The 72089-nt window shown below is 45.1% G+C and overlaps 2 protein-coding genes across 7 annotated transcripts; both read left to right on the top strand.

Annotated features, from left to right (window-relative positions):
• The first annotated feature begins 19366 nt into the window (after positions 1-19366).
• Positions 19367-23262, top strand: LOC542718 (cytosolic glyceroldehyde-3-phosphate dehydrogenase GAPC2). The gene is given in 11 exon segments (NM_001112230.2): positions 19367-19436; positions 19601-19624; positions 19727-19827; positions 20169-20284; positions 20376-20475; positions 20980-21126; positions 21216-21276; positions 21367-21464; positions 22288-22430; positions 22666-22749; positions 22905-23262. Coding segments are annotated over 11 exon segments (1014 nt in total). The 5' UTR covers positions 19367-19432; the 3' UTR covers positions 23041-23262.
• Positions 23263-27389: 4127 nt separating this feature from the next.
• Positions 27390-32055, top strand: LOC100273455 (uncharacterized). 6 transcript variants are annotated; one of them, XM_008649327.2, is made up of 9 exons: positions 27390-27542; positions 27611-27856; positions 27964-28316; positions 30001-30155; positions 30271-31069; positions 31164-31269; positions 31369-31460; positions 31573-31641; positions 31726-32055. In XM_008649327.2, the coding sequence occupies exons 3-9, from the start codon at positions 28272-28274 to the stop codon at positions 31822-31824; spliced, it is 1365 nt and encodes a 454-aa protein (XP_008647549.1). In that variant the 5' UTR covers positions 27390-27542; positions 27611-27856; positions 27964-28271; the 3' UTR covers positions 31825-32055. The 6 variants fall into 6 exon arrangements, with proteins under 6 accessions (XP_008647549.1, XP_035815334.1, XP_020394431.1 ...); XM_035959441.1 differs by having other exon boundaries at positions 27964-28310; XM_020538842.2 differs by having other exon boundaries at positions 28074-28316.
• Positions 32056-72089: the final 40034 nt, after the last annotated feature.

Genomic DNA, 72089 nt, shown 5'->3' on the forward strand with positions numbered 1-72089 from the left:
GTGCCACAAATAGAGGCATTGGGTCCTATGTACTTGCATGAAATGTGGACGTATGAGCGTTTCATGTCAATACTGAATGGCTATGTATCAACCCGTGCTCGTCCTGAGGCATCCATGATAGAGGGGTACTGTACCGAAGAGGCCATTGAGTCCGGAGGTCCATTCTGCAATAGTATCCTAAAAGACCAGGTTGCAATAGGTCTGCCTCCGTCACGACACGAGGGTAGACTGTATGGAAGCGGGAGGATGGGACGGAAATCTTTCATCCCACCGGATTACGATATAGTACTTGAGGCACATCAGAGCATCCTACATCAGCTAACGATAATGGAGCCATTTATCCAACAACACATCAATGAGCTTCGCGAGCAAAATCCTGGGCATACGGATGATTGGGTAATGAAGCAACATAAGCAGCGATTCAACACATGGCTAATGGTGAAGGACATTCCACGTGGAGAAACAATAGAAGAACAAACCATCAAGGGCTTGGCATCTGGACCATCACGCCAGGTCACAACATGGCAAACCTATGACATTAGTGGATTCACATTTTGTACCAAGTCCAAGGACAAAAAGAGCATGTCACAAAACAGTGGTGTTCGATGCGAGGCCATAGATGATGAAACTGGTGAGATTATAACATATTTTGGCTTTATTGAGGACATATGGGAACTAGACTATGGTACATTTCAGATCTCGGTTTTCCGATGTCAATGGGTTGAAGACAAACATGTCACGGTAGACAACTATGGGGTCAGAGTTCTTGATCTAAGTAAGGTAGGTTACAAAGATGACCCATGGATCCTTGCTAATCGTGCTGCACAGGTCTTCTATGCTGAACAGATCATTTCTAACAATGAGAAGAAAAGCACCGACAAACCGAAGCATGTAGTTTTTCCTGGAAAACAACAAGCTATAGGAGTTGATGGTGTATCTGATTTAGAGAATTTTAACCAGTTCAACGACATGTCTCTTTTCATAGACCATCCAACCAAGATAAGGAACGTTGAGCGAAGCATCCCACGCAATTCGTTGCTCTGGGTACGCCACGATGGACAAGGCAGAACAATAGCTTCCTAGATTATATACTTGTCATGTAGTTGATTATTGTTAGGAACTTGTCATGTAATTGATTATTGTTAGCGACAAACCGAAGCATGTAATTGTCTTCATTCAATTTTCGTGGCTACCATTTACAATTTTACATGACTTTCTATTGACTTTATAGAGAGAGAGGAGAGGGAGAGAGAGAGGAGAGAGAGGAGAGGGAGAGGAGAGAGAGGATGGAGAGAGAGGAGAGAGATAGGATGGAGAGAGAGGAGAGAGAGAGGGGATGGAGAGAGAGGATGGAGAGGGAGAGGGGAGAGAGAGGATGGAAAGAGAGGAGAGGATGGAAAAAGTAAAACAATATATAAAAGTATACTTAATATAATATATAAAAAGTGAAGTAAAACAATATATAAAAAACTATGTTAAATAATAACAAAAAACAATTTCTACTGACGGTTGTCATAGAGAACCGCTAGTAGAAATGGTTTCCACAGACTGTAGAATCCATTTCTACTGGCGGTTCTCTATGACAACCGCCAGTAGAAATGGTTTCTACTGGCGGTTCTCGTTGTCAACCGCCAGTAGAAATGGCTTCTACAGTCTGTGGAAACCATTTCTACTGGCGGTTCTCGTTATCAACCGCCAGTAGAAATGGCGCCTATATAAAGGTGGCGCGCGGGAGCCGAAAATTTTACAAGTCCCTGGCGCCCTTTCACTTGAAGACGACGCCGTCAGGCTGCTGGATTTCGACCCCGAGGGTTTTCGCCGGCGATCGTCCCCGCGCCCGTCCCCACGCCGCCATTCCCGCCCCCGCACCGCCGTCTCCAGGTTTTTTCTCTTTCCCCTAATCTGTACCGTCGCCGTCTACTACCGCACCGGGCCGCCGCCGCCGCCGCCGCGTTTTAGTAAAACCTAGGGCACGCGCCGCCGCCGAGAGGGAGGAAGAGAGATGAAGGAGAGGGAGAGGGAAGAGAGAGGAGGGAGAGGGAGAGGGAGGAGAGAGGAGGGCGCACGCGCCGCCCGCCGCCGAGAGGGAGGAAGAGAGAGGAAGAGAGAGGGAGAGAGATAGAGGGAGGGAGAGGAGGGTGAGAGAGAGAGGAATTTTATACATTGTAATTTTATGTGTTCAAATGTATGTTGAATTCATATGTGTTCAAATGTATGTTGAAATGTATGTTGAAATGTATGGTGAGAGAGATAGAGGGAGGGAGAGGAGGGTGAGAGAGGGAGAGGAGGGTGAGAGAGAGAGAGGAATTTTATACATTGTAATTTTATGTGTTCAAATGTATGTTGAATTCATATGTGTTCAAATGTATGTTGAAATGTATGTTGAAATGTATGGTGAGAGAGATAGAGGGAGGGAGAGGAGGGTGAGAGAGGGAGAGGAGGGTGAGAGAGAGAGGAATTTTATACATTGTAATTTTATGTGTTCAAATGTATGTTGAATTCATATGTGTTCAAATGTATGTTGAATATATACATTGTAATTTTATCCATCACAACTCGATAATATACGTATCCGATCCGATCCGAATTCGATCTGAACTCGATAATTTCCGTACGACTCTCCCTCTCTCCCTCTCTATACGTCCTATGCGACTCTCCCTCTCTCCCTCTCCTCGTCCTATACGACTCTCCCTCTCTCTATACGTCCTATGCGACTCTCTCCCCGTCCTACACGATACTATACGACTATACGATACTATATGGTTAGGGTTTAGGGTTATGGTTAGGGTTAAGGTTAGGGTTAAGGGTTATAGTTAGGGTTAGGGTTAAGGGTTAGGGTTAGGGTTAGGGTTAGGGTTAAGGGTTCGGGTTTTGGGTTAAGGGTTCGGGTTTTGGGTTAGGGTTAGGGTTAAGGGTTTAGGGTTAGGGTTAGGGTTAGGGTTAGGGTTTTGGGTCAGGGTGTTAGGGTTAGGGTTAGGGTTAGGGTTAAGGGTTCGGGTTTTGGGTTAAGGGTTCGGGTTTTGGGTTAGGGTTAGGGTTAAGGGTTTAGGGTTAGGGTTAGGGTTAGGGTTAGGGTTTTGGGTCAGGGTTAGAGTTAGGGTTAGGGTTAGGGTTAAGGGTTCGGGTTTTGGGTTAAGGGTTCGGGTTTTGGGTTAGGGTTAGGGTTAGGGTTAGGGTTAGGGTTAGGGTTGTGGGTCTATTTGTTAATATGAATTTAATTATTGCTTACGTTAATATGTGTTAATATGTATTTAATTATTGCTTTTGTATTTGTATATATATAGCTCAATGAGTTCTCCGATCAAGGACCAAGGATTAGTGCTCGAGCACATGGACAAGAGTGTTGCTCAAGAACAATCTAGCAGTGAAGGATATGAAACGCCTAGCGACCCTTTTCCTACCACTAGCATAGATAGGGCCGCTCTCCGTGAGTTGCAACGTGACCCTACTTATGATCCACGAGAAGCTGAGGTAAAAGTACGCATCTTTAGCTTCGTATGTGTACCCTACTGATTTCACATGCATGATCTCTTGTGCATTTTATTACATGAATAGGAGGTCGTGTCTGAATTTCGTGCGATACTCGAAGAAGCCGTGGCACGATACGAAGACGTACCAGAGCCGACCCAAGACGCACCGGAACAGACCAAGACAACAACCGAGACATCAAGGAAAAGGAAGCAGAGCGATCGAAAAAGAGGTGACAGGGGGCTGAACAAATTTCCCGACAAAACATACAAAATCTCAGACGTGAGCCCGAAAGGTCAGCCCCTAGCTCCAGAAGAGGCACTACCTAAGTTTCGGAATGCACTTGGGTTTTTAGTTAGAGATAATCTTGACATAACAATACGACAGTGGAGAGATGTGTCAGATGATGTCAAGAATCAAATATGGAATAAGCTATTAATGAGGTTCGTTCTGCCTCGGGGTTCAGAAGAACTCGTGAAGGAATACACGATGAAGCAGCTTGCAATAAATTTCCGAAACTGGAGGTCTGAGATGAACACAAAGTTTGCAAAGAAAGGTCTGGACCCGACCAAAAAATATAAAATCTCAGCAGGTCAGTGGGCAGTATTTCTAGAGCAGAGGAGCAGCCCTGATTTCATATCTCTAAGTGAGGCAAATTCAGAACTATCAAAGAAGAACAAGTACCGCCACCACCTAGGCACAGGTGGTTACAAGCGTCAGGTTCCTAAATGGACACAAGAAGACGCCGAGAAGAAGGCTGCAGGGTTGCCGACGCTGTCCGAGCAACTTGGTGAAAGGGCGGCAAATTGGCTCTGTGCTAGAAAACCAAGGGAAACCGAGACCGGTGTATCTTTTGATGATCCCATTGTCGAAGAAGCGGCAAAAAACATATATACAATGGCAGCTAAGCAGAGCGAAGGAACTTTTAAGCCATAAAGGGAAAGAGACATCCTAACGGCTGGTCTCGGTAACCCTGAGCATCCTGGTCGTGTACGAGGAATCTCGTCTAAGGAAGGATGGAAGGAAGGATTCGGACCACAGTGGGAAGGTCTGTACAAGAAACGTGATCGATACAAGGAAGAGATCGCAGATTATTTTAAGGAGGAGGCCAAGAAAGAGTTCAAAGCCATGATGTCTCAAATGCTATCGAATCCTCCTCCAGAATTGATGCAACAGTTGGCGAGTGCGATGTCTGTTCAACAGATGACCACTCCACAGATACAAATAATTCCAGCAGCTCAACCGCCGGCTTCCACAGATTGTACGACATTACCAAGCTCTGTTGCTTCAACGGGAAATAAGGACCGTTATCCAGTTGATGACATCACAAGGCCTGTGGCGTGCACACTGGTTATAAGATATGGTATTAACAATAAACGTACAAAGATAGTAGCCACAGGCCTTGCGATCCCAGGACGCAAGTACCATGGAAACGATATTCCAGATGATTATTGCAAAGTAGAAGTGACGACGGTCGTCCAAGGATACGAGGACGACATGCTAGACATCCCTGGGCCCGAAGATATCGAGAAACTTGGACAAGCTATTAAGAATTTTATCCTTTGGCCTCGAAGGGATGTCGAATTGCTTGATTTGTCGAATTCGTCGCAGGCGTCGCAGGCCCAACCGTCTCCGCCTTCTCAAATTGTTGTTCCTATTGTACATCCATCCTCACCTCCTCAAACTTCACATGCTGCTCCTCATCCTTTTTCTGACCCACCGTCTCCGCCACAAGCATCACCATTCAGGGCTCCACCACCTTCTCCTCCCCATCCTCTTGGTGACCCACTGTCTACGCCACCATCAAGGGATCCACCTTCTCCACAGCCATCAAACGATCCACGGCCATCAAAGAAATCTAAACTTCCTATACCAAAATTGGTGTCCCCGTATCAGAAAAAGAAGAGTAAAGCTACTACTGCTGGCACAGTTAGGTTTTTGAAAGGGATTGGACGGAGCCTCACGTCACAAACTGTTGATTTGGCCGAGCACGAGGAGTCTGCAAAAAAGGCTGAGGCAACGGCCGCAAAGATAAAGAAGCCAACTAAGGCAGATTACAAAAACGTGCCTAAAAAATATGTGCCGGGCAGACCTCTGCTACCTCTTGACAAACTAAGAAAGGTCCCGGCTGGTGTTAAAAGGTTGCATGACTGGTACATGCGGGCATCATCGGTTGGCATCGACACCATCAGTGTGCATATACCAGACCATGCTTTTATTGGTTCGAACCAAAAGGCCGTTGTTACATTCGAGGACATGTGGTTAATGATGAACCTTCAGAGACTCGACGTGCAACTTGTAACGATGTTTGCATTGTAAGTGTCGCTCATACTTCCACATATGTGTGTTATTATTAGTGAGCTGTATAAAATTTCAATATCTGACATGCACGTGTGACTTGCAGAATGCAACATGATCAGCAGGAGATTCTTTACGGTACCAAGCCCAATGCTAGTGCCAGTAAAAGGGTTGGGTATCTCAACCCAATACTTATATCCGAGGAAAGCCACACTTTTAGAATCGGGAAAGACAACGATGAAATAAGGGGAAAGACGGACGAAGAAGTTGAGAAGCGTATAAAGGAAATGAAGAAGGATTTTGAAGCTCGATACGCCACATACATAGGACATGCAATGCTTCAATTTCAAGACAGGGAAGCCATAATGGCCCCGTACAACTTTAAGTAAGTGTGATTTTGCATAAATAAAATTAATAATTTCAATACACATGCATCACAAATTTGATTCGTACAGGGACCACTGGATATGCTTCCTCATTTATCCTAAGGTTGGAAAGGTGCTGGTGCTCGACTCCTTGAACTTCGACCCTTCGACATATGCAACATTCCTCAGCATCTTAGAGCTGTAAGCCTTTTCTATGCATGCATACTTTTATCGATTAAAATTTGAGAATAACATGGTGATTCTATTTGAGATCACAGTGCTTATAGATTCTATAAGATGAGAGGTGGAAAGTACGACCTGTCGAAAAACTCGTGCCACTAGACATCCATCATCACTGGCCGGTAAGTATGTGATTTTATGAATACATATCATACACAATGTTGCAACTAAATAACCAATCTCCCGTTATGTAGTGCCACAAGCAACCACAAGGATCGGTCCTATGTGGATTCTATGCGTGCGAGTTCATGAGAGTGAACGGACGATACATCACGAACCCTGACAAGGTATTATTAGTAATAGTTAAGTATGTATTTATGTCATTAAAGATGCAAATGTGTTATTATTGAGTATAAATAGATGATGTTTATAAAATTCCTTTACAGCAATTTCAACGAGGAAACCCGGAGAACTTGACCGAAGCTGCATTGTATGGCATAGTCGAGGACCTCTGCACATTCATATTGAAAGAGGTCATTCCCGCAGAAGGAAAATATCACGATGCTTCCGGGACATTAGCTTTGCCAGAGTTCAGAATACTAACAGAAATTAGTAGATTATCTCTTAGCCGAGATAGTTATTAGAGCTTAGGTGAAAACTTATGATGTATAGAATGCATGAAGCATATATGGTTGTAAACAGAATACTTTGATGTATATAAATGTATGATAGAATTTAATTTCATGTTGCTTTCAATATCAATATAGATATATATATATATATATATGTTTGTGTGTGTGTAAATAAATATATATATAATTCAGTATTGTTTGAAATTTTGAAAAAAGGCGGGAAAACTTCCACTGGCGGTTTTATAAAGAAAACCGCCAGTGAAAAGTGCATTTCCACTGGCGGTTTGCTTTATAAAACCGCCAGTGTAAATGCATTTCCACTGGCGGTTTTCTTTATTCAGCCGCCAGTGGAAATGCACTTTTCACTGGCGGTTCGTTAAGAAAACCGCCAGTGAAAATGCACTTTTCACTGGCGGTTCCAAAATAACCGCCAGTGGAAATGCTGATTTCCACTAACCCCTAGCACTGGCGGTACTGAAAAACGCCAGTGTAAATATGTTTAGAACCGCCACTATAGAGCTTCTGTGTACTAGTCACTCTGTATGTAGTCGACCGCATGTCCCACTATGGTGCCCTTGTCACTCTGTCGTCGTCGTCCGAAACGATAACAAATCAGATCGCAGCGTCACCATGCACAAGTGAGTGACTGGATGTCGATCCCAAGCCCTAGCTTACTGTGAGAGTCCTCTATTACCTTCGCAGGGATCTGGGGCATTAGCGCCAGCAGCTCGCCGAAGTAATCCCTCATCCGATCCCGGCGCTTTCGCTCCGCGACGATGTGCGGCTTGAGTTTTTTGCTGGCAGCAGCCACGTTCTTGTTGCCCTTGCAGAGGCCGTCGTCGTCGCTGGTAGCGACGGTGGCAGACACCTCCTCCGCTGCTGAGCTGAGGTTTGGCGCGGCGACGTCCTTGTTCTCCGGGCAGCAGCCAGAACCAGAACCGCCCTTGGCGTTCGGTGGTGCAGCGGGGCTGTGGCGGTATTCCATGGCAGGAAGGGTGGAGGATTTTGGAAGAGAGTTCTCTTTGGAAGAAGGGAGGCGTAATGGGATTCTGGATAAATCCTCTTTAGCCTTTAAATGTCATTTATATATTTTTTGAAACTATGTAATCTCTTTCATTGGTTACAGTCATAGTCATAGCCATAGACAGGAGTGGTAATAAATCATGATCTAAATGATTCTTCACAAAATATTAGTGTCTTAAATAAATTTTAGTTTAAAAATAAATAGAAATAGAAATAATTATATTCTAATCCGATCATTAAATTTTATAGCGTAAAATTTAGAGCTCATTATCATCTGGCACGGTTCTAGCTCCTCAAAAAAAATAACTCCTCCAAAAAATAAGATCGGCTCTGACTCCTGTGCAGGAACTGTTCCTTCATAAGAGCTACTGTTTTTTACTTTTTGCAAATTGTTTGGCAAAACACATATCCGTTATTTCTCCACTCTTGCTTATTGGCCTTGTCGCCGCTTCTCTCGGTCCCCATCCCCAAATCTCCCATGGCTTGTTCCCCTTCCCCGTCGCTCACTTGCACCATCCTCGCTGCCACCCTGCTCCTCCACGTGCATCTCCTCCAGCACAATGTCGCCTCTAGAGCCGATGACGTGTCGCCGACGGTGAACCCGTTCATGGTGAAGGCGACATTCATTCGATTTGAACTCCAAGGTGCCCAACAATCGCCCGCACCCAACCTTCATCGTCGCCAATCTCCACATTTAGTATAAATAAGATGTTACGCTAATAGTCTTGTAGATTATGGTTTCTTCGTGATTAGGCTTATTATGATCTATCTAATAAAGTTTTGAGATGATCTGTTCGATCACAAAATCGATAGTCCAACGCTCGTTCACTTGGATTCTTTAACATATGTGACTCGCGAGATGCCGCTGGAAACTAGCAGGTTGTTCGCTTTGGATTAAAGTCAGTTATTCGGACTGCTGCAACTGCAATCCATAGAGACAAAACACAGTACAAACAGTAGAAGTCAGTTCGTATTAAAGCCAAACGAACAAGCTTGCTAGGTGTAGGCTCGCGAAAACGACGAAACACCCAAACAACTTTATAGTGGGTTTTAAGCTTTCGACATGCAATCGAGACGTAGGGAAGGATCGAGGTTAATCAACAACTCGGTATATATTATGTAACTGTTTATAAAATCACATGTGATAGCTAAAGATTTAATCTATGTAAGTATAATTCATTTAATGATTTTGTATTATATTTTTTAAGTGGATAGAGATAACATAGATATTGATTATGTCTCTTAAAAGATCTTAGCTAAAAAGTCATATAAACTATCAGTATGACTTTTCATCTATTTATATTATAACTTATGGATATTTTTAACTTACATTCCAAATTTAAGACTTATTAATTATGTTTTAACTAAACCTTCAAATTTAAAATTTACTGCGTAATTTAACATCAAATTTGTTTTTGAATTGTTAAATAATTTTGATCGAATTTATATAGAAATTTTAGATGGCATATCCTATAATAAAATTCTAGATCAGCCACAGTTGAAACTTGAAAGCCCTACCAAACGGGGACTTAGATATGCATGCGAAAAAGAGAAATTGGATTGGAGTGGGAACGATGTGTAACGTCTCCCCAGCCGGTGTCCCGCAGATTACCAGTTCCACGTTAATTTGACTGTCTCATCACAACGACGACTACGATTATGACGAAAGATAACAATAATAAAATAGTATATTTAATTGCTACTTCCTGTCTCCTTTCAAATTAAACAAGAGTACATTTACACCTCTACTCAATAACTATTTGGCAGCGTTTGTTTTATGTGGTTTCAAATGTTCATTTCTCCTTGGCCAAGAGCATTTTCATTAGTTATTTTTTTTTGAAAGAGAAAGGCAAAAGATTTGCCATTCCAATATATTAGAAGAGGTAAAAATAAACTTTACAAACAGACACAGCCCGATAAAACTTAACAATAAAGACCTAGATAGAACACTGACGCATAAAGAAAAAGACCCAAAAAAACCCCCCTGACCGGGACTCCAGCCGCTACAGACAGGCTACACCTCCACCAATGAGCTCTTTCACCACCTGCACCATTTGCTCTGTCGTTCTCTGCTGACCCTTAAAGAGTCTGTTGTTTCTTTCCAGCCATAAACTCCACCAGAAATATATTATGAGGCCATCAAAATGTTTTCTTGATTGCTTACTACAGAGCATCCTCAGTCTGAACCACCACTCGTGAAGAGATCCGGTTTTGGAAATACCGTCCAGGAACCGCAAATCAGCCCAAGTCAGGATCATGCTCCATGCTTCCTCGGCGAAGGGGCAATCCTTACAAAGGTGAGCCGCTGTCTCCGGAGACCCATTACAAAGCGAACAATTTTGGTTGCAAGGCCAACCCCGTTTTTGCAGATTGTCAGAAGTTAATATTTTGTTATGCAACAAAGTCCAAGCAAAGAAACGACATTTTGGTTCAGTTTTGGCTTTCCAAATGGGATTGATGTTGGTTTTACAGAAGTTCGTTGTGAACTGTATTTTGTAGGCGCTACTTGAACTATATTCCCCATCTCCCGACCATCTCCAAGAAATGGTGTCATCGAGTTCATTGAGACCTTGCACGCTGTTGATCGCTTGCCAAAGTAATACGAATTCTCTCACTTCCTCCTCCCGAGAGAAAGGCGCACAGAACTGCATCCAGAAATTGTTCCTAAGAGCCTTGAAAACCGAGATATTCTTTCTTCTTGCTTTCTTATATAGCTTAGGTGCAATATTCTTTGGAGCCTGCCCTTCAATCCAACTAGATCCCCAGAAGTCCGCCATTTTCCCATTACCAATAGTCACAACTGTTGATGCGTTAAAAAGATCTATATCCGCCTTGTCACACGGTAGCTGCATGCCAACCCATGCTTTATCTTTAACTTTCCACCTTAACCACAGCCATCTTAGCCTAAGCGCTCTTGCAAAACGCTCCAGATCTAGAACTCCCAGACCCCCCTATTCTTTGGAAGGCAAGTTGTGGACCAGCTAATCAAACAGTGACCCCCATTACAAAATTCTGGACTATTACCTTTCCAAAGGAAGCTTCTTCTTAGCTTGTCAATTCTTTTAAGAAGCCATTTCTGCGCAGGAAAAACCATCAGATGGTATAAAGGCTGAGCAGAAATCACCGCTTTAACCAAGGTTTCCCTACCTGCCTTTGAGAGTAGTCTGCCTTTCCATCCTGCTGGCCTTTTATTAATTTTGTCAATTAGCGGTTGGACATCCATTCTCCTAACGTTTCTGACATGCAGAGGTAGACCAAGATACCTCCCCGGAAATTTTGAGTATTTGCCCGGGAACACATCCATCAGATCTGGCCAAAGAGTTTGGGAATATCGAATCGGGAAAATTTCAGTTTTATCAAAATTAATCTTCATCCCTGAACACCCTTCAAAAACTTCCAGAATCTTTTTCAAAACCTTCAGATCCTCTTTATCTGCTCTAACAAACACCCCTGCATCATCTGCATAAAGAGAACATCGCTGTTTAGCCTTATTTGGCAGAACCCGCCCCAGGAGCCCAGCATCTGCCGCCATCTCAATCATCCTCTGCAGAGGGTCCATTGCGAGAATAAACAAGAACGGCGATAGCGGATCACCCTGACGGACGCCACGCATGTGCTTAATTGCATTTGTTTGTTGACCGTTGATGATGATTTTTGAGGAGGAAGATCCTAATATTGTTGCGATCCAATTTCTCCATTTCTGGGAAAAACCTAGAGCTCTCAGAACCTCTAACAGATAAGCCCAATTGATGGAATCAAAAGCTTTTGATATGTCAAGCTTGACGAAAAGAGCTGGCTGATTATTCTTATGAAGTTTCTGAATAACTTTTTGAACATAGAGAAAGTTATCGTGAATTGAACGTTTTTGAATGAACGCATTTTGAGCAGTGGAGACGATCTCATTCATTCTTGGCGCAAGCCTGTTTGCTAAAATCTTGGTTAATATTTTCATGAAACTATTGATGAGACTGATCGGTCTAAACATGTCAATCCTGTCAGCACCCTCCCTTTTTTGTAAAAGCGTGATATCTGCCTCATTAACGAGATTCAGGTTTTTGCATCTATGGTGATAGAAATCATGAATTGCACTGGATAAATCATCTTTAATCAGATCAAAACAACTCTTATAAAAAATCCCTATGAAACCATCTGGACCTGGTGCCTTTTCGGAGTGCATCCCCATAACCACATTTTTAATCTCATCTTCATTGAACATAAGATCAAGATCTGATAATTCAAATGGACTATAGCCTATGTTATCCCACCGAACAACTCTTTGTCTAGTACCCCTTCTGCCAATAACTTGAGAGAAATGATGATGGGCCTCCTGCAGTTTCTCATCCTGACTGGTGAGCAGCCTATCACCGCGAACCAGTGATCTGATGAAATTTTTCCTTCTTCTATGATTTGCCATGAGGTGAAAAAATTTTGTGTTTGCATCTCCCAGACGCAGCCAGGTAAGTCTTGAATGCTGTCTAGCTCTTGCCTTTTGGATTGCCACTAGCCCTAGGATTTTCATTTTTAGACTTCTCCTGAACTCTAGCTCGTCCCCGGAGAGTTGCCTGGATTCCTACGCTTTCTCAAGGAGGGTAAGAACAGTCTGAATGATTTCTAGTTGCACATTAAAATTGCCTACTGTCTTTCGTCTCTAGATCAATAGCGCTTTAGCCGTGCGGGTCATCTTCACGTGCAGCCGAAGAATGGCATCGGAAGAGCGAACACTGGATGTCCATGCTTGCTGAATTACCTCATTGAATCCATCAATTTTTGTCCAAAAAGCTTCAAATCTAAATCCCTTATAGAAACTAAAGGCAGCATTACCTTGCATAACTAAGGGGCAATGATCCGAGGTCATGGACCCAATGGCCTGCAGATCAGCCTGAGGGAAGAAATCATGCCATTCCGTAGACGCTAAAAACCTGTCAATCCTAGACATCGTAGGGGCGTCCTGTTCATTTGACCATGTGTATAATTTACCGTTGAGGTCAAGCTCTAAAAGCTGAAGGTAATCAATTGTGTGGTTGAACTGCCTCATCAGTCTTCTATTAATTATTCCTTTGTTTTTCTCCCTTGCTCTCCTTATCATGTTAAAATCACCTAAAATCAGCCATTCCGGCTTCATCAGATTACGAATATGGCGCAGCTCTGCCAGAAAATTCATTTTTTCATTTTCAGGTTGAGGACCATAAACCCCTGTGAGGTCCCACACCACGTCACTCATACGGGAGTAGATTCTGACAGATAACGAGTATACTGATGGATAAGGAATAACAGTTATGTCAAATAGATCCTCATCACATGCAATTAGGATCCCACCTGACGCTCCAAGAGATGGTAAATGAACCATCTGAGCAGCTAGCTTGTAACCCAGTGTTTCCTTTAGAAGATTATTATTCCAGCTCATTATCTTTGTTTCTTGAAGACAGACAATAGTTGCCCCAGAAGAGAGAATCAAATGCTTCACACTTGCCCTTTTAGCTGGGTCATTTAGCCCCCTCACATTCCATGACAAAATACAACAGTTGGCATTCATTAATCAAAAGTAGTTCCCCTACATGCCCAAGTAGAGCCACACAAGACAGGACCTGACCAGACAACCAGCGACAACAGCACATTGCTAGTTGGGAAAAGCATGCATCCCACGCCTGAAATAATGACAGACCGAAACACCGACAGAGCAAGCCAAAAGAAAAAACACTGCTGACAATCCCACAACCTGCTACCCAAAGCAGTCATCAAAAGCAGTTGGGCGACCCACAGACCATTACACATGCGAGATAACATTCTGCACCAGACCGACCCACACAAGATCTAAAAACACCACTCAGATCCTCTCAGCAGCCTCTATGAAAGGAGCCTTGAGAGGTGCCACCTTTCTGCCCTTCTTCTTGGTCCCTTCCTTCTCCTTTCCCTGAATTGCCAACTCCATAATTGCCTCCATTTGATCCTTAGTAAGGGGCCTTATGAAATGCCTTGCAAGCTGTTCCATCAAATCCACCTGACCATTAACAGATAGAGCATTAGAGCTTTGAAATTGAGTTGCAGCAGCGTTATTTAACTTAGCAGCTAGAATTTCTTGAGCTTTAACTATGGCATTTCGATTTCTTCCAAATTTGAGTTTTTTCTTTGCAGCCAATCTAGCACTAGATCTCTTGCCAATAGGAGATGGACTTACACCCGCAGCAACAGCAGGCTGAATTGAACACCCCACAACCAAACTGTTTGAAGCTAAGCTAGAGCTGGGAGGCGATCGAATTAGCGGAGCATCAGGAGCTTTAGAGATAGATGCAACAAATTCATCTATAATAATGCTTGAGGGATCTTGGATGCTACATGACAGCGAAGAGGTGGATAAATCTGGATTGCACGGCATGACAGATGCACTATTAATATTTGAATGAGGAGGCACATGAGAATCTGCAACGAGTGGCTGACTTAATGAATTTGGGGCTGCTGGCACCCTAACTGAATCTATGATTTGCAAAGCACTCAGAGATGTATCAGGACTAGAATATGCAATCTGCTGATTTGATAAAATTGGGGTTGCTGTCTCTCTAGCTGAATCTAAGATTTGCAAAGGATTCAGGATTGTATCAGGATTAGGAAATGCAATCTCAATAGATTTTGGGCTTAACACAACATCTGAGAAACCTAAATGCTCTGCACTGCAAACCTTGGAAGGGACAGCAAGCCGAGGCTGCTGTGCTGTCAGGACGCCTGAAATCGAATCGCCAGCAGGAATAGCACCATTTTCATCTGCCAGCTCTTCCACACCAATTGGGGGCCAAACAGCAGAGATTAGTGGATCAGCAAAAGAGACCGACCTGACCTTCACCTTTGGAATCCAGCGCCCAACCAGCCCACGACGACGAAAAGGGGTAGACGGCCTGCGCCTTCCACTTGAACTGAAGCAGTCCTCCGGACCGCCACGGCACCGCGAAGAACGCGCCCAGCCCGAAAGACTGCTGTGCCTACGAGTGCCATGACGTCTATCCTGCTGAAAGTCCTCATCATCATCATGATCCCAGCCTCGATGACCAAAATCCCTGCCTCTGCGATCCTCTGATCTCTCTCTTTTTTCTCCGATAGAGTCCGGCACGCCGTAGCTCCACACAAAATCTCTGCGTGGCCTACGACAAGTGGGACCTTCTCTAGCATCCCTTCCACGAATGAATGAGAGGTCTTCCACGACTTCAATGTGGTTTCGAATGGTGTAAACATGGCCTTCCTTTAGATCAGTTGGCAACTCATGAAAAACCCCAACCAGAGGTAGCGGGGCACCAGGAGGAGGGAGCTCCCTATCAGGTTCTGCAACAGACAGCGAAACCTCTTTGGGGATATCACAAGGATCCGAACACCAAGCCCAAAGATCAAAGGATCTCGTGCGCTCCTTACGCCTCGAGCGCTCCTGGACATAGTGAATAGCACAGCTCTTTCCTAAAGCCCTAGCAGCCACCTCTTCTCCCCAGCAGTGAACCGGAATTCCCTCCACCCTGACCTTGACTCTGAACTCAAAGTTGGTTTTCCTGGCATAGCTCTCCTCTGACCAGTCCCCAAAGTGGAACACTCGACCACGATAGGAGACCGACCTCCTATCCAGCGCCCATTGCTTGATTCTTGACTCAGAGAAGATGATAAAAAACTGCTCTGGAAAGTGCTTGACAAGTTGATACTAACCGTGGTGAAGATCAAAAGCCTCTCTCAGCATATCCCTTGCTGACAGCACATCCACCTCATGACTGTTTCCATCAAAAGAGCAAACCACTGCCTTACTGATTAACTCATCTCTACGACGACGGATCGACCCGGTCGCCGAGATAGCACAGACTGCTCTTGCAGGCCGCGCCCGAGGGTCACCGGGGTAGCGCGCTTCCATGACTTGGCCTCCCTGGACAGCTTGGAGATACAATTTGTTTGGCTGGACAGAAGAAGTGTGAAGTGTATTACCTACTACTTAATTGATGTGTAAGTTATACCTACAATATTTAAACAGATTGTGTCCAACCTTAAGAACTGATCACTGCCAAAAAAAATAGTTAGGGGCTGTTTGGCAACAATATTTCTCAAAACCATAGTTTTACAATATTTGTCGTGGTTTTGGAAACCAAGGAGCAGTAAAATTTATGTTCAATGGAGGATTAATGTGGACTCACTCTAAATGGTGAATCACAGTACGGTCGATGGAGCGTGCATAGGGCGGCGGCGCCTTCGCCAGGGTGAACCCTCACGACGATCCCAAACACTAAACCCAGCGAGGATAAGTGATACATGTTACGAAGAACACGACGAATCAAGAGGAGGTATTCTTACCGGAGTTGGTGGCGCAGAGGGTCCTGGCCACGACGAGAAAGCAACACCGAGGCGTATCCCACTACTCCGGTGAGAAATCGTCGGTGCCCCCGGTCACCCGTTGTGCTTGCAAATACTGCTACTTCTAGCGATCGTTTCCCAGCTTCGATCAAGGTCTCGGCGACGAGGGTGGTGCGATTTAATCCCGGTGGGTCTCTATCTTTTTTATCCTTAGTAGAAAATACATTTTCTGAAATTTTGGAAGAATTTTACCAACATCCCAAAATTAGGATTTTTGGATGCTACATTTTGAAAAAAAAAAGTTTTCAAGAGCGCAATCAAACACCTCGTGGTATAAAATACTAGGATATTATCGAAAACCATGGTATTACATATAAACTGTAAAAAAATACGTCACTGTCAACATGTCCTTAGTGCATAAACAACCGAAGCGAGAAACCAAGTCATCACAGTACTCTTATTCAGCACGGAAGTAACCCCCATGTCACTTTCCCTGCTGCAACGGCAAAGATACAAATTCAGTTCTCAGTTCACAGTGAGTGAGTGAGGGAGGGAGGGAGGGAGCAAGCAAGCACGCGTAGCGCCGGGCAGTTTCTCGTCGTCAGTCGTCACCTCTGCTGCCGGTCCCACCAAAAAAACAAACACCTGGCAGGCAACGACAGTTATAGGAAGCTTCGTTCTCTGCGTGCCGGAGATTGCGAGCTTTTCTTTGGCCCTGATCCTGCAAGCAGGTCCTGTTCCTTTTTTTTCTATCAGACTTCCGGCTGCATATACCAAGCCGGAGACGGGCGTGATGACTTCATCTGCCTGTCGGATCAATTGGCCACCGCGTCAGAACACAGCACCGGCAGTCTGGGTCTTCGTAGAAAAGGAACGGACTTGACTTTGTGCCGCGTCTTCGGTCTTTTGTACAAGTGATTCAGCATACTTCTTTCTTATCGTGTTAAAACGTCTACAATATAGTCAAACATGCCTTACGATCATCTGACATCTTAAATATTTCAAACTGCAGTATTTCAAAAACTGTGGTTTTGTCAAAAACTTTGTTCCCAAACTGAGACTAAAATGTAGTGCTAGATAATAAGGCCTTACCCGTTGGAATGACAAAAAAGAAACAGAAAACACCTGAAAAATAGTATTGCCTTGGCTCTAAATTATAAATCGTTTTGGTTTTATTTAATATCTATTTTTTAAGCATACTAAAATCTATGTACCTATGAAAAATAAAATATGAACTACAATTTAAGACTGAGTACAGTGTACAGCGATAAGTTATATGAACCACAATTGTTTTTGAAAGGAAAAAAACTAAATTGACAAGAGAAACAATCAACTCTTTTAGAAACTTTGTATACCAAAAAACGAAATAAAGAAGAAGAAAAAAATACACACGATGAGTTTATTAGCCCACAAAACATGAAAAAAAATGAGAGTTAAAGCCTAACTCAGGCCCACAAAGAATCACAAGCGCCCATATTCACAGCCGCCGAAAGGTTTCGGCCCCCAGTTGGATCTCAGAGCCCAGTGTGAAATAGGACTGACTTGTCTCTGATGGTTACGTTACGTAGGGATTGAAACAAACAGGCAGTGAGCCGATGTGGCAGACCGGACCGCAGAAGCGACGACGACCATGAACTGAAGGCGCTGGCAGTGGGCCATGCGCCCAGAACGCTGACGAACCACGACGACGCGGACGTTCTACGAGGTCGGTGGGGCCGTCGGCAGCCCGCCGGAGCATATTCGCCGTCGACAGAGGCAGAGAAGGGGAATGTGTGGGAGCATATTCCACCCGTGGGAAGCCTCGGAGTCGGAGATGTGCAGATCTGCCGGACGCACATGCGCACAGCTGCCGCAATAGAAACCAGTGTCTTTTTATTTTATTTTATAAGAAAAAACTAGAAAAGAAAATCCAGTCTTCTATACAGGCCTGCACAGAGAGAGAGGAGGGAAGGTCAAATCGTAGAAAAAAAATGCTTCCTTTTATTGTTACGACATTGGCCTGAATATATACTCATTGTTTCTTTCCTTAACTTCAACAATTATTGATTTTGACAATCCATTTTTTATTTTAGTTCGCCATGGTTTTGGTTGGAGAAGAATTTAAAACCTAGCCAAGCAGTCGAGCACGAGAGCCGCCGCCGCCGCCGCCGCCGTTGGCAGGACCTGCTGAGCTCTGACGACCGGACACGGACGTTTTCCAAAGTCCAAACTCGGGGTAGGTAGGTCGTGAGGCTGCTGCGTTCGCCAAGGGAAGAAGCATCTAGTTGAAGCTAGAAACGGGCAGGGGGGAGGGGCCGACGCTATCGGAAATCTGAAGCCCAGCACGGACGGACGGACGGGCAGGGGCGGCGGCACATCCTCGTCTGACCGCCGCGCCGCGTCCGACATGCGCAAGCTGCTGCTCTTCCCGGGCCCCCACGGCGGCCGGGCCGGCAGAGCACGGGACGCCCGGGGCGGGCCTGACGTCGTTTTCACGTGGTCCGTCACCGTTGCTTGCATAGCGTACAGGAGTATAGTCCCATTTCCGAAACCAAAAAAAGTAAACAAAAAAATGCCGTCGCATTAGTTGGCTGGCAAGGGAAGACCAAGATGGTTTTCAAATCAAACATGTAAAAAAATGTTTCTTTCTTTTTTGAACGAACTTACCAGTTCGAATTCTTTACCGGCATTATTGGTTTAAATTGTTCCCCAAGAAAGAAAGAAAAGAAAAGCGGGGGGAAATATGCCTTCCTTCCTTCTTGCGTCACAGACCACGCGCGGATACACCGCACAACAGCCAGGCAGCAAGCAGAGCACCCACCGCCGGAAGCGGCCGTCGGACAGAACGACACGTGGGGCACGGCACAGTCCGGGCCCGCACGTCATCGAAGACACCTGACCTGCCCATGCGTCTTCTAGAGAAAGGCGGACGGACAGGTCACCCCCGCACCTCATTCCAGGAGTTGCATTTCGCTTTCTCCTTTATTTATTTATACCAATAAAAAATAAATCCGCCTTTTCTCCTCCCTATCGTGTGTCTCCTCTCGCCGGCTTTAAAAACGCACACAAGCGCTAAAACCCTCTCCACCGTCCACCTCAGCTCCCATATCCGCTCCCCTACCTCTCCAGCATCCTCCCGTCTCCGTCGTCTCGTCTCCGCTCCTCACCTCGCCAGCCATGGGTAACTCCTCGCTCCCGGCCGGCCCCCGCGTCGGGGTTTTCCATTTACTACTACTCGCTGCTCCCTCCTGCTCCGTGCTCAGACTCAGATCCGACCAAAGCGGTTTCGCTGACTAAATTCTCCTTCGTTTTTTTTTCTTTTTCTGGACGGATTCCTGGACGCAGGCAAGATCAAGATCGGAATCAACGGTGAGTCTGTACCCCCAACACAAACTCGTTCTTCCTGCTCGGTTCGTTGGGTCTGGACTCTGGAGTGATCTGAGTGGGGTCTCTGCGCGCCTGCGTGCTCAGGTTTCGGAAGGATCGGCAGGCTCGTGGCCAGGGTCGCCCTGCAGAGCGAGGATGTCGAGCTCGTCGCCGTCAACGACCCCTTCATCACCACGGATTACATGGTACGCGCCTCGATCTGATGCCTCCGTTCCGTGCCACGAGTAGATCTGGTGGTTTCCGGTGGGGGTTTAGCTTTAGCACCGATCCGTATGCCAGCATGCTCGATTTATGGTTAACCGTGGCGTTCGGTGCGGTTTGACTTCGTTTCTTCACTGGGTTTCCGTAGATCTGGGGGTTCTGCTGCTCTATCACAATATCTGTACTGCCAGTGTCAGTATCACTTGTTTTGTGCAGCTTGAGATGTCGTAGATTTACCGCTTCCTTCGCTTCTGAACGGATTTTGGAACCTGTGCGCTATACTCACGGCTCGTGTGCTCTCTCTCTCTCTCCTCGTCTTGCGTAGACGTACATGTTCAAGTACGACACCGTGCACGGCCAATGGAAGCACAGCGACATCGCCCTCAAGGACTCCAAGACGCTTCTCTTCGGCGAGAAGCCGGTCACCGTCTTTGGCATCAGGTGCTCCCCCTCTCCCGCTCCTTCCAGAGACACGGATTGCGTTTACGTGTTCTAGCTGTGAGCTAGTGTTTGAACCGCTGCGAGTCTACAGGAACCCCGAGGAGATCCCGTGGGGTGAGGCTGGTGCTGAGTATGTCGTGGAGTCCACCGGTGTCTTCACTGACAAGGACAAGGCTGCTGCACATCTGAAGGTATAATTTCGGCTTCACGGTCATTTGTTTGTTTCAGAATGTACATGTTGTTTCACTTGGGATGGATTGTACATGTGTGGTGGTTACATTTAGTGATGCTACCAAGTAGTTGGCCTGCTAAGTCTATCAGAGCGTGGGTTGGAAGTAGCCTCAGCTTGCCTTGGTTTATCCCTTACCTAGACCCCACGTGGTCACTGGGTCTGCCTTACTGCTGCATGGAAGCTCAAGAGCTGCATTAAGGCAGTTCTATTTTTAGTATACCTTCTTGCTTTCAGTCGAGTTGGTAGCTTGCTTCTGGCATGCTGTGATAACTGATAACCTAAGGCTTTAGAATGTACATCAGTTCCACTGCTATATAAGTGCCTTAACTGGACTTCGCGTAGAGATTGAAATTATTAGATTCGTAGTGCAGTGTCATGGCTCATGACTTGTCACTTCACTTTTACTGTATTTTCGTCTGCTAATGGATGTTTCTGATAGCTTTATTTTCCTATTGAATGACAGGGTGGTGCCAAGAAGGTTGTTATCTCTGCCCCAAGCAAAGATGCGCCCATGTTTGTTGTTGGTGTCAATGAGGACAAGTACACCTCCGATGTTAACATTGTTTCCAATGCTAGCTGCACCACAAACTGCCTTGCTCCCCTTGCTAAGGTGTGCTGTCCTTCTTAAATCATTTTTTATCTGTTCCTGCCCTTCCGTCGTAGAATCATTTATTAATGATATCTAATGTCATAAACCAGGTCATTCATGACAACTTTGGCATTATTGAGGGCTTGATGACAACTGTTCATGCCATCACTGGTGAGTTCTCTTTGGCTGTTTAGCAATGTTGAGAAGGTAGTCAGGTACTTTAGTTGGCTGTAAAATTACAGCACGATGCTTGCCTTTCAGCCACCCAGAAGACTGTTGATGGACCCTCAGCCAAGGACTGGAGAGGTGGCAGGGCTGCCAGCTTTAACATCATTCCCAGCAGCACCGGTGCTGCCAAGGTATATGATAAAATACACAATGTTGCATGCAATCAACTCTGTAATGGTTGTTTGCACAAACTAGTTAAATCAACCATTGATTCTCTGTTTTGTGTTCACTTAGCTTTGTGAATAACAGTATAACACATTGCAGTTCCATCTAAGGGCTTGTTCGGTTAGCTCTCAATCCATGTGGATTGAGTGGGATTGGATGGGTTTGAATCCCAAACAAGTCAAACTTCTTAAGAAAATTTTTCAATCCCATCCAATCCATATGTATTGGGTATAACCGAACAAGGCCTAAGGGCTTGTTCGGTTAGCTCTCAATCCATGTGGATTGAGTGGGATTGGATGGGTTTTAATCCCAAATAAGTCAAACTTCTTCTCAATTTTTTCCAATCCTATCCAATCCATGTTTATTGGGAATAACTGAACAAGCCCTAAATGAGCATGCACACATCTCTTGGGATGAAGCATTAGGAGATCCTTTTTTTATTGATACACAAGTTTTTACTGATACAGCATCTATATCTTCTGATTGGTGGTTGAATATTATTTTTTTATCCCCTGATGTTTTGATGTCCTGAGGTGCAGGCTCTTTAGCTGAAATATCATGCTTGAATGTTTCAAAAGGCCATCATAAAAATCATGCATGTGGTACACCTAAAGTTGTGTAGCGGCAATCATTCAGTTTAAAATCATCTTTGACCCCTGGGGATGCTAAATCTACAACGTTACACCTCATTGTGCTGCTGCTTACTGTAGTTGTAACAAATTGGTACCTCGTCCATTCTGATGACGAATATAGTTAAGAGTGCTTACTTCCAATATTGATGTATTGCAGGCTGTCGGTAAGGTTCTTCCTGAATTGAATGGCAAGCTCACTGGCATGTCCTTCCGGGTTCCCACCGTGGATGTGTCAGTTGTTGACCTCACTGTCAGAATCGAGAAGGGGGCCTCTTACGAGGAAATCAAGAAAGCTATTAAGTAAGCTTATACATTTTTAATACTCAGTTTGAGTGTCATTTCTTTTTTTTTTTCTTTTTATAAACCAATGTCTATGAATGCAATAACATTCCTTGTTAGATTTATTGCTACTATCACATTTAATGCTCAATGTTGTCTGTTTTCTGCATTGTCTTGCTTGTACATAGTAGTTTCTCCGTCTGCTTCGGTTAGGATTCACAGTAATAGCATTGACATAATTGCTATTGCTTTACAGGGCTGCTTCTGAGGGCCCACTCAAGGGTATTATGGGCTACGTGGAGGAGGATCTGGTTTCCACCGACTTCACCGGTGACAGCAGGTATGGGCTCTCTGCTCTGGCACCATTTATTAGGAACCCAACATAACTGACCATTATAGCACACGCTTATGTTTGAGTTCTGATTGTGTCGTTTGTGGAATTTGTTTGGACATATTCTGATCCATTTTGTCACTCGGCTGTTTCTACTCACCCAGGTCGAGCATCTTCGACGCCAAGGCCGGGATTGCCCTGAACGACCACTTCATCAAGCTCGTCTCTTGGTACGACAACGAGTGGGGCTACAGCAACCGCGTCGTCGACCTGATCCGCCACATGTTCAAGACCCAGTAGAGAGAGATATTTCTGCCTCCCTATCGTGGGTCGTCCCCAATGGCCTTTGGTCGCAGACCATCTTTGCTGCTTGTCTATGCTGAGAATAAATGTGAACGGTGCCCCTGGACGCTGGATCCATGCTGGTTTTGGACACGTTGTCTTTTTGTGTTTAACTTATCTGCTACCGTCCTGTAACGAATTCACTAAGTTCTAGTTCTTTTGTGCTTTGTTAAGAATATAAACAATGAGGTTTCAATTTTGGTGGCGCCATCCGGTCTGATTGCGTACTAGTATCATGCATATCTGAGCTGGTCTTTCCGGAGTAACAGTTTTTTTTTGTTTCGTGTCAATGATTCTCAGCCTGTTCATTTGGTCTTAATCCATATCGGTTACTACTATAATGTTGTCTTGTCTCTATAGATTGCAGCAGTCTAACACATGTTCTTGGTATCCTTTTGGGTGTGTTTAATGCTATTTGCTCTGTGTTGTCTTTTTCGTTAATCGGGACAGAGTTTTCTCTCTGTTTTGACAGTTTCGGTGGTTCTTTTTTGTGTGTGGTCAGCGAGTCACGAACTGCTGGTTGGCCAGCGAAATAGCGCAGACTATTATGGGTCTTCTGCTGGTGAATATGGAAGGACGAGGTTAAATTTTCTGCTTTGATGTGTCTGCCCTCTGCCGCTGTGCTGCATGCATGTGTTTGGGAGCGAAGCAGCGTGCTGTTTGGGCGTATGGTTGGCATGGTGTTAAATTATTTCGCTGATTCAGCTTTGGGTTATCACTGGTTTTGATGGTCACGCTGTGTCGTAAGAGAGATCGTGGCAGCAAAATGGAGAAAAAGGCAGTGAAACAAACTTTCAGGGTGTGGAATGTATGGGATTCGTATGGTTGAGGCCAGGATTTGTCAATTGGTCAAGTTGAAAAGTAAAGGCGAGACAGATTGGCGAGGACCGAGGAGAGATTGGGGTTCAGAAACTTCGGTTACACTTTAATCCCCTCCATCTCCCTCCACTCCTCCCTTCTACGTCCACTCTAGTCCAGTCCAGATACAGAGGAATTGGGCCATACACCACTGGAGCTGGGCCTGGGCAGGACGACCGTGCCTGTCGCGTTAAATCAATTTCGGACTGCTTCACGTACATCTCACAGATGGAGCAGGGAGTGAAGAGGTCTGTTTGGTGTCATTTCGAGCTATAACTTATCTAATCTTTCTGTCTAAAGTTAGTTTTTAGTAAACGATTAAGGTCCTATATAAATAAACTATAGCTAATAATTTAGTAGTCGGCTAATTGTACATCAACTTTTTTAGCTAGTTAACCATTAGCTATATAGTGCATTCAAATCGTGACCTAAGTTTAGACAAGTCACGGTGTCTTATAGGCTATCTCCAGCTGCGGACAGCGCAGTTTAGTCTATAGCGAACAGCGTTTTCGTGAACTGCTGGACACCAAACACACCCCTAACGTATCCTCTCCTCGTCGACGATGTGGAGCGGAATCACGCTCTCCGTCATGGACTCATGGTCGTTGTCAACCCAACCAAAGGATGGATGCAGCAAGAGTTTCCAGGAAGGAGATGGTCGAGAGTCGACACCGGGACTGGCCGGCTCACATGCATGCATGGCAAATAATTTAATAATACGCCGAGATCGTCCCGCCGTGCATTCCGGGAGTCAACGAGTCAACGCGACGACCAGCAGTGAGCAGTGAGCAGACCGGGAGGGCCGATGACGACGACGACGACGACAGCTGCCTGCAGCAGCTCCTGTACTGTACTGTACGCACACAGGTTCGACGAAACGAGCGGCGAGAGGGAGGGAGCGCGTGGCGTGGCAGGCAGGGCGTCTTGTTGGATCAGGGACATGACCACGCACTGACCAGATGGACAACAACAAGGACAGGTACAGACACAGTGGCAAAGATGCCGGCAGGCGGGCAGGAGGAGGACTGGAGCTGGAGGAGTACACTACACTAGTGCGCCCCGTAGAATCTCCTTGCCCTGTCCGCTGTCCTCCCCAGTCCAGTCCTGCCCGTGATCGTCGGGTACCACCGTAGACTTGACAATTGAAGTCTTCTGAAGGGATCACGCGTTGGATCGTGTCACCGAGAAAAATTCCCCTGTCACCGAATGCTGACAGGTGTCGGTGTCGATCTGCTGGACTTTTAACAGCAACAGCCACCCGAATCTCCTTGCATTATTATTCTCAGCAGCATCCGCCTCTCTCCAAAATTCCAAAAGAGATAAAAGAAAGATTATTACTTGTCTCTGTATAATCAATCTACTGGAGTACTCTCTAGCTAGTATAGTGTATATATATATATACTACTGACCTTATCTGCGTGCCACACTCTGGTCAACGGCACGCCATGCGCCCGCGCGGGCCCTGTCATGATCGATCATGATCTCCGGTTGGCCCAGATCGTCAACTCATCGACGACGAAACACCATAGTACACACCTAACCTAATTTAATGAGAGGTCTGGCTGATGCGACGATGCCTAGCTTGCTTGCGATCTCTCAGAGTTGACCAGACGATCGAATGAACTCCTCCTCAGCTCTTCCTGCTGCTGCTGCTGCTGCCGCCGCCGCCGGTGATGGTAAAGAACACTACGTGTGTACAGCCACAGCATGGCAAATCAAGAGTAAATTAAAACGAGCAGCGGGCGGACGCCTGTGTTCCGGTGTGTGCACACGGCCTCGCGTTGCGGCTTAAAAAACGCTAGCTAGAATAGACGCGTACGCACACGTACACTTGTGCATTTGTTTTTTTAGATATAATATAAGCAGCAAAAAACGACGACGACGATCGACGACCGCGGCAGTGTGAAGCAAATTAGGTCAAAGGACGGACGGACGGCGGCGAGGGAGCCCGCGTTCTGAGGGCTGAATTGGTCAGGGTCAGGGCCAGCGAGGTGCCGAGGTTGCATGCAGATGCATCCTAGCTGGCGTTCGGGTTACCCGAAAATTTCGGGTCGGGTAATTCGGGTATTTAAAATTTCGGGTTTTGAGAATCGATACCCGAAATTACAACGGGTTTTACAATACCCGAAACTTCGGGTACCCGAAATTTCGGGTTCGGGTTCGGGTATTCCCGAACTACCCGAACTATTGTCTCTACTTCATAAAACACATGCACCCTATTAAATTAGTATAAAAATATAGTTTGAATAATGATATACATGAACATAAAAAACACAAGCAATCTACAATCACAAGTTATGCACAGTTATACATAATTATAGATGCATAAATTAATAATTAAGAATGACATGAGTACATGACACATGAAAGTTCGGGTAATTCAGGTATTTCGGGTACCCGATTATGATACCCGAATTACACGAAATAATTTCGGGTTTTGCAAGTTTCTACCCGAAATTCTTAAACCAAATTCGGGTTTCGGGTTCAGGTTCGGGTATTTCGGGTTCGGATTTCGGGTTACGGGTTTTTTGCCCACCCCTGCTAGCTATGCATATGCAAGTGCAATGCATCATCCCGGCCGGTTTTGTGTGTCTGTGTGTGTATGTGAGAGAGAGAGGGGTCAGGGTCAGCAATTGTGTGCCAGCGCGATTTTTTGGAATTCGGAGCAAAAGTCAAGCGAGTAAAGTTGCTGCCGGTTTCGAAGAAAATTCGTGTGTAAACAGTGTGAAGAAGTGACTGCTGCGCGTCACTCACTGCTAGACGTATATACGTAGCAACAACAGCTTTCGCGCGCCTATCAAAACCTCAAGGGTTTTAACTAAAGGCAGGCCTGTTCCAATCTCGCGAGATAAACTTTAGCAGCTTATTTTTAGCTACTTTTAGTCATTTATAATCTAAACATGAGAGCTAATGGTGATAATTTAAGCTAAACTTTAGCACTTCAATTCATATAGCTAAAGTTTAGCAGGAAGCTAAAGTTTATCCCGTGAGATTGAAACGGGGCCTCGCACGCTAGCTAGCTGTTGCAGAATCTCCTAGCTCATGTCAGCAGATAGAACACTCTACGCGCGCCCAGCTAGTTATTTCCGTCGCCAATGGTAGCAGATATATATGGTGGTTAAGCTTAAGCCGATGATGTTGCAGCGACGTCACCATTAGCGAATTAAAGGGCCGGGGGGTTCTCAATCGATCAGAAGCCAAAGGAATAATAATAATAATAATAATAATAATAATAATAATAATAATAATAATAATAATAATAATAATAATAATAATAATAATAATAATAATAATAATAATAATAATAATAATAATAATAATAATAATAATAATAATAATAATAATAATAATAATAATAATAATAATAATAATAATAATAATAATAATAATAATAATAAACCAACCGGATGGATTGTTCCAAATACTCCTTTTCACACGTAACAACGGCCAAACGCCATCCCATCATCAACCACGCAAAGAGAGAGAGAGAGAGATTAGATAGCTGGCCGGCCGCCGCCGGCAAGCGTGATGCATTATTCCCATGGCGCGGCGGCGTTGGAGCTTCTGTTTGCCACTATATGTACTAGTGATCACGTCATCAGGTGACCATATCTCCGTCCAAGTAAGAGTAATTCCTAATTAATTAATTAATCCGGTCGACGACATGCAGGCCCCCATCGGTGGATCAGCCGATCGATGGGCCGGGAGGCCATGACGAACTGATCACCCTCGTTGCTAGCTGGGGTAGGGTGGGAGCTGGTTACGAAGAAATCACACAGCCCATCTAAAAGCGACGACGCGACGGCATCCTCCCAGCTTCCAGCTTCCAGCCTCCAGCCTCCAGCACCAGGGTGTCAGAGCGTGCTCCGAATCCCCCGCCAAGAAACGCGAGAGCCTCCATCACAGCTCTGCTGAGGTGTTTGTTTTGTTGAATGAAACAGACGCACTGCTTGCTGTTGTTGCTGTTGCTGTCGTTGAAATCGACTAATTCTGTCCTTGGTTGCACTGTCTCTGAGCCTGCAGGCCTCTCAATTCTGCCCGTCGAAGCGCCCGCGGCTTTTATTACTGTGTATATATATATAATACTACGGCATCTATCGGTCCCTCAAATCCTCCTCCTCCTCCTGCCGCAGCCCGCAGGGAGGTGGAGTTGTCAACGTGCCGAGGACTGGAGCGCCCGCGTCCGGCGTCTCTATAAACGAGACCGCCCGGCCATTTGGTCTGCTCCTCTCTGTTCTCCCCTGCCTGCCTGCTTCCAGCTGCATCTCTCTCCGCCGAGACCGAGAGGAGGAGGAGGCAAGGGAGGCATCCCTGACGTACGGACGGCGGCCATGGGGACGCAGGCGCCGGAGAACTACCCCGCCGAGAAGGTACAGGTACCACCGTCTCCCTCCATCTGTCCACCTTGGTCTTGTTAGTTGCTTCGCCGGCCAGCCATGGCGCCCGGCTAGGTTTTCAACGTAACGACACCGACCTGTCGTTGTCGGAGTCGGAGGCCTGTCTGTGGTTCACACGCCCGCCCCCTTGTTCCATTCCTTCTGAAGCAAGAGAGGCAGCAAAAAGAAAATAAAAGCAAAAGATATAATGATCAGATAGATGCAGATGCAGATACCTTCGCATCGCAGCACCCCGATCCCCCCCAACATCACGGGAGGAGACAGGGCTTGGGACGCCTTTTTTAAAAAAAAAAACGATCTTTTTTTTGGACGCCTTTAAAAAGCGATCGAAGCCCCCCCATCCCCTGGATTTTCTAGGAGGAGTAGTAGAAAGGAAAGAGGTGTGCCTGCAGAGGTTCTCAGCTGGCTCACAGGACCCGCGTGAATTCCGATGCTGCGCGCCTTCATTGCAGAATTTCATTCGTGTATAATCCTTTTTTTACAAACATTATCCTTTTTAGAAGGGTTTTTCCATCCTGCTGTTTGCAAACAATACTGTCATATATCAGCACCTGTCTAGCGAGAGAGCATCTTTCATGCACTGCTATTTATCAGTTTGTTTGTGTGGCATAGATGAAACTCCCACTAGAAATTCTCTGCCAATCCTTTTCCGCGGCGCTATTTATTTGTTTGTTTTTCTGTTTATTCATTTGGTTCCCTACTATAGTTTGTAGTACTGCCTTCACTTTTATTTACCAAAAAGAAAAATTTACTCACGGCGTATATCCTTTTGTCTTACTACTACTACTGTACTGGAACACAAACTGAGCACTAGAGTTTGAGTGCAAACGTCGCTGTCGCTTTCAAATCCACGGCCGCTTGGGGACGCAGGATTTCTCGGGGAAACCGCGTCCCGCGATTAAAAAATCTGTCGTAAATTAAACCATTTATTAAATGAAATTAAAAATGTGTCCACCTCGTGATGCTCGGTCAAGCACCAAGACCGTGTCAGCTCAGCTAGCTGTTACCTGTACCTGATAGATATATGGCCTGTATTTATTGTTCCCTCTGTCAATCCTCTCCGCGGTGCTATTTATTTATTCATTTATTTATTCATTTATGTTTATTTATTACATGCTTCCCGGCTATTTGTAGTACTATACTCTTATTTACAGAAAAAAACACTATCTTTGTAGTTTATTACTCTCTCGTTCTTTTTTTAATATGTCCTGTTTAGTTTAAGGCATGTACAACTCTAGCGGACGATAAATATTCGAAAATAAAGATAATAGTTATCAAGTCATGTGCAACTCTAGCGAAAGATAAATATTCGAGAACGAAGATATTAGTTATCAAGGCATGTATGTACAACTCTAAACCCTGATAATTGTTTTCTAAATATAAGAGGTACTACGATCCCGAGCCTTTCAATAATAAATACAATCAAAATACAATAAGTATAAGAGAGTCCTCTTCAGGAAGACTTCGTCTATTGATTTCAATAGTAGCGTTTGAGTGCGTGCGAACATCGCTGTCACTGGGGAAACTCAGTCACGGGCATCTGGGGCGCAGGAATCTCTCGCGGAGACCGCGACGTCCTGCAATTAAAATATATATGCTTATTCATGTGCCAAGACTGTGTCAGCTAACAGCGACAATGGTTGGGGGCAAACAAAACTTGCAGGACGCGAGGAGCGCGCGGGAGAAGGCCATCGACGACTGGCTCCCGATCACCTCGTCGCGGAACGCCAAGTGGTGGTACTCCGCCTTCCACAATGTCACCGCCATGGTCGGCGCCGGCGTGCTCAGCCTGCCCTACGCCATGTCCGAGCTTGGCTGGTACGTACGTGTCCGAGCCATGGATGGATGCTGGAGAGAGCTCGGCTGGTACATATATATAGTCGTCTGACGACCCTACCCCATCCCCGTCATGTCATGTCGATCTGCACTGCAGGGGCCCTGGCATCGCGGTGCTGGTGGTGTCGTGGGTGATCACGCTGTACACGCTGTGGCAGATGGTGGAGATGCACGAGATGGTCCCCGGGAAGCGGTTCGACCGTTACCACGAGCTGGGGCAGCACGCGTTCGGGGACCGGCTGGGCCTGTGGATCGTGGTGCCGCAGCAGCTGGTCGTCGAGGTGGGCGTGAACATCGTGTACATGGTGACCGGCGGCAAGTCCCTGAAGAAGTTCCACGACGTGCTGGTGTGCGGCGACACGGGGGTGTGCGAGGGGAAGGACAACATCAAGACCACCTACTTCATCATGATCTTCGCGTCCGTCCACTTCGTCCTCTCGCAGCTCCCCAACTTCAACTCCATCTCCGGCGTCTCCCTCGCCGCCGCCGTCATGTCGCTCAGCTACTCCACCATCGCGTGGGGCGCGTCGGTGCACAAGGGGAGGATGTCGGGCGTCGACTACCACCTGCGCGCGACCACCACGCCGGGGAAGGTGTTCGGCTTCTTCGGCGCGCTGGGGGACGTGGCGTTCGCCTACGCCGGCCACAACGTGGTGCTGGAGATCCAGGCCACCATCCCGTCCACCCCCGACAAGCCGTCCAAGAAGCCCATGTGGAAGGGCGTGGTGGTCGCCTACGTCGTGGTGGCGCTCTGCTACTTCCCCGTCGCGCTCATCGGCTACTGGGCGTTCGGAAACACGGTCGAGGACAACATCCTCATCACGCTCAGCAAGCCCAAGTGGCTCATCGCGCTCGCCAACATGATGGTCGTCGTCCATGTCATCGGCAGCTACCAGGTACGCCGGACGGACGCTTGGTCCCTCCCTCCCATGCTCGCTGCACATGCTGCTTTTCGTAGAGACTTGAGACACGGTTGTGTTTTTGGTGCAGATCTATGCCATGCCGGTGTTTGACATGATAGAGACCGTGCTGGTGAAGAAGCTGCGCTTCCCTCCCGGCCTCACGCTGCGTCTGATCGCTCGGACCCTCTATGTTGGTAATGCCCGTCAGTACGTCTCAACTCAACTGAGCTGAACTGAACTGAACTTTGAACTGATGTGATGCAATGCGACCTGTCTGTATTATGTTTGTGCAGCGTTCACGATGTTCATAGCCATCACCTTCCCCTTCTTCGGTGGGCTGCTCGGTTTCTTCGGCGGGTTCGCCTTCGCGCCGACCACCTATTTCGTATGCTTTTCTTCCTCCCATTGATTGATCCATCTATCCTGTTTTTTTCTTGCAATCACATCTCTGTTTCTAACAACCTGATCAAATCTTCTTCTTCTTCTTCTTCTGCCAGCTTCCCTGCGTCATGTGGCTCGCAATCTACAAGCCCAAGAGGTTCAGCCTCTCCTGGTTGACCAACTGGGTAAGAACTGAATACCCTATTATCTTCTCTGTGTTCATTTCTCTGCTTATATATCAACAAAAGATGACCCTCTGTGTTCATCAGATGTGCATCATTCTTGGGGTGCTCCTGATGATTCTGTCGCCCATCGGAGGGCTCCGGCAAATAATAATGGACGCGAAAACCTACCAGTTCTACTCGTGAGCTACCACCAGCCATGACTTGTAAGCACGATTGGAGAAATCTGTCAAAGCCTCAACCACGAGTTTTTGTTTTTGTTTTTTGTCATGCCAAACACATACATATACGTACTGTTTTTTTAATATTCAAAGGTGTTCTTCGTGGCTTGCGTGTGTACAGTATTATGTGTATGAGGGAGACATAAGTTTAATGATGCTGGCTGTCAAAGATAATGGCGGTTCAATTACACTTTCATCTCACTTGCTTCGTAGCTAGGACTTTGGAAGGGGCTACAGTATGTATTTGGGATTATTTGAGCAGTGTGTTTTTTGTCGTTTCTAAAGCGCAGGCTTCTTTCCTTGGCGCTTTTCCTTGCGATTACAAGGATGGATGGCACACTGAAGCCACACACAATCAAGTTTGCCTGTAAATCTCTAATAGCACGCTTGCAAGACGCAAATTGATCACCGGAAGGAACCTATGCGTGTGATTGGTAGGAATCCAGGTTCTTTTAGCGCCTGTGCTTGACAATTTAAGACTGAAATAGAGAAATTAAAAATTAGTCACTAAAATTTAAAACCAAACGTCCCTTTAAGGCTTTGTTTGGATAAGGAGAGATTGAATTGGGTTGAGGTGTATTGAAGGGATTGAAACGGAAATTAGTTTATATTACACTTCAATACACCCCATACTCCCATACCGTTGGTGTCGATCCGGACGCTAATTACTGCGATAAGAACCAGCGGCAGTGCTATCTGCGAATGCGCGAAGTGTCCGCGGCCAGGGGTCGGACGGTCCACGACCTGGCGCAGGGCTCGGGTTTCTGCCGGACGGTCCGCGCTTGCGTATGTGCGGCGGAGTTCGCCGCCGACGCCTAGATCTCACTCCCGGGATGGACCCCGTCAGGGAGCAGAGGTCCTAGGCCTTGTCTAGAGCCACCCTAGACACCTATAATCGACGTAGAGGAAGGCTAATCTAAAGATAAACTAGAGATACTCCTAATGCCTAAGGTAAGAACGAGATGTAAACTGATTATTGATTTGATTTTCGATGATTAATCGGCCGTAATTCTCTCTCTATATATAGAGGGGAGGTCTGGATCTGTTACAATCCGTATCCTAAGCTAAATTCGTGGTTTTAGGTGACAAATCTCGCAAGAAACTCGAAACCCTTACTGAAGCCACACACATTGCGTGTAAATCTCTAATAGTACGCTTGCAAGACGCAAATTGATCACCGGAAGGAAACTATGCATGTGATTGGTGGGAATCCGGTTCTTTTAGTGCCTGTGCTTGACAATTTAGAACTAAAATAGAGAAATTAAAAATTAGTCACTAAAAACTAAACATCACCTTAAGGCTTTGTTTGGGTAAAGAAAGATTGAAGTAGGTTGAGGTGTATTGAAGGGATTGAAAGTGAAATTAGTGTATATTACACTTCAGTACTGTCGACGTTTCGACCCCGGGGGGGTCCCTGAACCGACGAGTAAATTGTCGCTGCGTGTCCCAGCCTAGATGTGTCGGCGCGAGATGGAACACAAGGTGAAAAGAGAACCGCGGCTCGTGTTATCATGTGCCCAGGGGGTTACAAGCATTCGCGAGTGTTGGGGACCTTCGGCATCTGAAGGTCCTCAAAAACAGGATTTAATAGTATTTCTGTAGTATAATGTGTGAACAGGTATCTTCGGACTCAAGTCGGCATCACAGTAGACCAGAATAATACGAAGGATGGTGCAGCGCCGAAGGTGTAAGCAGGAAAGCTTCGGCGTGACAGCAGAAGGTGGAACCGACTTAAAGACGAAAAGGCTATTTAGACCTCGACAGATTACTATAGAATTATTATCAAGTGTAAAGGGCATGAATGTAATTTTGTGTGGGTTGTGTCCCGCGCATATAAATAGGTGAACAGTACTCCCGTACTGGACACGCTGACTTGGCATTCGCTTTTTGCGTCATGCTTGTATTGTCATCTCCTTCCGATTGAAGGTACACTTGTAATTCAACGATATTTCTGTTTATGCCTGATAATAATATATAATTGTTCATGTTGTCTTTTATATTCTTTACATTTCATCCTTCGTCATTGTTTAATGAATTTGTGAAGGTATGTCCTTCATAACCTTCGTCCGTAAACCATTATATCCTAAGGGAAATAATGTTTCGGAGGACGAAGGACTTTAACGATTAACATTTTTCTATGTTGCCTTGTTCTTAACTCATAGCACTTGAGAACAAGTCCCCAACATTGGCCTCAAAAACAGGATTTAATAGTATTTCTGGAGTATAATGTGTGATCAGGTATCTTCGGACTCAAGTCGGCATCACAGTAGACCAGAATAATACGAAGGATGGTGCAGCGCCGAAGGTGTAAGCACGAAAGCTTCGGCGTGACAGCAGAAGGTGGAACCGACTTAAAGACAAAAAGGCTATTTAGACCTCGACAGATTACTATAGAATTATTATCAAGTGTAAAGGGCATGAATGTAATTTTGTGTGGGTTGTGTCCCGCGCCTATAAATAGGTGAACAGTACTCCCGTACTGGACACGCTGACTTGGCATTCGCTTTTTGCGTCATGCTTGTATTGTCATCTCCTTCCGATTGAAGGTACACTTGTAATTCAACGATATTTCTGTTTATGCCTGATAATAATATATAATTGTTCATGTTGTCTTTTATATTCTTTACATTTCATCCTTCGTCATTGTTTAATGAATTTGTGAAGGTATGTCCTTCATAACCTTCGTCCGTAAACCATTATATCCTAAGGGAAATAATGTTTCGGAGGACGAAGGACTTTAACGATTAACATTTTTCTATGTTGCCTTGTTCTTAACTCATAGCACTTGAGAACAAGTCCCCAACATTGGCGCCCACCTCCGGTGAACTCACTTCCACTCTTTGAAGTTTTTTGAACACCTTCGGCGATCATAAATCTTTCGTTATGGCGTCGAAGAAAGCTTCAGCGACTGGGGCTGCAGCTCTACAACCATTGGACCACAATCAGGAGACAGTTTCCCTGCGGGAGGCCCGAAGCCAGAAAAGGAAGGCTGTCAGTCCGACACCACCAGAGGACGAGATAGATCAAGAAATCAGAGATATGGAGATGCTTCATCAACAAGTACAGAGGAAGAAAGAAAAGATGGCCAGGCTAGCTGAACTGCAGAGGCAGATAGACGAAGCCTCTGAAGAAGTTCGTCATCTTGCTCAGGATGAGCAACACCGAAGGCCTCAGCACCAAGACCTTCATCAGGAGGGTTTTCCCAACGAAGATGACTAGTATGACAATTTCCATCATGGGAATTTTGTTTTTGATGATGCTTCTCCTTTGTCCGCTGAGCTGCAGGCTACACCTTGGCCTCCGTCCTACAAGCCGCCTCAGCTTCCCGTATTCGATGGCCACTCAGACCCGAAGCAGTTTTTGATGAGCTACGAAGCAACAGTATCTTCGTATGGTGGCAATGCTTCAGTCATGGCCAAATCTTTCGTTATGGCTGTCAGAAGTGTTGCTCAAACCTGGTATTCTTCCCTTCGACCAGGAACGATCACTTCATGGCAGAAGCTGAAGGACTTGTTGTTGACTAGCTTTCAAGGATTTCAGACGAAGCCGGTTACTGCTCAGGCTCTGTTCCAGTGCACCCAGGATCACGAAGAATACCTTCAGGCGTATGTCCGAAGGTTCTTGCGTTTGAGGGCACAGGCACCAACGGTGCCCAATGAGATTGTCATCGAGGCCATGATCAAGGGGCTTCGGCCAGGACCGTCAGCTCAGTACTTCGCCAGGAAGCCTCCTCAAACTTTGGAGAAGCTGCTCCAGAAGATGGACGAGTACATTCGGGCCGATAATGATTTTCGCCAAAGAAGGGAGGAGGCTTTCAGGTTTTCTGAAATGACCAGGGGCTTCGGAGGGAGGTTCTACCCGAGGCACGTGAGATCAATTCATAACTCTACACAAAATGATGATAGAGGAAGCCAACAGCAAAGGCCACAAAGCTCCTCACAGGCTTCGGGGCAACAGCAAAGCTCCTTCCGACCACCAGCTCCAAGAGGCAGAGGCGCCAGGGGCTTTGGAGGAAGATTTGGCGATCAACCGAGAAGAATCTTTTGCTTATTCTGCGGAGAGAACAAAGGCCATACTACCAGGATGTGCCATGTTACTATTCAGAAGCAAAAGGAAATAGCTGAAGCCGCAGCACAGCAAGCTCAGCCGAAGCAGGTCATGCATACAGCTTCGTATCATTCGCCCTACATCCCAGAATATGTGGGCAATCATCCTGCAGTTTCTGTTGCTTCGGCGAGTCAGCCTCAAGCTTCCTGGCAACAGCCTCCGCCTCCACCTCCGTTGCAACAAGGCCAGCAGCCAGAAGGGAGCCAGTATGCTCCACACCAGAGGGACTTCAGAGAGCAGTCCGAAGCTCGTACAGTCAATAGCACTGTGCCAGAGTCAAAGCACATCTATTGACGAGTTTTCTTCACAGGCTTAAATTGATTGAAGTTCAAAGACTTGTGATAATAAAAAGGACCTTCGAACTATCGAAAATTCTTCGAAGCAACAAAAAGTCGTTCTAAGGAACGCAGAGTAAGTTTGCCGAAGTCACAAAAAGTCGTTCCAAAGGGAGCGCAGTGTAAGTTTTCTGCTCCAAAGTCGTTCCAAAGGGAATGCAGAGCATACAGTGAAAAGTCAACGCTGATACCTGAAAGGGAAATGTGCCCTTGGGCCATTTCTAAGTATTTTGGTGATTAAGTGTCAACACATGTGCTTAAATGTGAATATATGCTCATGGATGAACAAAGTGCAAATCACAAGTGAAGGTATGTTTCTAAGCCTTAGTACATTGATTTTGTGTACTAATATATTTGTCTAAGTGTTAGAAACAGAGAGAAGAAGAAAAGGAGAATGTTGGCTGTGTACAGCCAACAGGCTGGTTCGGTCTGGGGCACCGGACTGTCCGGTGGTGCACCGGACAGTGTCCGGTGGTGCACCGGACAGTGTCCGGTGCGCCAGGCTGCCTCGGCCGAAGAGGCCGCTCTCGGGAATTCGCCGACGGCGTACGGCTAAAATTCACCGGACTGTCCGGTGTGCACCGGACTGTCCGGTGAGCCAACGGTCGGCCAGGGCCAACGGTCGGAAGGAAGCACCGGACTGTCCGGTGTGCACCGGACTGTCCGGTGCGCCAGATCTGCAACGGTCGGCAACGGTCGGCTTCGCCATTTAAGGAAAGGAATCGGGCACCGGACACTGTCCGGTGTGCACCGGACTGTCCGGTGCGCCCGACGACAGAAGGCAAGGATAGCCTTCCAGATGTGTTCTCAACGGCTCCTAGCTGCCTTGGGGCTATAAAAGGGACCCCTAGGCGCATGGAGGAGGATATCAAGCATTCCTACAACACTCCTAAGCACCAAGACATCGATCTCGCGCATTTGTTTCATTGTGATAGCATATAGAGCTCTTGTGGAGTTGTGAACTCTTTGAGTTGTGTTGCGAGCTCTTGTTGCGACTTGTGTGCGTGCTGTTGCTCTGATCTTTTGAAGTCTTGTGTGTGTTGCTCATCCCCTTCCTTACTCCGTGCTTCTTTTGTGAAACTCAATTGTAAGGGCGAGAGACTCCAAGTTGTGGAGATTCCTCGCAAACGGGAAAAGATCAAAGAAAAGAAGAACACCGTGGTATTCAAGTTGATCATTGGATCACTTGAGAGGAGTTGAGTGCAACTCTCGTCCGTTGGGACGCCACAATGTGGAGTAGGCAAGTTTTGTACTTGGCCGAACCACGGGATAACCACCGTGTCATCTCTGTGATTGATTTCTTGTGGTTATTGTGTTTTGACTCCTCTCTAGCCACTTGGCCATACTTGTGCTAACACTTAACAAGTTTTTGTGGCTATAAGTTAAGTTTTTACAGGATCACCTATTCACCCCCCCCCTCTAGGTGCTCTCAATTGGTATCAGAGCCGTTCTCCTCAAGAAAGGGACTAACCGCCCGAAGAGATGGATCCTAAGGGGAAGGGAATTGTGATCAACGACAAGGAGAAGGAGTCCTTCGTCAACGAGCCAAGGGATGACAAGTCCAATGACTCGGGCTCGGGCCACAAGCGAAAAGATGGGAAGAAGAAGAAGACAAGACGCATCAAGGAGATCGTCTACTACGACAGCGATGAGTCCTCTTCTTCCCAAAAGGACGACGACCACGACAAACAAAAGACGGTTAACTCAAACTTTTCTTTTGATTATTCGCGCATTCCATATAGCTCAAATGCTCATTTGCTCCCCATTCCACTTGGCAAGCCTCCTCACTTTGATGGAGAGGACTACGGATTTTGGAGTCACAAAATGCGTACTCACCTATTTTCTCTCCATCCAAGCATTTGGGAGATTGTGGAAAGTGGAATGAAATTTGATAGCTCGGATAGCCCTTCATTCATTAATGAGCAAATCCATAAGAATGCACAAGCTACCACTGTTCTTCTAGCCGCATTGTGCAGGGATGAATATAACAAAGTGAGCGGCTTGGATAACGCCAAGCAGATCTGGGACACCCTCAAGATCTCTCATGAAGGGAATGACGTTACCTTGCTCACCAAAACGGAGTTGGTGGAAGGCGAGCTTGGACGGTTCGCGATGATAAGGGGCGAGGAGCCAACTCAGACATACAACCGGCTCAAGACCCTTATCAACAAAATAAGGAGCTACGGAAGCACGCGATGGACGGACTACGACGTCGTCCGACTAATGCTCAGGTCCTTTACCGTTCTTGATCCTCATTTGGTGAATAATATTCGTGAGAATCCCAGGTACACCAAAATGTCGCCCGAAGAAGTCCTAGGAAAATTCGTCAGCGGGCGAATGATGATCAAGGAGGCAAGGTATGTGGACGACGCCTTGAATGGACCGATCAACGAGCCGCAACCTTTTGCTCTCAAAGCCACAAGGAACAAGGAGGCGCTACCCAGCAAGGTGGCGCAAATTGAGGCGGCCGGTCTTAATGATGAAGAAATGGCCCTCATTATCAAGAGATTCAAGACGGTGCTAAAGGGTCGCAATGGACAGCCGAGCAAGACTAAGACCAAGGGGAAGCGATCATGCTTCAAATGCGGTAAGCTTGGTCATTTTATTGCTAACTGTCCTGATAATGAAAGTGACCAGGAAAAGGGGAACAAAAGGGAGAAGAAGAAGCACTACAAGAAAGCCAAGGGCGAGGCGCATATAGGCAAGGAGTGGGATTCGGATTGCTCCTCCTCCGACTCCGACAATGAGGGACTCGCCGCCACCGCCTTCAACAAATCGGCCCTCTTCCCCAACGAGCGTCACACGTGTCTCATGGCTAAGGAGAAGAAAGTAAGTACTCGAAACTCTACTTATGCTTCTTCTAGTGGTGATGATTCTAGTGACGATGATGAAATAGACTATTCTAGTTTATTTAAAGGTCTAGATAGAATTACGATTGGCAAAATTAATGAATTAATTGATGCATTGAATGAGAAGGATAAACTCTTAGAGAAACAAGAGGATTTATTGTATGAAGAGCATGATAAATTTTTAGAAGCTCAAAAATCTCATGCTCTAGAAGTTAAAAGAAATGAAATGCTTACTTGTGAATTATCTTCATGCCATGAGACAATTTCAAAATTAAAGAGCATTAACGATGAGTTGAATGCTAAGATAGAAATAGCTAGTAAATCAACAACTTGTGTAGAAAATGTTGTTATTTGCAATAGATGTAAAGACTTTGATATTGATGCTTGTAGTGAACACATAGCTTCTATTGCAAAGTTAAATAATGAAGTGGCTAGTCTTAATGCCCAACTTAAGACTAGCAAAAGTGAATTTGATAAGTTAAAATTTGCAAGGGATGCTTACACAATAGGAAGACATCCCTCAATTAAGGATGGGCTTGGCTTCAAGAGGGAAGCCAAGAACTTAACAAGCCATAAGACTCCCATCTCCACCAAGGAGAAAGGGAAGGCTCCTATGGCTAATAGTGTTAAGAAGAATCATGCTTTCATGTACTATGATAGGAGATATTCTAGAAATGCTTTTAGAAGTCATGATGTTTTTGATTCACATGCTTATGACTCTTATGCTATGACTGCTTCTAGTTCTCATGTTATGCATGGTAGAAATGGGCTTAGAAGAAATGTTGTTCATCAAATGCCTAGGAGAAATGTTGTTAGGAAAGTAGTGAATGAACCTTCTACAATTTATTGTGCTTTGAATGCTTCCTTTGCAATTTGTAGAAAGGATAAGAAAATTGTTGCTAGGAAGCTAGGGGCAAAATGCAAGGGAGACAAAACTTGCATTTGTGTAACACCCGGTTTTAAGGAACAAAGCCGGGTGCATCTCATACATGCGCCAAAGAAGACAACATATATAATAACAGAGTGTATAGAGATAAATGTCATAAAACATCAGAGTAATTATTACATAGCGGAAGACTTATTACAAAATAAAGGAATAAATGTAAAACGAACTAAGGATCGTCGGCGCCAATGTCGACTGAGAAACGCCACCTAGATCAAGTCGAATGCCTCAGTGTTAGGCGACTCCTCTTCGACCACCTGTTCTTCTCCTGTGGGGGGGGGGGGTGTGAGACAGCAAGAGTGAGCTCACATACGTTCATCGCTCAACAAGTTGTGGGGAATAATGTGGCATGAACTCACCAAAGGTGGGAGTTCATGAAGTGTAAGGCTGATCAATGAAATAAAGGCTGAGGCTGAGCATTGCTTTTATAAGTTGGTCAAAATTTTATTAGCAATTACTAAGTGTAAGTAAATACCAAACCTTAATAATAATAAAGAACAATAATAGTAAAATAATCCCAAATGCGATGCAAATGTCAAATTGAATTTAAGTTCCATATTTAATCATGTGAGGGTCCGAGCCGCTCTTGACCGTGAGCACGGCTAGTATACTAGTTTTACACTCTGCAGAGGTTGCGCATCTTTACCCACAAGTCGTGTATCCCATGTCGCCTGGGTTTGCAAGGCCCTTAGACACTACCGAGGTGAATGGCTAGGGATCCACTATGAGGCCTTTACAAAGTTCCACTAGCTTCCGAAAACCCGCTACAGTTTATAGGAAGATCCAGTACAGGGTTCCTGGCTGACCGCCATCGCAGCAAAATCAACCAGGGACCTCCCCGCACTGACCTCTCCCCTACTGCCCTTGCCCCTTTCAGGTAAGGTAGTCTTCCACTAGCTTTCCTAATTAGTCAGCCAAGGGCGTCCCATTATACCCTTGTGGTAGCACTGTTTTCCCGGGTGGTCGCTCCATGTTCCCATTAATTTAATGATCTTAACATGAACAGTAATAATAACAAGATAATAACAGAATAATCATGAGTAGTGTATCTCCATACCCAATCCACATAAAGCAATAGCAAGTACTACCCAAAAATATTTCAGGGGTGAACAAGGTATAGAGGTAATCAAAACTGGGGTAACATAAAGGCTCCCATCAAAATTATCCTATGCAGATCATTAAAATTAATAAGAACATGGCTGGGTAAGTAAGTGATCAAGGGCACAACTTGCCTGCAATGAGCTCCTGCTCAGCTACTTCTACTTGTTGAAGCTCAGGTTCCACAGTGGGTTGCTCGTCTACTCGCATCAACACAATACATACATAGTATAGCCAAAATCAACATCACACCAAACAGATGAATGAAATATACAGTAAAAATCTACACATTAAAATGAGAGCATAGGAACTGGAATCACTAAATTTGGAGTTATAGAACTCAAGTTATGAATTTTCTAAGATTTAACGTGATTAAAGTAGGATTAAATGTTAAATTAATGTTCTTACTGTTTTCATGCCAAAACAGAGACACTAAATGGTAGTGAATATTATTACAAAATTTTAGAAATTGGAATGGCTAAATTTGGAGCTAAAATGAATTTTCTATGAATTAACTAAGTTCTAGGAATTATTTTTGTATTAAAAACACATTTACTAATTCATTTATACATTTTAAACGTGCTCTGGAATGGGCCTCAAATACCAGGAAGCGCAGGGGCTGGCGCGTAAAAATTCCTAAGACTCAGGAAACCCCAGGCATGGACGGCGGGTTCATTTCTCTAAAACTCAGGGGCCTTTGTGTTAATCGGCGCCCGCGAAGAGGTATCGCGGGATCACGGCCGTCCGATCACACCGCAACGCTACAGATTAGATTAAAGCCGCCCCCACATCCCGACCGTCGGATCGTGAGCCAACGATTCAGATTTTATAAAGCATGCGTTACTCTGAGCCATCCGATGTGATCCTACGGCCCGGATTCTATCAACGAAACCGGTATGCTCGATTAAATCAAGACCGTCCACCAAAGATCCCACGGTTCTCACTATCTCGACCCTACATCTAATCACGGTCGTCCAAAACACATCCGATAGTGCGAATCCAAGTCTTCCTCCTCTACCCGGCTGAGTGACGACGACGAGTTCCCCTCCGCGGCGGAGAAGACTCCGGCGAATCCCTGGTGGCCGCCCACTGCCCCAAACCCTAGCTAATCGGTGCTACGCGTAGCTAAGAAACAAGGGAACGCTGCAAGAGTTTCATACCGAGGGATTGCGCGACGTAGAGGCTCGCTGACGATGACTCGCGGCACGACGGTGACTGCGCAACCACGGCGTGCAATTGCGCCGGCGTAGCGGTGGAAACGGCAAAATCAGAGGCGGTAGAAGCTTCTATGGTTCACGGGGCCGCGATAGGTTGAACCATGGCAGCCCGAGTGCCCGCGATTCCGGCGTTCGACGGCGGCGGCTCCTTCTCTCGTGGTGTGCGGTGGCGATGCTCTGTGTTTGCGCGCAAGGGTCAATGGAGGGGGAGGAAACGACTGGACGGGACGGAAATTGCCGCAAGGTGGGGGAGTTTTATGCCGCCCGGTGCGGCATGCGGTTCCGCCATGCGCGGCCCGCAGCGGCCATGGCGGAGGTGGCTGACCCAAGGCGCGACATTAGCGGAGCCATCTGACTGGTGGGGCCCGCCCGGCAGCGAGACAAATCAACGTAACGCAGTCAACACGGCGATGTTAGCGCGCGGCATGAGACTGACGCGCCGGGTCCACTAGTCGGCGCAGCAACTCTGCTGGGCCGCGCAGTGGGTTTTTCACCAGTGGGCCGAAAAGCCGCCTGGCAGCCCAGTTAGATGTTCTTTCTCTTTTTCTTTTATCTTTTTCTTTCTCTTTTCTTCCTTTTTTAGGTTCAAATTTGAATTTGAATTTTGAAGTAAAACTTGTGCTACATTAATCTTTATTACTTTTGTGAAGTTAAGAATATCAATTCTTGAAATATAATTATATTGTTTATATTTCTATATCATTTCTCTCCTTATTTTCAAAAACCCTATTTTTAGTTTAGGGTTTGATTTAACTTCTAGTTATTTTATATATCTATTTTATCTCATTTGTATAGTAGTTTTCCTTTACTTCTCCAATTTCTAAAATTGCAAATTAGGTCTCAAATCACAGTACTAACATAATTATATTTTTATCGATATTACCATTGTTTATAAATACACAATCCAATAAACTCCAGCATGGTGCACAAGTTGTTCATGTCTCATTTCTTTTATTTACTCATTCTTGACTACAGTTATTCTCGTGTTGAAATGAATGTATGAAACACAAATAAGGAAATCAGCTATATTATTGTCACACCCGGTTTTAAAGAACAAAGCCGGGTGCATCTCATACATGCGCCAAGAAGACAACATATATAATAACAGAGTGTATAGAGATAAATGTCATAAAACATCAGAGTACTTATTACATAGCGGAAGTCTTATTACAAAATAAAATAATAAAGATAAAGCGAACTAAGGATCGTCGGCGCCAATGTCGACCGAGACACGCCACCTAGATCAGATCGAACTCCTCAGTGTTAGGCGGCTCCTCTTCGACCACCTGTTCTTCTCCTGTGGGGGGGGGGTGTGAGACAGCAAGAGTGAGCTCACATACGTTCATAGCTCAACAAGTTGTGGGGAATAATGTGGCATGAACTCACCAAAGGTGGGAGTTCATGTAGTGTAAGGCTAATCAATGGAATAAAGGCTGAGGCTGAGCATTGCTTTTATAAGTTGGTCAAAATTTTATTAGCAATTACTAAGTGTAAGTAAATACCAAACCTTAATAATAATAAAGAACAATAATAGTAAAATAATCCCAAATGCGATGCAAATGTCAAATTGAATTTAAGTTCCATAATTAATCATGTGAGGGTCCGAGCCGCTCATGACCGTGAGCACGGCTAGTATACCAGTTTTACACTCTGCAGAGGTTGCGCATCTTTACCCACAAGTCGTGTATCCCATGTCGCCTGGGTTTGCAAGGCCCTTAGACACTACCGAGGTGAATGGCTAGGGATCCACTACGAGGCCTTTACAAAGTTCCACTAGCTTCCGAAAACCCGCTACAGTTTATAGGAAGATCCAGTACAGGGTTCCTGGCTGACAGCCATCGCAGCAAAATCAACCAGGGACCTCCCCGCACTGACCTCTCCCCTACTGCCCTTGCCCCTTTCGGGTAAGGTAGTCTTCCACTAGCTTTCCTAATTAGTCAGCCAAGGGCGTCCCATTATACCCTTGTGGTAGCACTGTTTTCCCGGGTGGTCGCTCCATGTTCCCATTAATTTAATGATCTTAACATGAACAGTAATAATAACAAGATAATAACAGAATAATCATGAATAGTGTGTCTCCATACCCAATCCACATAAAGCAATAGCAAGTACTACCCAAAAATGTTTCAGGGGTGAACAAGGTATAGAGGTAATCAAAACTGGGGTAACATAATGGCTCCCATCAAAATTAACCTATGCAGATCATTAAAATTAATAAGAACATGGCTGGGAAAGTAAGTGATCAAGGGCACAACTTGCCTGCAATGAGCTCCTGCTCAGCTACTTCTACTTGTTGAAGCTCAGGTTCCACAGTGGGTTGCTCGTCTACTCGCATCAACACAATACATACATAGTATAGCCAAAATCAACATCACACCAAACAGATGAATGAAATATACAGTAAAAATCTACACATTAAAATGAGACCATAGGAACTGGAATCACTGAATTTGGAGTTATAGAATTCAAGTTATGAATTTCCTAAGATGTAAGGTGATTATAATAGGATTAGATGATAAATTAATTTTCTAACAGAGTTCATGTCAAAACAGTGACTCAAAGTGTTAGAGAATAATATTACAAAATTTTAGAAATTGGAATGGTTCAATTTGGGTCAAAAATGGAATTTCTATGAATTTTACAAGTTTCTAGAATTGTTTTTGTATTAAAAACAAATTTTTATAATAAATTCTCTGTTTTTAATTGTCTCTGGTCTGGGCCTCGATTTCTAGAAAAGTCAGGGGCTACGGGATAAAACTCCTAAGACTCAGGAAACAGTGGAGAGGACGGCGGGTTGAATACTTAAAACTATAGGGTCTCTTTAGAAAAATTGCCACGGCGAAGGGTTACGGGCGATTCTCGGCCGTTGGATTGGACACCGAGCGCCCAGATCTAACCACGTTTCCTCTGCTCACATGCCCTCGGATGAACCGCCAACGGACCAGATTTTAAGCGCGAAGGGGTATCCCTCTAATCTAATCAGAGCCGTTCGTCAAAAGATCAACGGCGCGCAGGCTTTCTTCTCCCTTGGTGACCGAGCGCGACGGCGCCATCTCCCTCGGCGACCCGCTCGCCGGAGCGCCATGCATTCGGCCGCAAACCCGCCCGAGCTTCCAATTCAACCGAGCCACACCAAGCCCAGGATAGTGCGAACCCGATGGAGCCCCCAATTTACGGTTTAACTAACGCTACCGCTCTGGCCACGGGATGGGGCGGAATCGCGGCGGCGCATGAATTCCGGTGAGCAATCCCGGGGGTTCTGGTAAACTAACTTCAATTCTAGTTGGTGCTACACGATGAGGGTATGAAAACGAATGCCGCTGCGGGAGACATACCGAAGATGGTGCGCGCAGACGGGCGGTCCACGGCGCGAGCGGCGAGCCAATCTTCCTAGCTGGACACCGGCGTGAAATTGGGCCGCTCCACCGCACCAGTTGCGCCGGTGTACCACCGTATACAATCCTCGGCCGCGGTCGAGCCCCTCTCAGGCGATGTCTCGGCGCAATACGGCAAGAAGGCAGCCTCGGCGGTCGTTCTCTCCTCACCAAAATTTCTAGCGGGCGTGGATTCTTCACGGTGATGAGCGAGAAGGGTAGCGCGGCGCGGTTCAAATAGCCCTGGACCCGGTCCCGGAGGCCGTTTCCTTCTTCCGAACCCTACGCGCGAATCCTGGGCGAGCTCCGTGCACGGCGCCCGCGTCGTTGACGCGAAACAGAAGAAGCGAAGAAGGGGGAAGGGATATAGATGACAGACGAGGCCCACACGGCAGAGAGTCGGCGCGCGTGGGAGGTGGGACCGACATGCGGGACCCGCGATGCCAGTGACCGCGAGCGCGCGCGTGAGCGCGCCAGCAGGGGAAATTGGGCCACGCGGAGAGCAAGACGGGTTGGGCCGAATTCCATCTGGCGGCCCAGGTAAGTTTTTCTTCCTTTTTCTTTTTATTTCTCTTTCCATTTTCTCTATTTTCAAACCCAATTTGATTTAATTCCAACTTTTTGTGAATTCTTCATTTATAATCTCTACTTTTGCCATTAAAAATACTAAGACTGAGGATAATTATTTATATATTTTATTTATATTTTCATATCTCTTCTCTTTTCCTTATTTTCAAAACCCTAATTTCAAATTTAGGGTTTAATCAAGCTTCAAATAATTATTACCTTATTATTTTTATCCTCATGGTTTTATTTAATGCACAACACATAAAACTCCAACAAATGCATTTTTTTTCTTTATTTTAGAGTAATTGTTTTATTTAGTCACTCTCAATTACATAGGTGCTCTTTTTATGATGCAATTATGGCACATACAATAGGGAAATCACTATTTATTCCTTGTAAACAATTTTGAGTATTACAAACCCTACCCCCCTTAAAAATAATCTCGTCCTCGAGATTTAAGAAGATCTAGGGAAAAGGTGGGGAAAATCTATACGAAGCTCTTCTTCTCTTTCCCAAGTTGCTTCATCTTCACCGTGGTGGCTCCATTGCACTTTGCACATCTTTATAACCTTATTTCTTGTAACTCGAGTCAAAGTATCCAAAATCTTGATGGGGTACTCAGCATAAGTCAAATCCTCTTGAACACTAAGGTCCTCCATTGGTAACTGTTCCTCAGGCACCATGAGACATTTCTTTAGCTGAGAGACATGAAAGACATCATGTACATCTGACAGATGATCGGGTAACTCCAGTTGATATGCAACTTCACCCACTCGCTTTAAGATCAAGAAGGGTCCAATAAAGCGAGGGGACAATTTTCCCTTGACTTTGAATCTCCTCATTCCACGAAGTGATGACACTTTGAGGTACACATAATCTCCTTCTTCAAATTCCAGTGGCCTCCTTCTATTATCAGCATAGCTCTTTTGTCTGGTTTGAGCTACTCTCAAATTTTCTCAAATTATACGAACTTGACCTTCTGCTTCTTGAATCAGTTCAGGCCCAAAGAATTGTCTTTCTCCAGTTTGATCCCAACATAGAGGAGTCTTGCATTTCCTGTCATACAGAGTCTCAAATGGTGACATCTTCAGACTGGCCTAGTAACTATTATTATATGAGAACTCAGCACAAGGTAGACTCTTGTCCCAACTACTACCATGCTGCAGGGCACAAGCTCTCAACATGTCCTTTAATACTTGATTAGTCCTTTCAGTCTGTCCATCAGTCTGAGGATGGTAGGGCGAACTAAAATTCAACTTCGTATCCATATTCTCATGAAAACTTTTCCAAAATCTGGGGTAAACTATGATCCTCTATCCAAAATGATCTTCTTCGGTATACCATGTAGAGACACAATCCAAGCCATATATAACTCTGCCAATTGAGATACCTTATAAGTAGTCTTGACCGGAATGAAATGAGCCACTTTGGCCAGTCTATCCACAATCACCCGTATAGAATCATATCCTCTCGGGGTGCGAGGCAATCCAGTAATGAAATCCATATCAATCTCTTCTCACTTCCATTTGGGTATCTTTAATGGGTATAATAGTCCAGCTAGTCTTTGGTGTTTGGTCTTAACTCTTTGACACCCATAGCACATAGCCACCTGTGCAGCCACATCTCTCTTCAATCCATACCACCGGTGTTTCAGCTTCAAATCCTGATACATCTTAGTGCTACCAGGGTGGATAGAGTAATCAGAATCATGTGCTTCCTTCAATATGGTTTCCCGCAGACTATTAATATCGGGAACACAGATCCGATTCTTGAACCATATCGTGCCTTGCTCATCCTCTGTGAACTCTGGGCCTCTTCCTTCAGTAATGAGATCCTTAATCTCCTGAATCTTAGCATCACCAACCTGACCTTTACGAATTTCTTGCTCCAAGGTAGGTCCCAATTCAATAGTCACTCCTTCCGTATGTGTAACAATCCCCAGGTTGAGTCTCTCAAAATCCTTTGCTAATTCATCAGGTAGCTGAACAACGAAAGCGGAGTGAACATGCTCCTTCCGACTCAAGGCATCTGCAACCAAATTTGCCTTGCCTGGGTGATAGTGAATCTCCAAGTCATAATCCTTAATTAGCTCCAACCAACGGCGTTGCCTCAGGTTGAGATCCTTCTGAGTGAATATATACTTCAAACTCTTATGATCCGTATATACTTGGCACTTGGTTCCCATAATGTAGTGTCTCCAAATCTTAAGTGCATGCACAACTGCAGCCAACTCCAAATCATGAGTGGGGTAGTTCAATTCATGTTTCCTCAACTGACGAGATGCATAGGCAATCACATGTCCTTCTTGCATAAGCACACATCCAAGTCCTTGGCCACATGCATCACAGTAGATGTCAAATCCCTTCTGCAGATCTGGCATAATCAATACTGGAGGTGACATCAGTCTCTCCTTCAACTGATCAAAGCTTTCTTGACACTTCTCATCCCACTTAAATTCTCTTCCCTTCTCCAGAAGCGATGTCATGGGCTTAGCAATCTTAGAAAATCCTTCGATAAATCTCCGATAATATCCTGCGAGTCCCAAGAAACTCCGAATCTCTGTAACTGTAGTGGGTACTCTCCACTCCATAATCTCCTTGACTTTAGCAGGATCCACTGCTATTCCTCCATTAGAAATGATATGACCAAGGAATGGCACCTTGTCAATCCAAAACTCACACTTGCTAAACTTAGCGTAGAGCTCATTATCTCGTAACTTCTGTAGCACCAATCTCAGATGTTGTTCATGATCACTTTCATTCTTAGAATAGATAAGAATATCGTCGATGAATACCACGACGAATCTGTCCAAATAATCCATAAACACCTTATTCATCAAATTCATGAAATATGCCGGTGCATTGGTCAATCCAAACGACATAACAGTAAACTCATATAATCCATATCGAGTCGAGAAAGCCGTCTTGGGAATATCCGATGGTCTAATCTTCATCTGATGGTATCCCGATCGGAGATCAATCTTCGAGAATACTCTTGCTCCTCGCATCTGATCAAATAAATCCTCAATACGGGGCAACGGATACTTGTTCTTCACCGTAACATCATTAAGAGATCTATAATCCACACACATCCGTTGCGATCCATCCTTCTTCTGCACGAATAACACCGGTGCTCCCCAAGGTGAGGAACTTGGACGAATATAACCAGCCTCTTGTAACTCCGTTAACTGCTTCTTCAGTTCCTTCAACTCCTCTACGGACATTCTATATGGCCGTTTAGAAATAGGGGCGGTTCCAGGTAAGAGGTCAATAACAAACTCAACTTCTCTATCAGGTGGCATCCCTGGTAACTCCTCTGGAAAGACATCCGGAAAATCTCTAACCACCCGGATGTTGTCACCAACAAATTCCTCAGGCATAAAGAACATTGCACGCATGGATGTGGAGGTTACTGCAATATTAACTTGAAACCTTTCTCCTTTAGTAGTAGTGAGTTCTATGGTACCTCTACCACATGCTATAACGGCCTTTGCCCTCCTTAGCCATGACATACCAAGTATCAAATCTATACTGCTTGACTCCAATATTATAGCAGTAGCTCCAAATTCTCTACCCATAATAGTCAATGTCAACCTACGTGTCATTTGATTTGCCTCAACAGGCCCTTTAGGTGTAATTACTATCAAGGGTTTTCTCATATTTAGCAGTGGTATTTCATTTGTGTTGGCATAACGAGCAGACATGAATGAATGTGTAGCACCAGAATCAAATAATATGGTTGCAGGAATTGCATTAACATAGAACATACCAATTACGAGGTCCCCTCCATCCGGAGTATCATCAACGCTGACTTGATTCACCCTGGCTATAGAATATCCCTTGCCAGGGGTCTGTTGCTTGTTCTGAGTTGGAGTAGTGGCAATCCTCTGTGGGCAGACATTTGCATAATGACCAATCTTCCCACACTTGAAACATTGAGTGCCTGGACTCTGTCCTGCAAACTTTGTCGGTGTGCCAGTGGGTGTAGCCTGTCGAGTAGGTGTCCTCAGTGGTGATTGCTGAACTGGGCGCGGTCCTCCTGGTCGAGGCGGTGTACTCTGTGGTGAACTGTAGCGAGGACGAACGCTGCTGCTACCCTGTCCCTGTGAGATGGCCTTCCTCTTCAAATCTCCCAACTGAACACGCTTGTGTTCAATAGCAAGAGCCTTATCCAGTAGCCTCTGAAATGATGGAAAGGTGTGTGCAACCAGTGCATACTGCAGTGGCCCATTAAGTCCTTCAATAAAATGCTCCTGCTTCCTTTCATCCTCAGCAACTTCCTCTGGAGCATATCTGGATAGCTGAATAAACTTGTCGCGGTACTCACTGACTGACATACTTCCTTGCTTCAGCGACAGAAACTCCTTCTTCTTAATCTTTATCATCCCAGCTGGAATATGATAGTTCCTGAACTGTGTACTGAACTCCGCCCAATTAATAGTGTCCGCAGCATCATGGGCAGCAGTATAAGAATCCCACCAGTCAGCAGCAGGACCAGTCAGACGTCCAGAAGCATATAAGACCTTCTCTCGATCAGTGCATTGTGCAATATTCAGCATCTTCTCAATTGACTTCAACCAATCGTCTGCATCAAGTGGATCTGGCGAGCTGGCGAAGGTCGGTGGCTTGTGACTCATAAACTCCCGGTGCTTGTCACGAGGTGGAACTGGTGGTGGTGGTGGAGGCAGTGGCACTTGTTGCTGCTGTTGTTGAAGCTGTTGTTGCGCCCTCCTTTCTTGGCGTATCTCATCTCTCTCCTGGCGCAACTCCTGGCGTATATTCTCTCTTTCTTGACGCATCTCCTGGCGTTCTTGCTGCATCTGGGCACGCATATCAGCCATAGTATCTGCCATCTGCTGCATCACCGCCATCTGAGCAGCAACCAGTGGGTCAACTCCGCCTGGTGGAGGATTGGGAGGATTCATCCCAGCAGGTTGTGGCTGAGGTTGTCTTCGAGTGTGTTGGTTAGGAGGCAAATCAATTCCACCACCCCGCCTGGTATTGACCATCTGAGTTAGATACATATGGTAAGAAAGAGCAGTTGACAAGGCAGTAATTACAATCAGGTTACTTTGGGGGATTTATTAGCTAAGCAGATTAATATTTTACACATCCTAGCTAATTCAATACCTTATGGTGGTACATACTAAGATGTCCATCTATAATAATTCAATCAATCAAAGAAGCAAATCAGGCATTGATCATCAGAACAATCAACCAACATTTTTAATAGAGAAAATAGTTTTAATTTTGTCTTAGGCTTCCTATCTCTTAAGAATGTCATCGGGTAGGGATTCCAAGGTTTGAAATCCATCTTGTCTCAGAGTAGAAAAGGTAAGAATGATCAGAGTAGAACAGTAGAAGGTGAGACAGGATCAAGATAAGTGTAGAAAGAATCAGAGTAAGGTGAGTGTAGAATGAATCAGAATGAGATAAGTAGGTAAGGGTCTGTCTAGTCTATCTAGGTTTCGTCCTACAGTCAACATTTCCTCTGATACCACTTCTGTCACACCCGGTTTTAAAGAACAAAGCCGGGTGCATCTCATACATGCGCCAAGAAGACAACATATATAATAACAGAGTGTATAGAGATAAATGTCATAAAACATCAGAGTACTTATTACATAGCGGAAGTCTTATTACAAAATAAAATAATAAAGATAAAGCGAACTAAGGATCGTCGGCGCCAATGTCGACCGAGACACGCCACCTAGATCAGATCGAACTCCTCAGTGTTAGGCGGCTCCTCTTCGACCACCTGTTCTTCTCCTGTGGGGGGGGGGGTGTGAGACAGCAAGAGTGAGCTCACATACGTTCATAGCTCAACAAGTTGTGGGGAATAATGTGGCATGAACTCACCAAAGGTGGGAGTTCATGTAGTGTAAGGCTAATCAATGGAATAAAGGCTGAGGCTGAGCATTGCTTTTATAAGTTGGTCAAAATTTTATTAGCAATTACTAAGTGTAAGTAAATACCAAACCTTAATAATAATAAAGAACAATAATAGTAAAATAATCCCAAATGCGATGCAAATGTCAAATTGAATTTAAGTTCCATAATTAATCATGTGAGGGTCCGAGCCGCTCATGACCGTGAGCACGGCTAGTATACCAGTTTTACACTCTGCAGAGGTTGCGCATCTTTACCCACAAGTCGTGTATCCCATGTCGCCTGGGTTTGCAAGGCCCTTAGACACTACCGAGGTGAATGGCTAGGGATCCACTACGAGGCCTTTACAAAGTTCCACTAGCTTCCGAAAACCCGCTACAGTTTATAGGAAGATCCAGTACAGGGTTCCTGGCTGACAGCCATCGCAGCAAAATCAACCAGGGACCTCCCCGCACTGACCTCTCCCCTACTGCCCTTGCCCCTTTCGGGTAAGGTAGTCTTCCACTAGCTTTCCTAATTAGTCAGCCAAGGGCGTCCCATTATACCCTTGTGGTAGCACTGTTTTCCCGGGTGGTCGCTCCATGTTCCCATTAATTTAATGATCTTAACATGAACAGTAATAATAACAAGATAATAACAGAATAATCATGAATAGTGTGTCTCCATACCCAATCCACATAAAGCAATAGCAAGTACTACCCAAAAATGTTTCAGGGGTGAACAAGGTATAGAGGTAATCAAAACTGGGGTAACATAATGGCTCCCATCAAAATTAACCTATGCAGATCATTAAAATTAATAAGAACATGGCTGGGAAAGTAAGTGATCAAGGGCACAACTTGCCTGCAATGAGCTCCTGCTCAGCTACTTCTACTTGTTGAAGCTCAGGTTCCACAGTGGGTTGCTCGTCTACTCGCATCAACACAATACATACATAGTATAGCCAAAATCAACATCACACCAAACAGATGAATGAAATATACAGTAAAAATCTACACATTAAAATGAGACCATAGGAACTGGAATCACTGAATTTGGAGTTATAGAATTCAAGTTATGAATTTCCTAAGATGTAAGGTGATTATAATAGGATTAGATGATAAATTAATTTTCTAACAGAGTTCATGTCAAAACAGTGACTCAAAGTGTTAGAGAATAATATTACAAAATTTTAGAAATTGGAATGGTTCAATTTGGGTCAAAAATGGAATTTCTATGAATTTTACAAGTTTCTAGAATTGTTTTTGTATTAAAAACAAATTTTTATAATAAATTCTCTGTTTTTAATTGTCTCTGGTCTGGGCCTCGATTTCTAGAAAAGTCAGGGGCTACGGGATAAAACTCCTAAGACTCAGGAAACAGTGGAGAGGACGGCGGGTTGAATACTTAAAACTATAGGGTCTCTTTAGAAAAATTGCCACGGCGAAGGGTTACGGGCGATTCTCGGCCGTTGGATTGGACACCGAGCGCCCAGATCTAACCACGTTTCCTCTGCTCACATGCCCTCGGATGAACCGCCAACGGACCAGATTTTAAGCGCGAAGGGGTATCCCTCTAATCTAATCAGAGCCGTTCGTCAAAAGATCAACGGCGCGCAGGCTTTCTTCTCCCTTGGTGACCGAGCGCGACGGCGCCATCTCCCTCGGCGACCCGCTCGCCGGAGCGCCATGCATTCGGCCGCAAACCCGCCCGAGCTTCCAATTCAACCGAGCCACACCAAGCCCAGGATAGTGCGAACCCGATGGAGCCCCCAATTTACGGTTTAACTAACGCTACCGCTCTGGCCACGGGATGGGGCGGAATCGCGGCGGCGCATGAATTCCGGTGAGCAATCCCGGGGGTTCTGGTAAACTAACTTCAATTCTAGTTGGTGCTACACGATGAGGGTATGAAAACGAATGCCGCTGCGGGAGACATACCGAAGATGGTGCGCGCAGACGGGCGGTCCACGGCGCGAGCGGCGAGCCAATCTTCCTAGCTGGACACCGGCGTGAAATTGGGCCGCTCCACCGCACCAGTTGCGCCGGTGTACCACCGTATACAATCCTCGGCCGCGGTCGAGCCCCTCTCAGGCGATGTCTCGGCGCAATACGGCAAGAAGGCAGCCTCGGCGGTCGTTCTCTCCTCACCAAAATTTCTAGCGGGCGTGGATTCTTCACGGTGATGAGCGAGAAGGGTAGCGCGGCGCGGTTCAAATAGCCCTGGACCCGGTCCCGGAGGCCGTTTCCTTCTTCCGAACCCTACGCGCGAATCCTGGGCGAGCTCCGTGCACGGCGCCCGCGTCGTTGACGCGAAACAGAAGAAGCGAAGAAGGGGGAAGGGATATAGATGACAGACGAGGCCCACACGGCAGAGAGTCGGCGCGCGTGGGAGGTGGGACCGACATGCGGGACCCGCGATGCCAGTGACCGCGAGCGCGCGCGTGAGCGCGCCAGCAGGGGAAATTGGGCCACGCGGAGAGCAAGACGGGTTGGGCCGAATTCCATCTGGCGGCCCAGGTAAGTTTTTCTTCCTTTTTCTTTTTATTTCTCTTTCCATTTTCTCTATTTTCAAACCCAATTTGATTTAATTCCAACTTTTTGTGAATTCTTCATTTATAATCTCTACTTTTGCCATTAAAAATACTAAGACTGAGGATAATTATTTATATATTTTATTTATATTTTCATATCTCTTCTCTTTTCCTTATTTTCAAAACCCTAATTTCAAATTTAGGGTTTAATCAAGCTTCAAATAATTATTACCTTATTATTTTTATCCTCATGGTTTTATTTAATGCACAACACATAAAACTCCAACAAATGCATTTTTTTCTTTATTTTAGAGTAATTGTTTTATTTAGTCACTCTCAATTACATAGGTGCTCTTTTTATGATGCAATTATGGCACATACAATAGGGAAATCACTATTTATTCCTTGTAAACAATTTTGAGTATTACAATTATCACTGTATACATTTTTGGGTATTACAAATCCTACCCCCCTTAAAAATAATCTCGTCCTCGAGATTTAGGAAGGACTAGGGAAAAGATGGGGAAAATCTATGCGAAGCCCTTCTTCTCTCTCCCAAGTAGCTTCATCTTCTCCCTGGTGACTCCATTGTACTTTACACATTTTTATCACCTTATTTCTTGTAACTCGAGTCAATGTATCAAGAATCTTGATCGGATACTTCGTGTAAGTCAAATCACCATGAACACTGAGCTCTTCCATTGGTAACTGTTCCTCAGGGACACGGAGACACTTCTTAAGTTGAGACACATGGAATACATTATGCACATCAGTTAGATTGTCAGGTAGCTCGAGTTGATAGGCCATCTCTCCAACTCGCCTAAAAACTCTAAATGGTCCAATAAAGTGAGGGAACAATTTGCCCTTAACTTTAATTCTCCTCATTCCATGAAGTGGTGACACCTTGAGGCACACATGATTTCTTTCCTCAAACTCCAGTGGTCTTCTTCTATTATTAGCGTAGCTCTTTTTCTTGGTCTGAGCTACCCTCAAGTTCTCCCTGATTATATAGACTTGTTCTTCTGCCTCTTGAATAAGTTCAGGTCCAAAAAATTGTCTTCCTCTAATCTGGTCCAAAATAGAGGAGTCCTGCATTTCCTGTCATACAGAGCCTCGAACAGTGACATCTTCAGACTGGTCTGGTAACTATTATTATATGAAAACTCAGCATAAGGTAGACTCTTTTCCCAACTACTACCATGCTGAAGGGCACAAGCTCTCAACATGTCCTCCAATACTTGATTAGTCCCTTTTGTCTGTCCATCAGTCTGAGGTAGGCCAAACTAAAACTCAACTTCGCATCCATATTCTCATGAAAACTTTTCCAAAATCTAGAGGTAGACTGTGATCCTTTATCTGAAACGATCTTCTTCGGTACACCATGTGTAGAGACATAATCCGAGCCATATATAACTCTACCAATTGAGATCCCTTATAAGTAGTCTTGACCGAAATGAAATGAGCCACTTTGGGTCAGTCTATCCACAATAACCCATATAGAATCGTATCCTTTTGAGGTGCGAGGCAATCCAGTAATGAAGTCCATACCAATCTTTTCCCACTTCCATTCGGGCATCATCAGTGGATGCAGTAGTCCAGCTAGCCTCTGGTGTTCAGCCTTAACTCTTTAACACACATTGCACATAGCCACATGTGCAGCTACATCTCTCTTCAGTCCATACCACCAGAACTTCTGCTTCAAATCCTGATACATCTTGGTACTACCAGGATGAATAGAATAATCCAAGTCACGGGCTTCCTTTAAAATAGTCTCACGATGGCTTTCAATCTTATGGACTCATATTCGATCCTTGAACCATACTGTGCCTTGCTCGTCTTCCATGAATTCTGGACCTCGTCCTTCAGTAATAAGATCCTTAATCTCTTTTATTTTAGCATCACCAATTTGACCTTTGCGGATTTCTTGCTCCAAAGTAGATTCCACATCAATAGTAACTCCTTCAGTGTGAGCAACTATCACCAGGTTAAGTCTTCTAAAATCCTCAACAATTTCATCGGGTAGCTGGGCAACAACAGCTGAATGAACGTGCTCCTTTCGACTCAAGGCATCTGCAACCAAATTCGCCTTGCCTGGGTGATAGTGAATCTCCAAGTCATAATCCTTAATGAGCTCCAACCAACGGCGTTGCCTCAGGTTGAGATCCTTCTGAGTGAATATATACTTCAAACTCTTATGGTCCGTGTATACTTGGCACTTAGTTCCCATAATGTAGTGTCTCCAAATCTTAAGTGCATGCACAACGGCAGCCAACTCTAAGTCATGGGTGGGGTAGTTCAATTCATGCTTCCTCAACTGACGAGATGCATAGGCAATCACATGACCATCTTGCATAAGCACACATCCAAGTCCTTGGCCACTTGCATCACAGTAAATGTCAAATCCCTTCTGCAGATCTGGCATAATCAATACTGGGGGTGACATCAATCTCTCCTTCAATTGATCAAAACTCTCTTGGCACTTCTCATCCGACTTGAACTCTCTTCCTTCTCCAGAAGTGAGGTGATAGACTTAGCAATCTTAGAAAATCCTTCAATAAATCTCTGATAATATCCTGCAAGCCCCAAGAATCTTCAGACTTCAGTAACTGTAGTGGGTATGCTTCACACCACTATCTCCTTGACTTTAGCAGGGTCCACTAATATCCCTCCATTAGAAATAATATGTCCAAGGAATGGCACCTCGTCAATCCAAAACTCGCATTTGCTAAACTTGGCGTAGAGTTGATTATCTCATAGCTTCTTGTAGCACCAATCTCAGATATTTCTCATGATCACTATCACTCTTGGAATAAATAAGAGTATCGTCGATGAAAACCACGACGAATCTGTCCAAATCATGACCACTTTATTCTTTATATCCATAAAATAGGTTGGTGCATTAGTTGGTCCAAATGACATAACGGTAAACTCATATAAACCATATCGGGTCGAGAAATTCGTCTTGGGAATATCCGATGGCCTAATCTTCATTTGGTGATAATCCGATTGGAGATCAATCTTCAAGAATACTCTTGCACCTCTCATCCGATTAAATAAATCCTTAATGCGGGGTAACAGATACTTGTTCTTCACAGTGACATCGTTAAGACCTTTAATCCACGCACATCCGCTGCGATCCATCCTTCTTCTGTACAAACAAGACCGGCGCTCCCCATGGTGAGGAACTCGGACGAATGTACCCGGCCTCTTGTAACTCAGTTAACTGCTTCTTAAGTTCCTTCAACTCCTCTACGGACATCCTATATGGCCGTTTAGAAATAGGGGCGGTTCCAGGTAAGAGGTCAATAACAAACTCAACTTCTCTATCAGGTGGCATCCCTGGTAACTCCTCTGGAAAGACATCCGGAAAATCTCTAACCACCCGGATATTGTCACCAACAAACTCCTCAGGCATAAAGAACATTGTACGCATAGATGAGGAGGTTACTGCAATATTAACTTGAAACCTTTCTCCTTTAGCAGTAGTGAGTTCTACGGTACCTCTACCACATGCTATAACGGCCTTTGCCTTCCTTAACCATGACATACCAAGGATCAAATCTATACTGCTTGACTCCAATATTATAGCAGTGGCTCCAAATTCTCTACCCATAATGGTTAATGTCAATCTACGTGTCATTTGATTCGCCTCAACAGGCCCTTTGGGTGTAATTACTATCATGGGGTTTCTCATATTTAGCAGTGGTATTTCATTTGTGTTAGCATATCTAGCAGACATGAATGAATGTGTAGCACCAGAATCAAATAATATTGTTGCAGGAATTGCATTAACATAAAACATACCAATTACGAGGTCCCCTCCATCCGGAGTAGCATCAACGCTGACTTGATTAACCTTGGCAATAGAATATCCCTTGCTAGAACCTGGTGTTTGCTGCCTGTTCTGAACTGGTGTAGTAGCAATCCTCTGTGGGCAGACATTTGCATAATGACCATTCTTCCCACACTTGAAACATTGAGTGCCCGGACTCTGTCCTGAAAACTTCGTCGGGGTGCCAGTGGGAGTAGCCTGTCGAGGGGGTGTCCTCAGTGGTGACTGCTGAACTGGGCGTGGTCCTCCGGGTCGAGTCGGTGTACCCTGTGGTGAGCTATAGCGAGGACGAACAATGCTGCTTCCTTGTGCTTGAGATATTGCCTTTCTCTTCAAATCTCCCAGCTGAACACGCTTGTGTTCAATAGCAAGTGCCTTATCCAACAGTCTCTGAAATGATGGAAATGTGTGTGCCACTAGAGCATACTGCAGGGGTCCATTAAGTCCTTCAATAAAATGCTCCTGCTTCCTCTCGTCTTCAGCAACTTCTTCAGGGGCATATCTGGATAACTGAATAAACTTGTCGCGGTACTCGCTGACTGACATACCCCCTTGCTTCAGCGATAGAAATTCCTTCTTCTTGATCTTTATCATCCCAGCTGGAATATGGTAGTTCCTGAACTGTGTACTGAACTCTGCCCAAGTAATAGTATCCGCAGCATCATGGGCAGCAGTATAAGAATCCCACCAGTCAGCAGCAGGACCAGTCAGACGTCCAGAAGCATATAAGACCTTCTCCCGATCAGTGCATTGTGCAATATTCAGCATCTTCTCAATTGACTTCAGCCAATCATCCGCGTCCAGTGGATCAGGTGAGCTAGCGAATGTAGGTGGCTTATGACTCATAAACTCCCGGTGCTTATCACGAGGTGGAACCGGTGGTGGTGGTGGAGGCAGTGGCACTTGTTGCTGTTGTTGCTGCTGTTGCATTTGTTGCTGCAGTTGCTGTTGTTGCGCCCTCCTTTCTTGGCGTATCTCATCTCGCTCCTGGCGCAACTCTTGCCGTATATCTTCTCTTTCCTGACGCATCTCTTGGCGTTCCTGCTGCATCTGGGCACGCATATCAGCCATAGTGTCTGCCATTTGCTGCATCACCGCCATCTGTGCAGCAACCAGTGGGTCAACGCCGCCTGGTGGAGGATTGGGGGGATTCATCTCTGCAGGCTGTGGCTGGGGTTGTCTGTATATCCTCCGAGTATGTCGATTAGGAGGCAAATCAATTCCACCACTCCGCCTGGTATTGACCATCTGAGTTAGATACTTATGGTAAGAAAATAGTAGCCAAGGCAGTAATTACAATCATGTTTATTTGGGGGATTTATTAGCTAAGTAGATTAGTGTGTCACCTACTAAAGCTAATACAATACCTTATAGTGGTACATGCTAAGATGTCCATCTATAATAATTCAATCAATCAAAGAAGCAAATCAGACATTTAGCATCAGCACAATCAACCAACATTTTTTTTAAGAAAATAGTTTTAACTTTTGTTTCGGGTTCCCTAACTCTTAAGAATGTCATAGGGGTAGGGATTCCAAGGTTTGAAATCCATCTTGTCTCAGAGTAGAAAAGGTAAGAATGATCAGAGTAGAACAGTAGAAGGTGAGATAGGATCAAGATAAGGTAAGTATGGAATGAATCAGAGTAAGATAAGTAGGTAAGGGTTTTGTCCATTTCTATCTAGGTTTCGTCCTACAGTCAACATTTCCTCTGATACCACTTCTGTAACACCCGGTTTTAAGGAACAAAGCCGGGTGCATCTCATACATGCGCCAAAGAAGACAACATATATAATAACAGAGTGTATAGAGATAAATGTCATAAAACATCAGAGTAATTATTACATAGCGGAAGACTTATTACAAAATAAAGGAATAAATGTAAAACGAACTAAGGATCGTCGGCGCCAATGTCGACTGAGAAACGCCACCTAGATCAAGTCGAATGCCTCAGTGTTAGGCGACTCCTCTTCGACCACCTGTTCTTCTCCTGTGGGGGGGGGGTGTGAGACAGCAAGAGTGAGCTCACATACGTTCATCGCTCAACAAGTTGTGGGGAATAATGTGGCATGAACTCACCAAAGGTGGGAGTTCATGAAGTGTAAGGCTGATCAATGAAATAAAGGCTGAGGCTGAGCATTGCTTTTATAAGTTGGTCAAAATTTTATTAGCAATTACTAAGTGTAAGTAAATACCAAACCTTAATAATAATAAAGAACAATAATAGTAAAATAATCCCAAATGCGATGCAAATGTCAAATTGAATTTAAGTTCCATATTTAATCATGTGAGGGTCCGAGCCGCTCTTGATCGTGAGCACGGCTAGTATACTAGTTTTACACTCTGCAGAGGTTGCGCATCTTTACCCACAAGTCGTGTATCCCATGTCGCCTGGGTTTGCAAGGCCCTTAGACACTACCGAGGTGAATGGCTAGGGATCCACTACGAGGCCTTTACAAAGTTCCACTAGCTTCCGAAAACCCGCTACAGTTTATAGGAAGATCCAGTACAGGGTTCCTGGCTGACCGCCATCGCAGCAAAATCAACCAGGGACCTCCCCGCACTGACCTCTCCCCTACTGCCCTTGCCCCTTTCAGGTAAGGTAGTCTTCCACTAGCTTTCCTAATTAGTCAGCCAAGGGCGTCCCATTATACCCTTGTGGTAGCACTGTTTTCCCGGGTGGTCGCTCCATGTTCCCATTAATTTAATGATCTTAACATGAACAGTAATAATAACAAGATAATAACAGAATAATCATGAGTAGTGTATCTCCATACCCAATCCACATAAAGCAATAGCAAGTACTACCCAAAAATATTTCAGGGGTGAACAAGGTATAGAGGTAATCAAAACTGGGGTAACATAAAGGCTCCCATCAAAATTATCCTATGCAGATCATTAAAATTAATAAGAACATGGCTGGGTAAGTAAGTGATCAAGGGCACAACTTGCCTGCAATGAGCTCCTGCTCAGCTACTTCTACTTGTTGAAGCTCAGGTTCCACAGTGGGTTGCTCGTCTACTCGCATCAACACAATACATACATAGTATAGCCAAAATCAACATCACACCAAACAGATGAATGAAATATACAGTAAAAATCTACACATTAAAATGAGAGCATAGGAACTGGAATCACTAAATTTGGAGTTATAGAACTCAAGTTATGAATTTTCTAAGATTTAACGTGATTAAAGTAGGATTAAATGTTAAATTAATGTTCTTACTGTTTTCATGCCAAAACAGAGACACTAAATGGTAGTGAATATTATTACAAAATTTTAGAAATTGGAATGGCTAAATTTGGAGCTAAAATGAATTTTCTATGAATTAACTAAGTTCTAGGAATTATTTTTGTATTAAAAACACATTTACTAATTCATTTATACATTTTAAACGTGCTCTGGAATGGGCCTCAAATACCAGGAAGCGCAGGGGCTGGCGCGTAAAAATTCCTAAGACTCAGGAAACCCCAGGCATGGACGGCGGGTTCATTTCTCTAAAACTCAGGGGCCTTTGTGTTAATCGGCGCCCGCGAAGAGGTATCGCGGGATCACGGCCGTCCGATCACACCGCAACGCTACAGATTAGATTAAAGCCGCCCCCACATCCCGACCGTTGGATCGTGAGCCAACGATTCAGATTTTATAAAGCATGCGTTACTCTGAGCCATCCGATGTGATCCTACGGCCCGGATTCTATCAACGAAACCGGTATGCTCGATTAAATCAAGACCGTCCACCAAAGATCCCACGGTTCTCACTATCTCGACCCTACATCTAATCACGGTCGTCCAAAACACATCCGATAGTGCGAATCCAAGTCTTCCTCCTCTACCCGGCTGAGTGACGACGACGAGTTCCCCTCCGCGGCGGAGAAGACTCCGGCGAATCCCTGGTGGCCGCCCACTGCCCCAAACCCTAGCTAATCGGTGCTACGCGTAGCTAAGAAACAAGGGAACGCTGCAAGAGTTTCATACCGAGGGATTGCGCGACGTAGAGGCTCGCTGACGATGACTCGCGGCACGACGGTGACTGCGCAACCACGGCGTGCAATTGCGCCGGCGTAGCGGTGGAAACGGCAAAATCAGAGGCGGTAGAAGCTTCTATGGTTCACGGGGCCGCGATAGGTTGAACCATGGCAGCCCGAGTGCCCGCGATTCCGGCGTTCGACGGCGGCGGCTCCTTCTCTCGTGGTGTGCGGTGGCGATGCTCTGTGTTTGCGCGCAAGGGTCAATGGAGGGGGAGGAAACGACTGGACGGGACGGAAATTGCCGCAAGGTGGGGGAGTTTTATGCCGCCCGGTGCGGCATGCGGTTCCGCCATGCGCGGCCCGCAGCGGCCATGGCGGAGGTGGCTGACCCAAGGCGCGACATTAGCGGAGCCATCTGACTGGTGGGGCCCGCCCGGCAGCGAGACAAATCAACGTAACGCAGTCAACACGGCGATGTTAGCGCGCGGCATGAGACTGACGCGCCGGGTCCACTAGTCGGCGCAGCAACTCTGCTGGGCCGCGCAGTGGGTTTTTCACCAGTGGGCCGAAAAGCCGCCTGGCAGCCCAGTTAGATGTTCTTTCTCTTTTTCTTTTATCTTTTTCTTTCTCTTTTCTTCCTTTTTTAGGTTCAAATTTGAATTTGAATTTTGAAGTAAAACTTGTGCTACATTAATCTTTATTACTTTTGTGAAGTTAAGAATATCAATTCTTGAAATATAATTATATTGTTTATATTTCTATATCATTTCTCTCCTTATTTTCAAAAACCCTATTTTTAGTTTAGGGTTTGATTTAACTTCTAGTTATTTTATATATCTATTTTATCTCATTTGTATAGTAGTTTTCCTTTACTTCTCCAATTTCTAAAATTGCAAATTAGGTCTCAAATCACAGTACTAACATAATTATATTTTTATCGATATTACCATTGTTTATAAATACACAATCCAATAAACTCCAGCATGGTGCACAAGTTGTTCATGTCTCATTTCTTTTATTTACTCATTCTTAACTACAGTTATTCTCGTGTTGAAATGAATGTATGAAACACAAATAAGGAAATCAGCTATATTATCACTGTATACATTTTTGGGTATTACAATTTGGGTCCCTAAGGATATTTGCACTAACCTTGTAGGACCCAACATGAGTTGGGTACCTAAGACCCAAGCCTAAATTTGCCTTGCAGGTTTATGCATCCGGGGGTTCAAGCTGGATTATTGATAGCGGATGCACAAACCATATGACGGGGGAGAAGAAAATGTTCACCTCCTACGTCAAGAATAAGGATTCCCAAGATTCAATCATATTCGGTGATGGGAATCAAGGCAAGGTAAAAGGGTTAGGTAAAATTGCAATTTCTAATGAGCACTCTATCTCTAATGTGTTTTTAGTAGAGTCACTAGGATATAATTTACTATCTGTTAGTCAATTGTGCAATATGGGATATAACTGTCTGTTTACAAATGTAGATGTGTCTGTCTTTAGAAGAAGTGATGGTTCACTAGCTTTTAAGGGTGTATTAGACGGCAAACTTTATTTAGTTGATTTTGCAAAAGAAGAGGCCGGTCTAGATGCATGCTTAATAGCTAAGACTAGCATGGGCTGGCTGTGGCATCGCCGCTTAGCACATGTGGGGATGAAGAACCTTCACAAGCTTCTAAAGGGAGAACACGTGATAGGTCTAACTAATGTTCAATTCGAAAAAGATAGACCTTGTGCAGCTTGTCAAGCAGGAAAACAGGTGGGAGGCTCTCATCACACCAAAAATGTGATGACGACATCAAGACCCTTGGAGATGCTGCATATGGACCTTTTTGGACCCGTCGCCTATCTGAGCATAGGAGGAAGTAAGTATGGTTTAGTTATTGTTGATGACTTTTCCCGCTTCACTTGGGTGTTCTTTTTGCAGGAAAAGTCCGAAACCCAAGGGACCCTCAAACGCTTCCTCAGGAGAGCTCAAAATGAGTTTGAGCTCAAGGTGAAGAAGATAAGAAGCGACAACGGGTCCGAGTTCAAGAACCTTCAAGTGGAGGAGTTCCTTGAGGAGGAAGGGATCAAGCATGAGTTCTCCGCTCCCTACACACCACAGCAAAATGGTGTGGTAGAGAGGAAGAACAGGACGCTAATCGATATGGCGAGGACAATGCTTGGAGAGTTCAAGACCCCCGAGTGTTTCTGGTCGGAAGCCGTGAACACGGCTTGCCACGCCATCAATAGGGTCTACCTTCATCGCCTCCTCAAGAAGACTTCTTATGAGCTACTAACCGGTAACAAACCCAATGTATCTTACTTTCGTGTATTTGGGAGCAAGTGCTACATTCTAGTGAAGAAAGGTAGAAATTCTAAGTTTGCTCCCAAAGCTGTAGAAGGGTTTTTATTAGGTTATGACTCAAATACAAAGGCGTATAGAGTCTTCAACAAATCATCGGGTTTGGTTGAAGTCTCTAGCGACGTTGTATTTGATGAGACTAATGGCTCTCCAAGAGAGCAAGTTGTTGATTGTGATGATGTAGATGAAGAAGATGTTCCGACGGCCGCTATACGAACCATGGCAATTGGAGAAGTACGGCCACAGGAACAAGATGAACGAGATCAACCTTCTTCCTCGACCATGGTGCTACCCCCAACTCAAGACGATGAACAGGTTCATCAACAGGAGGCGTGTGATCAAGGGGGAGCACAAGATGATCATGTGATGGAGGAAGAAGTGCAACCGGCACCTCCAACCCAAGTTCGAGCGATGATTCAAAGGGATCATCCCGTCGACCAAATTCTGGGTGACATCAGCAAGGGAGTAACTACTCGATCTCGTTTAGTCAATTTTTGTGAGCATTACTCTTTTGTCTCCTCTATTGAGCCTTTCAGGGTAGAGGAGGCCTTGCTAGATCCGGACTGGGTGTTGGCCATGCAGGAGGAGCTCAACAATTTCAAGCGCAATGAAGTTTGGACACTGGTGCCTCGTCCGAAGCAAAATGTTGTGGGAACCAAGTGGGTGTTCCGCAACAAACAGGACGAGCACGGGGTGGTGACGAGGAACAAGGCTCGACTTGTGGCAAAAGGTTATGCCCAAGTCGCAGGTTTGGACTTTGAGGAGACTTTTGCTCCTGTGGCTAGGCTAGAGTCAATTCGTATCTTGCTAGCATATGCCGCTCACCATTCTTTCAGGTTGTACCAAATGGATGTGAAGAGCGCTTTCCTCAACGGGCCAATCAAGGAGGAGGTGTACGTGGAGCAACCCCCTGGCTTCAAGGATGAACGGTACCCTGACCACGTGTGTAAGCTCTCTAAGGCGCTCTATGGACTCAAGCAAGCCCCAAGAGCATGGTATGAATGCCTTAGAGATTTCTTAATTGCTAATGCTTTCAAGGTTGGGAAAGCCGATCCAACTCTTTTTACTAAGACTTGTAATGGTGATTTGTTTGTGTGCCAAATTTATGTCGATGACATAATATTTGGTTCTACTAACCAAAAGTCTTGTGAAGAGTTTAGCAGGGTGATGACGCAGAAATTCGAGATGTCGATGATGGGCGAGTTGAACTACTTCCTTGGGTTCCAAGTGAAGCAACTCAAGGACGGCACCTTCATCTCCCAAACGAAGTACACGCTTGATCTACTAAAGCGGTTTGGGATGAAGGACGCCAAGCCCGCAAAGACTCCGATGGGGACCGACGGACACACCGACCTCAACAAAGGAGGTAAGTCCGTTGATCAAAAAGCATACCGGTCAATGATAGGTTCTTTGCTTTACTTATGTGCTAGTAGACCGGATATTATGCTTAGCGTATGCATGTGTGCTAGATTTCAATCCGATCCTAAGGAATGTCACTTAGTGGCGGTGAAGCGAATTCTTCGATATTTGGTTGCTACGCCTTGCTTCGGGCTCTGGTATCCAAAGGGGTCTACCTTTGACTTAGTTGGATACTCAGATTCCGACTATGCTGGATGTAAGGTCGATAGGAAGAGTACATCGGGGACGTGCCAATTCTTAGGAAGGTCCCTGGTGTCATGGAACTCTAAGAAACAAACTTCCGTTGCCCTATCCACCGCTGAGGCCGAGTATGTTGCCGCAGGACAGTGTTGCGCGCAACTACTTTGGATGAGGCAAACCCTCCGGGACTTTGGCTACAATCTGAGCAAAGTCCCACTCCTATGTGATAATGAGAGTGCTATTCGCATGGCGGAAAATCCTGTTGAACACAGCCGCACAAAGCACATAGACATCCGACATCACTTTTTGAGAGACCACCAGCAAAAGGGAGATATCGAAGTATTTCATGTTAGCACCGAGAACCAGCTAGCCGATATCTTCACTAAGCCTCTAGATGAGAAGACCTTTTGCAGGCTGCGTAGTGAGCTAAATGTCTTAGATTCGCGGAACTTGGATTGAATTGTAGCATACATGTGTTTATGCCCTTGATCATGTTCATTCTGCATTTTGTTGCTTATTGTGGTGCTCAAGTTGTACAAACACTCCCTGGACCTCACAAGTCCGTTGCAAAGTGATGCACATGTTTAGGGGGAGATGTGTTACAACTTGACCCTTTGAGACTAACCATATGCTTGAGTTTGCTTGATTTAGTCTCGAAGGTGAATTGAAAGGGAAAGGTGAACTTGGACCATGCAAGACTTCCACTGCACTCCGATGAGAGGGTAACTTATTCCAAGTTCATCTCTAAGATCTTATTGCCTTTGTACTCTTAATTGAAGATTTTGTTGAGGCAATGGGGTTATAGGGCCAAGATTGATCCCGTTTTGGTGCTTGATGCCAAAGGGGGAGAAAATAAAGGCCAAAGCAATAAATGGATCAGCTACCACTTGAGAAATTTTGAAAAAGTATAATAGAGCTTTTGGTTTGTCAAAACTCGTGAAATTTTGAAAAAGTATAATAGAGCTTTTGGTTTGTCAAAACTCGTGTATTGTCTCTTTTTGTCAAAAGTTGGCTTCTTGTGGGGAGAAATGTTGATTATGGGAAATAGGGGGAGTTTTTGAAATCTTTGATCAATCTCTTTTGGAATGACTCTCTTTATGCTTCAACATTGGTGTTTGACTTAGAGATAGAGATTTGAGTTTGATTTGCAAAAACAAACCAAGTGGTGGCAAAGGATGATCCATATATGCCAAAAATGAATCAAAATAGATTTGTGTTTTGTTTGAAGTAATTTTGCACTTGTTCTAGTTGCTTTATGTTGTGTTGGCATAAATCACCAAAAAGGGGGAGATTGAAAGGGAAATGTGCCCTTGGGCCATTTCTAAGTATTTTGGTGATTAAGTGTCAACACATGTGCTTAAATGTGAATATATGCCCATGGATGAACAAAGTGCAAATCACAAGTGAAGGTATGTTTCTAAGCCTTAGTACATTGATTTTGTGTACTAATATATTTGTCTAAGTGTTAGAAACAGAGAGAAGAAGAAAAGGAGAATGTTGGCTGTGTACAGCCAACAGGCTGGTTCGGTCTGGGGCACCGGACTGTCCGGTGGTGCACCGGACAGTGTCCGGTGCGCCAGGCTGCCTCGGCCGAAGAGGCCGCTCTCAGGAATTCGCCGACGGCGTACGGCTAAAATTCACCGGACTGTCCGGTGTGCACCGGACTGTCCGGTGAGCCAACGGTCGGCCAGGGCCAACGGTCGGAAGGAAGCACCGGACTGTCCGGTGTGCACCGGACTGTCCGGTGCGCCAGATCTGCAACGGTCGGCAACGGTCGGCTTCGCCATTTAAGGAAAGGAATCGGGCACCGGACACTGTCCGGTGTGCACCGGACTGTCCAGTGCGCCCGACGACAGAAGGCAAGGATAGCCTTCCAGATGTGTTCTCAACGGCTCCTAGCTGCCTTGGGGCTATAAAAGGGACCCCTAGGCGCATGGAGGAGGATATCAAGCATTCCTACAACACTCCTAAGCACCAAGACATCGATCTCGCGCATTTGTTTCATTGTGATAGCATATAGAGCTCTTGTGGAGTTGTGAACTCTTTGAGTTGTGTTGCGAGCTCTTGTTGCGACTTGTGTGCGTGCTGTTGCTCTGATCTTTTGAAGTCTTGTGTGTGTTGCTCATCCCCTTCCTTACTCCGTGCTTCTTTTGTGAAACTCAATTGTAAGGGCGAGAGACTCCAAGTTGTGGAGATTCCTCGCAAATGGGAAAAGATCAAAGAAAAGAAGAACACCGTGGTATTCAAGTTGATCATTGGATCACTTGAGAGGAGTTGAGTGCAACTCTCGTCCGTTGGGACGCCACAACGTGGAGTAGGCAAGTTTTGTACTTGGCCGAACCACGGGATAACCACCGTGTCATCTCTGTGATTGATTTCTTGTGGTTATTGTGTTTTGACTCCTCTCTAGCCACTTGGCCATACTTGTGCTAACACTTAACAAGTTTTTGTGGCTATAAGTTAAGTTTTTACAGGATCACCTATTCACCCCCCCTCTAGGTGCTCTCAATACCGCCTAAGTAAAAGGCGAAGCGCGAAAAGTCAACGCGAATACCGCTGAAAGTAAAAGGCGAAGAAGCTCCTAAGGGAGGCTTACAGCGAAAAATAAATGCTGATTCCGCTGAAGTAAAAGGCGAAGAAGCTCCTAAGGGAGACTTATAAAAGATTGTGTTTTATTGCAGGGATGCGTATGTATCTTCGGAATAAACATCATCTCACATAACATAACATCATCGCATCATTTCGCATGGCATAAGCATCATACATCATTTTGCACATGGCACAAGAGGTGGACACATTATTAATCTACAGAAGAACGCTTTGAAAAAAGGGAGAAATCAAAGTCACAAAAAGATACATCATTGGTCTTCGGAAGTGTAGCTTCGGAAAATATCTTCACGAAGCCTGGATATTAATCATCAGAACATTGGATATTGTTGTGACAAAGAAAAATTCTTCTTCACGAAGCATGAAAAGAAGGGAAGGTGTTTTTTCGTCAAAGACTCAAAAGCGGTACGTGTAAAGTTTCATGCGTCGTAAAGAATTGACTAACAAAAATAGGTATATTACATTTGGGGTTACAAAATGTTACAGTATATTACATTTCAGAAGTTTTTACAAAAATACTTAATCTTCTCTCAAAACGACTTCTGCAGCCTCGTTCAGGAGCCGATTAACGACTTCATCCATAATATCTTCAGCCATCTTTTTAATTTCGTCGTCTCCTTTCGGCTGAGGGCCCGAAGACGCTTTAGCAGGATCTGAAGTAAGACAGGATACGGCTACATTGCTATTACAAATCGCAAACAAATCTTAAAACCTAAGATTACAACACAATAAAAACTATTAGTTAATACCTAATTGACCTTCGGCCTCTGCGCTCTTTTCAGCAGCCTCAGCTACTTCTCTAGCATCGTGAATGCCCTTTTCACTTCTTCGAATAATTTCTCCGGCCATTTCTCGGCCACCATTATCCCAGATATCGGTAAAAAATTTTCCACCAATTATACTAGCTTCGGCCGAAGGATCTCTTGCATCTTCAAAAGACAAAGCAGATTCGGATTGTGCTAAAATTTTTACATGTTCACAGCCCTTCTTCTCTAAGATGGTGGCAATTCCTCTGGCACCAGAGAAGGCGCATATATCTCCACGGCTATTTAAAATTTCTTCGAAGGCCTCAACTTCGTGGTCGATCCATTCGATGGGACCTTCGGGATTCCCCCTCGTAAAGTTTTCTTCGCTTGAGAAGGCGCCGACCCTGGCGAAGCTAGTTTTTAACTTCTTAACACACTCTATAGATTTGTTATAGCATCTCTTTCTGGACGAACGAAGCTCTTCAACAGTTATTTCTAGGTGATCTGCCCATTGGTCGCTGAGTTCTCGCTTTGTTTCTTCAAGTATGCGTTCTTCCTTGGCTCTGGCCAGTTGTTTCCGAAGATCTTCAATTTCGTGCTTCTGAGCTTCAGCTTGACCTTTAAAAGCAGCTTCGTCTTCCTTTATTTTATTTTTCAATGAGTGTAATATTTTATCTTTTTCGAGACCTTCGTTCCTCAGTTCAATAACTTCGGAATGAAGATTGCTCAGGGCTATAGAACACCCTTCGTCTTCAGCATCTTTCTGTGCCCTGAGGGCATTGCTAAGTATCAGGCCCTGCAAAGATGTGTGCGTCAATAGGTTTAAACAAACGAAAAATTTTGGACTCAACAAAAAATACAAGGATTTCATTTGTCGCACCTTTAAGCTATTATAAGCCAGGCTGTCGGCCAGATCGTTCTTTGACAGCACTGAGAGCCCGTCTTCTAAAGTTGGGAATCCGAAGCTCTTGCTCATCTCCCGACAGACAGAAATCTCCTTGCTGTCGGGAAGACAATACAAGAAGTCTTCTTCTCCACTGCCATTGAATATTAACGCCCCCTTTGGATATTTCAGTTTTTGGGCGTAGTGCTGGGCCTCTTGCTCTTCTTTCTCTGATAGTTTTTTCCCCGAAGCATGACGAACAATATAATCACGAACTTTGGGGGATGCTTCGGGGGCAATAACACCGGTTTCTTCAACAAAAGCTGGCTTTGTTATTTTTTCTGCCTCACTTTCCAAGGGTTTTATCTTTGCGGGCTCTGAGGGCCCAGCTTCGGCTTCAGTCTCTTGCTCTGGAGCTTTAGAACCAGAAATTTCAGTTGTTGTTTCAGGAATGACATCAGCCTTCTTCGGAGGTGTGCTTGAAGATTTGATCGTTTCCAGTACATCTAGCACATTAGCCATTCTCTTTCTTTTCGGAGTCACTGCTGGCACTTTTTGATTTTTTACTGTCTCAATGTTTGCTGCAGGACTCAAAACTTCTGATGTTTTGGAGCCCTCAGTTGCTTCCTTTACCTCTTCCATTTTTTCTGTGGACGGCGCTTTGGCCTTCTCTTTCGTTTCTGATAACAAAATCTTTGATTGTTCCAATTCTATCTTTGTTGGCACTTCGGCCGTTTCTGCGACTTCTGGCAGCAAAGTTGGCTCGGTTGGTTTTTCAGCTTCGGTGGCCGAAGAAGTTTCTCCGGTAAACTCAGGCACCGAAGCTGGTTCAATATAGCGCGGCCGATGTGTGAGGACCTTTATCTTCTTTCTTTTCGGTTCTGGCTCGCTAGGAGCAATTGCAGCTTCTTCTTTTGCAGAGGTTGTGTTTTTTCTCTTCTGCCTTCGAATGGGATAGCAATAGTCAGGGTAGACAAACCCGATTGCATCAAATACTCGATTCAGCCTCTTCTTTTTTCGGCCTCCGAAGGCTGCTGACATTGCAGTGTCTTCGGCCTTCGAATAAGCCCCAAGCAGTTCATCACTTAAATTTTCAATGCTTTTTAGCCAGTCATCATCTGGCTCAACGAATTTATCTCCAAATTTAAAAGTGTACTTCAACCTGATAAGTCCACCTTCGTCGGCCTCTTTTACGGTTTCTTGTGGCATTTCCCATTTCTCCGCGAGCGGCCATACCCTGAAGGCAATATGCTCTTGTACTAAGTCTCTCGTTCCAATGAAAGAACAGACTGTGCCGAAGGCCCTCTGGCATTCTTCGGCAGCTTCATTCATTTCAACCTTCGGCCTCCG

Source organism: Zea mays, chromosome 6 (genome assembly GCF_902167145.1).
Source record: "Zea mays cultivar B73 chromosome 6, Zm-B73-REFERENCE-NAM-5.0, whole genome shotgun sequence".
Lineage (NCBI taxonomy): Eukaryota > Viridiplantae > Streptophyta > Magnoliopsida > Poales > Poaceae > Zea > Zea mays.

Excerpts from the sequence above, each read along its gene's own strand:
- LOC100273455 (XM_035959440.1), top strand. The coding sequence starts at position 27,873 with ATGAAACAGACGCACTGCTTGCTGTTGTTGCTGTTGCTGTCGTTGAAA. Across the intron at positions 31,070-31,163 it reads ATGTCATCGGCAGCTACCAG|ATCTATGCCATGCCGGTGTT; the intron begins GTACGCCGGACG and ends TTTTTGGTGCAG. Across the intron at positions 31,642-31,725 it reads TCTCCTGGTTGACCAACTGG|ATGTGCATCATTCTTGGGGT; the intron begins GTAAGAACTGAA and ends TGTGTTCATCAG.